This window comes from Rana temporaria, chromosome 1 (genome assembly GCF_905171775.1).
Source record: "Rana temporaria chromosome 1, aRanTem1.1, whole genome shotgun sequence".
Classification (NCBI taxonomy): domain Eukaryota; kingdom Metazoa; phylum Chordata; class Amphibia; order Anura; family Ranidae; genus Rana; species Rana temporaria.
The window spans coordinates 437,295,062-437,367,150 of record NC_053489.1 but is presented as its reverse complement, the minus strand read 5'-3'; the positions used below and the strand labels follow the sequence as shown (position 1 = coordinate 437,367,150).

At 43.9% G+C, this 72,089-nt stretch overlaps 1 protein-coding gene across 1 annotated transcript; it reads right to left on the bottom strand.

Annotated features, from left to right (window-relative positions):
• Positions 1-11,768: 11,768 nt before the first annotated feature.
• Positions 11,769-44,280, bottom strand: LOC120915641 (albumin-like). The gene is made up of 15 exons (XM_040326315.1): positions 44,153-44,280; positions 42,003-42,066; positions 40,310-40,442; positions 37,003-37,208; positions 33,259-33,391; positions 32,211-32,308; positions 28,716-28,845; positions 26,424-26,632; positions 24,868-25,000; positions 24,678-24,775; positions 22,086-22,224; positions 19,203-19,426; positions 16,746-16,878; positions 13,818-13,866; positions 11,769-11,932 (listed from the first exon to the last, which is right to left on the bottom strand). Exons 1-14 carry the CDS (start codon positions 44,229-44,231, stop codon positions 13,828-13,830), a joined length of 1,818 nt encoding a protein of 605 aa, XP_040182249.1. The 5' UTR covers positions 44,232-44,280; the 3' UTR covers positions 11,769-11,932; positions 13,818-13,827.
• Between the last annotated feature and the right edge of the window lie 27,809 nt (positions 44,281-72,089).

Genomic DNA, 72,089 nt, shown 5'->3' with positions numbered 1-72,089 from the left:
CTGTGTGATTGCGCTGCGATCATAAGTTGGAAACTGGCAAGGCTCCAGGAAATGGTCGCGTGTTGTTCGCGTGTTGATTGCGCTGCTTGGACCGAGATGGGTCCATATGGCTTCGGCTGTATGGACCACAGTAACTCTTTTCCCTGTCAGGAGCCTAGGAGCCTAACGCCCCGGGGGGTCAGAGACGGGACCTTTTCGGAGGACCACTGACGTATGCAACCGTCGCAGTTTTTTGTGATGTCACTCTTTAGGTGTGTGCAAATTTTTCCTTGCACCGGGTGGAGTTTTTGGGTTGTGTTTTGCACGCCACAGGCTTTTCAACAGAAAATAACCAGCTGGAGGCAGAATGGTTGCAAAACACTACGGGTTTGTTACCTAACTCTGGGTTTCAAGACCAGTCCACCTCCAGCTGTTGCAAAACTACTACTCCCATCAGCCACGGTCTTTCAGTGCATGCTAAGAATTTTACTTTTGCTGCATCTAGGGTGCCACAGTTTAGAGACCCGTGCATAAAGGCCTGAAAAATGTGGGCCTGCAGAACTTACAATACTAGAAGTGCCAGCATTCCCAGGCATGCTGGAAGTTGTAGTTCTGCAACATCTAAAGGGCAATATGTATTCGAACGTCCTTGGGCCTTGAGGACACTGAAGTCAGGACGTTCGCATACGTCCTATGTCCAAAAAAATTTTAAATTCATTATGCTAAATAACAAGGAAAAGTGCCTAAATACACATTTGCCAACCAGGGTGTCTGCAGCTGTCCAGGCATGCTGGGACTTGTAGTTTTGTAAAAGCAGGAGACACATTTTTGGTTAAATACTAATATCTGATCATATATACTAACTTTTAAACTAGACTTAAATGCAGTTGAAGATGATGAAATAACAGTGGTCAAAATACTTACACAAATCAGCAACTTTTCCTCAGACTTTGTGAAATTGCTTCCCACCATGTTGCTGTAATATTGGGAAACTGGCAAGGCTCCAGGAAATGGTCGCGTGTTGTTCGCGCAATTGCGCATGCGCGATCGAAAAATCGCAATCGCAATATGTATTTTGGTTAAAATATCATACATATTCGATTTCAGAGTGCTGCTACAGCAGTTTTCGAAATATCTGCAATAAATTTCGCATTCGCATGTTGCGATATTTCGATAAAATATCAGGAATATTCTGAGCCAATCAGAGCGCTCCTCCAGCATATCTCGAAATTGCGCAATAAATATCGCATTCGCATGTTGCGATATTTCGATAAAATATCAGGAATATTCTGAGCCAATCAGAGCGCTCCTCCAGCATATCTCGAAATTGCGCAATAAATATCGCATTCGCATGTTGCGATATTTAGATAAAATATCACGAATATTCTGAGCCAATCAGAGCGCTCCTCCAGCATATCTCGAAATTGCGCAATAAATATCGCATTCGCATGTTGCGATATTTCGATAAAATATCACGAATATTCTGAGCCAATCAGAGCGCTCCTCCAGCATATCTCGAAATTGCGCAATAAATATCGCATTCGCATGTTGCGATATTTCGATAAAATATCACGAATATTCTAAGCCAATCAGAGCGCTCCTACCGCAGTTATTAAAAAAATCGCAATTATTTTCGCATTCGCAATAGCGAAAAATCGCATTCAATTAATTTCGATAAAATATCACGAATATTCGAATTTAGCGAATATATCTCGAATATTCGAATATATATTCGAGATATATCGCGAAATCGAATATGGCATATTCTGCTCAACACTATTGATGACATGGCAGCTTACATTATCCCTCATAGATACACTGTACACATGTATCTCACTCTATCTTTATATTGACATTAATGCGTTAAAATGTTATCTTCCTACCAGGTGACAGGCCTTAATATTCCTGCCCTTTAAAATTTCATCTCTTCTGGTTTCCACCTTTATGTAGTAGTTCATCTTTCATCGCCTATGCCATCATCTATTTTTTTAACCCTACCATATCTGAGTTTCTCAACAGTTTTTCTAAGCAAATCATTTTTTGTTAACATATCAGGTTGGCAGTGCTGCTGCTAATTTCAAGACAGTGATTTAGCATTTTTTTGACCTGCAAAAGAAAGTGCTTTTTTATACAAAGAGAAGCAATTCCAAACATACTGGAAAAAAGATTTTGGGCCTCCATACATCTTAAATCACGACCCTTTCTGATAATCTTTTACAACTATACAGGGACAGTAGGCACACTAGTAAAACTTGATGGGATTTGTGGTTCAACGGGACAAAACAGGTACTTGTAGGAAATGCTGACATTTGCAGTGAAGTGAGGGTTCTAGTAGTGACATAAGGCTTATGGACAATTAGAAACTCAATTAAAATAATAATGATAGTGTTGCAGTTCCAGTCAAAGTCCACATACCAGTATTGTAGCTGAGATAAGGTAAATCCGGAAACATGCAGTAGGAATTTTCCATCACAATTGCCTAGCATGTTCCTTCTACCCTACTTAAAATTAGCTAACTGATGCAGCAATTCACACACCTCACCTGAACACATGCTAAAGTTGTGCAATAAATTAGCAGATTCCCCCATTCCCACATTTTAGGTGGGTGAAGGAATCCTCCCTGCTATGTGATTGTATTCCGACAGTAGGATCCCCCCCTATCAGAACACACTGATCAGTGCTTCAGTCGATTGGCTGCATGCACTGATCTACATCAAAATTTCCAGCAGTTCTGTTTGAGAGAAGTTGATCACTAAATCAAGTTCTCGAACAGGAATGGCCATAGATGGATTAAAATTCCACTGGCACCTGATGAACGGACCAAATTTTAAACCATCTGTGGCCAGCTTTCGCCCAACAGAAATTTAGCATCAGCCCTTTGATAAAACAAGGTGTATTTTCAGGATCAAAGCTGTTAAAGCTCATTCCTTAGTACTTAGTAACTAGTCTCTAAATTCACATGGTATTAAGTTTATGTAAGGGTTGCATGCTGCACCAAAACATATGTGAGTTTAAGGCAAACAAGGTTAAACCCCCATAAGAAATGGTATTTTAATGACAATGAACATAGAGTAAAATGTAACAATTTATTCAAAAGATTAAAAAACACGTAGTAAAGATATGTAATACAGACCACTATAGGTTACATAAAAATAATTGGCTAATATACATAACCATCAAAGTATGTGATAGATTTCAAGCTGTAAATAACACCATTCACCATACGCGTTATAGGTATGTATAATCTTTCTTCAGGGGTGTTAGGAGATACTTGATTTGTTTCTATAAAGAGAGAATGTACATCATGACACTGACATGATAGCGTATACCATGTAATACAGGAACATGCCTGCATTACCTATCACCTCGACCATATGGTTGGGATCTTTTTAGAGCCTGGACAGGCTCTGTGACGTCAGCCGACAGTGGGATCTAGCCCACTGTTGGCTAAAAATGGGTCACAGGAGTGCAGAACGAACTTCACTCCTGTGATCCATAGGATAAGTACAGTACTTCTCCTTTAAGTCTTGAAACAGTATAAACAATATGTAAACATTAAGAATATTAACAATACTCATAACAAGTAATCTGCCTGGCTTTACAATTAAAAAGACAAAACAAAATGGAAAAAGGTAAGCAAGCCTAGAATTATGACAGATGTGTGGCACATTGGGACAGAGCAGAAAAATAAGTTCTATGTCACACATAGCACCCCCACAGTGAACAATTGCCATTGCCAGTGGGGTGATCTTAAAGGATGATTGAACAGGATATGTGCCTGCTGTATATATTGCACTTATATACGACACTCCTTGTACCCACAAAATACTAATTAATTCTCAAACTGAAAGTCTCACAGACACAAATAAACCTCAGGACAAAGGATGTACATTTTTATTAGATTAAATGTTTCCATTATATATGTTTTTATGCACACAAAAAGCATATTTTTGTCTTGATGAGCCTACCTTAAAGAGGAACTTCATTAAGGCTTTGTACACACAATACATGCATACAAACTAATGGGAAAACTGCACAGATTTCACTTGCAGAGACACAAGTTTACATCAGTTTTCATGCATGTTTCAGTGAGTTTTTATGCACGTTGACATCAGTTTTCATGTGCGTCCTTTTTATGAAGAGACTGACATCACGTCCTCTGTCCTCATCCTGTCATCTGTGCCCCCCATTCTGTCCCCATTATCAATGCCCATCATTCTGACTATCTCATCAGTGCCCTTCGTTCTATCCATCTCATCAGTGCCCACCATTCTGTCTATGTCATCAGTGCATGCCATTCTATTGATCTCATCAGTGCCCGCTATTCTGTCCTTCTTGTGAGTGCCCCCATTCTAGCCATTTCATTAGTGCCTACCATTTTTTCCTTCTTATATGTGCCAGCCATTCTTTCCTCCTCATCTGTGCCTGTCATTCTGTCCTCCTCATCTGTGCTGCCATTCTTTCCTCCTCATCTGTGTCTGCCATTCTGTCCCCCACCATCCTATCCATCTCATCAGTGCCCACCATTATGAGAGAGTGGGTAACCGCTCAAAGAGAACAAGGTAATCTGATTCCTGTGGTCCGAGCCAAGGGTGCAGGCAGTGCAATCAAAATGCAGGTTAGGATGAAGGAAAAAAGCTGGGACAGCTGCACTCCAAAAAAACTCCTCCTTTAATTAAAAATCACAAAATACATGCCACAGCAAAAAACAGCACAACAAAAGAAAAGCTGACGTTTCGCACTATGCCTTAGTGCTTCTTCATAGCTATGAAGAAGCACTAAGGCATAGTGCGAAACGTCAGCTTTTCTTTTGTTGTGCTGTTTTTTGCTGTGGCATGTATTTTGTGATTTTTAATTAAAGGAGGAGTTTTTTTGGAGTGCGGCTGTCCCAGCTTTTTTCCTTCATCCTAAAGTGCCCACCATTATGTCCGTCTCATCAGTGTCCAAAATTCTTTCCTCATCATCAGTGCCTGTATCAGGCAAGTATACAAATTCCCCCCTTCTATCTGGGTTCGCTCCATTTCTGCCCACAAGAAGTCAGACTCAGGGTCCAGCCATCTCCTCAATTGTGCCAGAAGTGACGCAAAATAGTAATCATGCAATTGAGTGTGGCCTACTCCCCCAGCATTTCTATGTTTGATCAATTCACCAAACACACAACAGGCTATTTTACCTTGCCAAAGATATTTATTCAGTATAGATTGTAGAGTTGAGAGATAAGAACTTGGGACTGGTGTTGAAAACGTTCTAAATAAGTACAGCAGTTGTGGCAATATCTGCATTTTAAAGGCTGCCAGGCATCCCATCCATGACAGTTCAACTCGTACTATTTTATCTAACTTGGAACGAGTGAGGTTAAGAAGTTGATATAATTTGCTTTGAAGAGGTCTTCAACTTTGGAGGCAAGAGTGATACCAAGATAGCTAATACCACTATCCTTCCACACATAAGGGAAGTTGTGTTATAGCTTCCGTCTGATATGGTCTGGTATTCCCAGATTTAAGATATACAATTTAGTCTCATTTACTTTGTAATAGGATATTCTGTTGACGTTATGCAAAGCTAGATGAACCGAAGCCAGGGAGGTCTCCACATCAGTGAGCATCAATATCGTCAGCGATTAGGCTGATAGTGTGGAGCCTATTTCCCAGTGAAGATCAGCTATTTGAGGGTGTCATCTTAAATATGTAGCCATGGGCTCCATCAGTAAACTAAAGATTAATGGGGAGAGAGGGCAACCTTGCCGGGTACCATTAGATATTTCAAATGGTGTAGATAACGTCCCTGAGATAAAAACTTGTGCAGAAGGATTGGTGTACAATGTCATTATACCTGAGTAGATTGAGCTAGTGAAGTCAAAATTTGATAGTACCTAAGCCAGAAACTCCCAATCGATTCTATCCAAAGCGAAGGAGCAGAGAAGGCTTTCTGTTTCTGTTAGCTAGGTGTGTGACAATTAGAAAGCATCAGGTGGCATCAGCTGTTTGATGACCCTTTGTAAAACATGACTGGTCTAGATGTATAAGAGATGATGGTAAATTGTCTACTAGTCTGATGGCCAATAATTTTGCAATACATTTTTAAATTGTTGTTTCGCAATTAATAGGAAAGAAAGTTCTGTGGAGTAACTGGTTCCTTCCCCGGCTTCAGCAATGCAACAAAGCCCTGCGCATTTCCGGAGGGAAAGAAGAGAAAGCAGCCGCTGAACCAATAATCTTAACTAAATGTGGTACAAGAATGTTTTTAAAAGTCTTATAGTATTCTCCTATAAAGCCTTCTGGGCCTGGCGATTTATTGTTAGGTAGGGAGTCAATAAAGCGTAGGACTTCAACGTCAGTAATAGGAGAGTTGAGGTTATTGAGCTGTTCTTCTGTAAGTTTAGGGAGTTTAAAGGGGTTGTAAAGGTTTGTTTTTCATTTTCTAAATAGGTTACTTTAAGCTAGCTAAAAAGTCCCTATTGATATCTGGTGTGGGTTGTGGAGTGTTGGGGTCGTTCTTATGGTTATACGGTGAGCCATAATAATGGTTAAAAGCATCCGCAATCGTTTGTGGATGGTACATTTTGGCTTGATTGACAGGCTGCAAAATATATGGAATCTTCATTTTGTATCTATGTCCTTCAAGTGAGCTAGCTAATAGTTTCCCTGCCCTGTTACCGCTTGCCTTTTGAGCCATATTTAGCCTCTTGAAAGCTTTTTCAAAGTCCTCCAAAAAGGGCAGTCTAAGATCACTTCATGCTTTTGTCAATTGGTCTGATAAGAATTGGGAGGGTTGTGTTTTGCTTTATCTTGTTCACTTATCTAAGTGACTAGGTTCTGAATGTGCTGATGCCTTCTCCTCCTAGCCTTCGCCCCCATTTTGATATGAATGCCCAAAAGAAATGCCTTATGGGCATTCCAAACTATGGATGGATCTGTGTGACTGACGATTGGTTAGTGTCAAAGAATTCCAGTAAATTCTGTTAAATCCTAGACTTGATCAGAGCATCCTGTAATATCCGTGGATTAAATCGCCATATGTAAGTGGGGCTGACAGAGGAGGAGTCTCCAATCTCCAGTGTCACAGAGGCAAGATCCAACTAATTGATGGAGTTAATCGTGGAAGATTTGATTTTATTCAGTAACCACTTCTCTACGAAATAAATCAATTCCACTGTAAGATTGATTCCTTATGGAGTAGAACTTATAGTACAGCGATCATAAGCATGCAGTAATGACTGTAGTGATGGTAACGGTCTGTTAGATTTTGAAGTAGAGTCTATTAATGGGTCAGGAGTCAGATTGAAATCCCTGCAAATCAGCAGTAAACCTTGTTGTACTGCATGGATTTTCCTTAAAGCGGAGTTCCAACCACAATTAGCATTTTTTAAATGTATGCCCTTTCATCCTGCGTTTTTATCATATAAATCTGGTCACTTACTATTTTACAAACCGCCACTGATCCGCATAGATATTCAAAAAAGATAGTGTATAAAACTATATCTATACCGTTGTCATTTTGCTTGTGGGCATTGTGAAGCCTACAGGCACTTACTTCCTGGAAGTCTTGGATAGGGAGTGATAATTGGACAGCGCACTGCATCCTGGGAAATGATGACACACATTTCCCAGGAGCATTGGAGGGAGATGATGTCAGAATCCTAGGTGGTTTCAAAGGCAGATTTTGTGGGACCGCATAGCAACAGGCATTTCCAGATGAGTAAAAAAAAAAAAATGTTTTTTTCTTTTTTAGTCGTAAGCTACAGTTTAAAGCAAAATTGTTTTTTTTGATGGAACCTCCACTTTAAGGACAGTATCCATCACAGGCTGGTTACTGGTAGGGAACAGATCTATTGAATCTCAAAGCTCTACGGTATTATCCCCTGAGTCATGGAGAGCACTCACCTACTTCTTATCTGTGTATTACCACGCTGGGAATGAAGCTGTGGAGAGCAAGGGGCCAGGATGGAAGAAGACCCGGCGCCATCTTGCCTGTTCCCCTGTGTGAACAACGGTGTCAGTTTCTGAGGGTGGCAGCCCTCATTTTTCTACTTGTCATGCTCTCCTGGTATGGGGATATCAAATCACTGCTGTGGGGTGTTGCAAAATGTCCCCGTTGGGTTGCTGTGGGCCATTGTGTTCCCATGGCCCCCTGGAGTTTCTTGTTCATGTAGCCATCTAGGACCTCAGGAAACTCCGCTGCACCTGGTCCAAATATTAAGTAGGGCCTGTCCAATCCCTAAAGAGGTGTGCCCAGCTGTCAGATGGGTTCCTGGTAAATAAGTTGGAATCAGGGTAGATTGTCTTTTTCCCAGTAGGGGGATGGATCTATGAGCTCCAGGGGGCTCATCACGCTGAGGCACTTCTGGATTGGATGCTGTATTTCTGTTGGGACTGCACCTATAGACTATGCGGCAGGCCTGGTGAGTGGAATCTGTATGCTTGATACACCAGCCTGGTCTCCAGGTGTGAATCCATAGACTGCCCAAGTCTGTAACTACTGTACCTGAGCTCTATACACTCCTGCATGGTCTTCGGTAGTGCATCTGTTGACTGTCCAAGCCTATAGCAAATTTGCTTCCTACTGTTGCATAGTCTTCAGCTCTGCATCTTTACATTGTACTAGTAAAAACCTGTCCTTTTTCTGCTACTGCTGACAGAGAAGTGTCCTCTTCGAGCTGTGTTTAGCTGTGTTAAGCGCTTTGGAGTACAGGCATACCCCACTTTTAAGTACACAATGTGACAAGAGCATGTATGTAAAATGAAAATGTACTTAAAGTGAAACAATACCTTTTTTCACTTCTAGGGTGTAGTGGGGGATAAGGGGGTTGTAGTTGAGGTCTCAGGGGCTGTAGTGGGGGTGTCAGGGGCACACTGGAACAAGGCAGGCTATGCTTTCTGAGCTTCAGCTCCTTCTATTGTGGCTGCAAAAGGTCTGTACAGTACTTGTGAGGCCCTTTACATACACACACGGGTATGTCCTTACTTGTGAGTGTATGTAAAGTGAGTGTACTTAAAGCGTGGTATGCCTGTATCTCACACCCCTTCACCCTACCTTGTTATTCTACAGCAATAATTTACAAAAAGGCATTCTTCTAGACTGATTATTGAGTCAGAATGAATGAACTGTTGCTGTGTTCCTGGACACTTCTGCCCTAGCTTTGGGAAGAACCAGCTAATCTATGACAGCTTCTATGGGGGTAGCGGTACACCTAAAAAAAAAAAAAATTCAGGTGTAGCTTGAAGTAGATGCCCAATTGGTTGCCTTTCATAAATATTGCCTGGCGGTCAAAGTTTTCTAGTTTCCATATATCAGTATACACTGACACCTTATAATTTGGTTTCTTGTTGTAAAAAGTGTTTTAGTTAGCAATTGCAATCAATTTAAATCTGACATATTATTCTAGTTCTCCACATGTGAACATTTTTACCACTCTATGCCATTCAAAATTGTCATGAGTGTACACCAATGTTTGTGCGCCCAGAAGTTCTGGATATTATTATCCACATACTTCCCTATTATTGTGTTGATAACAAAACTTATATTAGCGTAAACCACACATAATGTGGTCCCCCCCCCCCCATCCCATAGGACACAGTCTGCTACCATTGGGGTGTCTGGGTTGGTGACTTACACTTATAGAACGTAATAAGTTCATTATTCTTAATTAAATTGTATTGACTTGTCTTCCACGTATTCATACTTACAACACAAGCTCAATATACCAGTGTGTCTACTGGTTTGCACCTTGTTACCTCTTTGTCTTTTTGTGTTGATGAGACAATAAAATCGATTGAACCTAAAACTGTTGTGTTTATAGCCCAAGCATTTGAGCTAATTGATTACTTAGGACAACAAGAACAGTTTTGGACTAAAACACTTTTCATACATGAGACCCATTTTATTTAAGATGTCATTATCTCAAGACAAAGGCATCTCCTGGGGGCATGGACAGTAAATACTCTGTTGTCATCTCTCGATGTTGTATTATTTTGGTCATTTGAATATTAGTTCAAAGCTCAGTTTCCATGCTGTTTATTCCCTATGTGCACTGTAGGGGCTAATGCCCTGTACACACGATCGGTCAATCCGATGAGAACGGTCTGATGGATTTTTCCATCAGTTAACCGATGAAGCTGACTGATGGTCAGTCGTCCCTACACACCATCAGTTAAAAAACGATCGTGTCAGAACGTGGTGACTTAAAACACGTGCTGAAAAAAACTAAGTTCAATGCTTCCAAGCATGCATCGACTTGATTCTGAGCATGCGTGGATTTTTAACCGATGGACATGCCTACAATCGATCGTTTTTTTTATTTCAATTTTTTTAACGATGGATAAATAACCGATGGGGCCCACACACAATCGTTTTGGTCTGATGAAAACGGTCCATCAGACCGTTCTCATCGGATTGACTGATCGTGTGTACGTGGCATAAGCATAGACATTTTAAGACCTGGCATCTTAAAGTTAGTTGTTCACAGACTACCTGCTGAAGCAGTGGTGGAGTAGTGTAAATCTTCTCATTGCATTGGGGCTTGGTGTACAATCCTTTTATTCACATTAGTGGCCAGTGTGAAGGCACCCCTTACATTGGTGGTCAGTGTAAATCCCTCCTTACATTGATGGTTACTCTGAATGTTTTAGCATTAGTGGTCAGTGTAAATCCCCATTACATTAGTGGTCAGTGTAAATCACGATTACATTGGTGGTTCACGTAGAAGCCCCCTTAAATTGGTAGTGAGTGTAAATCCCCCCTTACATTGGTGGCCAGTGTAGAAATCTCCCTTTATTGGTTGTTGATGTAAAATCCCCCATTACATTGGCAGCCAGTGTAAATTCTTCATTACATTGGTGATTAGTGTACATTGCCCTTTACATTGGTGGTAAGTGCAGAATTGCCCTCACACTGGTGATCAGTGTTAATCCCCCTATACATTTGTAGTCAGTGTAAACCCCCCCTAACATTGGTGGTCGGTGTAGAAGTGTACCCTTACATTGGTGTTCAGTAAAAATCTCCTCAACAATGTAAATTCCCCCTTACATGGAGGTCATTGTATATTCCCCTAACACTGGTGGTTGGTGTAACCAATGATGATGTGCTGTAACCTTTAGTAATCAATCAATGAGCAGTAAGGATGTGCACTAACCTTTTGAAACCAATCATTGAGCAGTAAAGATATGCAGTAACCTCTAGCAACCAATCAGTGAGCAGTAACAATGTGCAGTAACATCTAGCAACCAATTGGTGAGCGGTAAGGATGTCCAGTAGCCACTAGCAACCAATAAACAAGCAGAAGTCATGTGCTGTAACCCCTAGCAAATTATAAGTGATCCATAATGTGTGTTGTAACCTCTAGCAGCCAGTCAGTGAGCGGTAATGATACACTGTAACCTCTGGCAATCAATCACAGTCTCTGCCTGATCTGATTAATTAAACAAATTGTGAGTCTAGCTGCTGACTCAGAGCAGGTGGAGAGCGAAATTGCATGGAGGGGGGCCCAAGAAAATGTTTGCCCAGTGTCCAGATGGCCGTGGTGCCCACTACAGTAATTTCCAACTTCTAGAGGTATCACATAGGTATGGTATATGCATAGTTACAGTGCTACAAGCTGGACCAATGTAACTATTTACAAAAAAAAAAAACATGCCTGAAATTATGTGTGCATATATTATTATTTGCTAGAGAACTTCAAAAAGTTTAAAACTGAGTCTTTAACTTTAATTGAGGCTTTAACTGCCTAATTATGTTATGTTGTATACTATCAGTTATAACACTGAATTTCATAAAAACAGACACCAAGATCATCCAGTTCTGAAGAATTTATTTTTTCATTATTTTGCAGTAAAACAATGGTAGTTTTTTTCTACTTGAGTCTTCAGAGACATGTATCAGCGACATGTATTTAATGACCAGTTAATGATGATTTAACCTAGTGGCTCATGGCTGTCTTGTTCTATCAGCTTGTGGCCTGTTTAAAGAAAGGAAAAATCGGATTTATATATTGAAAAGAAAACCAACATAAATAAGATATGTAGTAGAGGAGGTTCAACAGTCATTTTTAAGTGCAGGTTTGAAACTAATTGGTTGCTGGAATGGGACAAATGGATAAACCCCAAATGCTTCTTCATTTGTTTGGTTTGTCTACTCTCCTGTGTCAGGAATTGCAGGAGAACTCATGCTTTGAGATTGGAATGCCAATCATAATGCAGCTAAAAGAATACAAACTAGTCCAATCTGACCACGAAAAAGATTTGTTTTGGGGTTATATACATAGATATGAAAGGTAAAAGAAGATGAGTAATGGGTACTTATATTACCAGCTAAAATATTCCCTCAGGCCTCGTACACACGGACGGACTGTCCGCTGAAAACTGTCCGCCGGACCGTTTTCAGCGGACATGTCCGCCCGGAGATTTCTGTCTGATGGTTGTACACATCATCAGACAGAAATCCGCACGTACGCGATATGCGGTGACGTGGCCGCACCGTCGCCGCGACGATGACGCGGCGACGTGCGCGGCACTGGAAGTTCAATGCTTCCACGAATCACTTTGACGCATGCGAGGGATGGTGGCCGATTGGACATGTACGGTGAGTCTGTACAGACGACCGAACATGTCCGACGGACAGGCTTCCAGCGGACATGTTTCTTAGCATGCTAAGAAACATTTGTCCGCTGGAAAACGGTCGGCTGGACAAATGTCCGCTGGAAACCTGTCCGATCGGCCGTACACACGACTGAACATGTCTGCTGAAACTGGTCCGCGGACCAGTTTCAGCAGACATGTTCGGTCTTGTGTACGGGGCCTTAAACAAACTTCCTAAAAGAGTGCACTGAATCAAATGTATCAATACGTATGATTTCTTAATGGAATCATTGATTTGTTTTGTGCTGTTTTTCTAGGCAGCGCTTGCTCACGCCTTAACTTTTCTCTTCTAGGTATTTGGGAGCTGGCAAAGATTAGCAGTCCATCTGTGCACATATGGTGGATTTCCTTACATGTGCGGAAGAGAAAGAAAGATGGGCACTATAGCACCCTCTAGCATTTGTGCGCATGTGCGGAAATCCACCACGTGTGCGCACATGCACAGCAAATGTTGCTGCTTAGTAACACACTGCCTCCTGGGATAGCTGTGATAAAGCAATCCCAGGAGAAAGCTGGGCCTAGCCTAGGCTGGAAACCAGAAAGCCCAGACCAGCACACAACAGATAGGTGAAAAATTATAATACTTTTTTTTAGCATCCTTGTAAGAGGGAGGGAAGAGGGACAAAATGTTTTTTTTCCCACTTTAACATGTTCATTAGACCAAGTCTAAAAAAGGTATTCAATTGAGGTGGAACTCAGCACTCTGTAGTGTGCAGCCAGCTTAAGATGGGGTACAGAGGGTCACTGCAGCTGCCCTGCAGCATTCTAAACACATGAGGTCGCCAGTTTGGCATAAGCGCCATGTATAGAATGGTTTACATTTTCTCAGTGAATAAAAAGCATGAAGCAGGTGGAAAGTGTGCCATCGCCCACCTGCTTATCTACCTCATCCAATCAGAGAACACTTTGCATCTATTGAAAATATGCAACGTGATCTCTGAAATGCACCTCTCCTGAGTGGGTGATCTTCTGTGTTCACAATGCAGCAGGGGAGCCGCTCAGCACGGGACCCAGAAACTAGCTGATATCACAGTAATAGCCGTGTCTACTACAGTGATTTTCAGCTTCCACAGCTATGGTATATGTATAGTTACATTGGGCTAAGCTGGACCAAATTGACTATGTAAAAATATCCATAAATGGTGGATCACTTACTCATGTAGAAATACAAATACATATAACATTCATGCATAGTGCAAGACTTACCTGTTCCATGTCAATGGCCCTTAAGTATTATTTCAAGAATGCCTACTTTCTAAAATATACAAAAACAACAGAATTCATTTATTATTAAAGAAGATACAAAACAGTTCAGTCACTTTTGATAAAAAAAAAAGTAATCTTCACCCAACAGCCTATAAGGCCTCGTACACACGCCCGAGAAACTCGACGGGCGAAACACATCGTTTTGCTCGTCGAGTTTCTTGTGAAGCCGTCGAGAAACTCGACAAGCCAATTTTCTCCATTCCCGTCAAGGAAATAGAGAACATGCTTTATTTTTGGCTCGTCGAGTTTCTCGACAGTTTCCTAGACGAAAATGTACACACGACCGGTTTCCTCGGCAAAAAAATATCTCCCAGCAAGTTTCTTGCTGGTTTTTGCCGAGAAACTCGGTCGTGTGTACGAGGCCTGAGGCATCTAACATAGCCTGCTAGTTGAACTACCAAGCAGTGGTTATTTGAGAATAATGTATATTGTGCACAAGGTTTCTACAGTAACTAATAAGCACACTTTTTGTGCATTTAACGACCGTTTTTCGAGTTGTAAAAAATTACGTTTTTTTTTTAATGTCATTAAAAACGATTGTGTGTGGGCTTCAGAGCATTTTTCACGATGTAAAAAATGGGCATTAAAAATTTTGAACAATTTTAACGTCGTAAAAAATGGTCGTCTGTGGGCTTTAACGACGTGGAAAAAAACGTGCATGATCAGAAGCAAGTTATGAGACGGGAGCGCTTGTTCTGGTAAAACTAGTGTTCGTAATGGAGTAAGCACATTCATCACGCTGTAACAGACTAAAAAGCGCAAATCGTCTTTTACTAACACAAAATCAGCAAAAGCAGCCCCAAGGGTGGCGCCATCCTAATGGAACTTCCCCTTTATAGTGTCGTCGTACGTGTTGTACAGCATTTTTTTTTCACGATCGTGTGTAGGCAAGGCCGGTTTAACGATCATGTTTAAAAAAAAAATAGTTTTTTCTAGACCATTAAAAACGTCATTTTTTACAAACCGAAAAACTGTCGTGTGTACGCGGCATTAGACACACTATTTAGCATCAGATATTTGAAAGATGCACTGACATCCGTGATTTACTAAAGTATTTTTATTATTTAGGTACTTATAAAGCGTCATCAATTTATGCAGCGCTTTACATATACATTGTACATTCACATCGGTCCCTACCCTCAAGCTACAATCTAAGGTCCCTAACTCACATTCATATACTAGGGCTAATTTTAGATAGAAGCCAATTAACCTACCAGCATGTCTTTCGAGTGTGGTAGAAAACCAGAGTACCCTGAGGAAACCCACGCAGGCACAGGGAGAACAAACTCCAGGCAGGGAGTGTCATGGTTGGGATTCGAACCAGCAACCCTTATTTTACTGCTAGGTGAAAGTGCTACCCACTACACCACTGTGCTGCCCAAGTATGATGGGGCATACCTGTGTTCACTTCAGTAAATCAAATAGATAAAAAAAAAATTAAATAAAGTTTGGGAATGCCAACCCTGTCTTCTTGCATACTTTGGCAGTAAGATTTGCCTGCCACTCTGTTCCTCTTCATGCTTCATCACACGGTATAAAGTAAATTAAAAACCAAACAAGTAAAGCAAGACCTCCTCATAATAGAGAGGTGTTCAGATCCAGGAACTCCAATGCATATTGTTCACCAACAGGGTTCCCAAGAAAATTAAAGTAGGCGTAACTTTTCAGAATTTATCAAAAACTGGAGCATCAGTTTTGGGTGGACTGGTCCTTTAAAGGTAACCAGGATCACTTCACTTCAGCTCAGACTTTAGGCAGTGTCTGCAAGAGCTGAACATTGCACCCACTGATCGCGGGTGCAATGTTTTGCAGGCTCCCGTTCCCGCAAAGTTATGTGAATTAAATGTTTTTTGAAATGGTGAACTTAGCCTTTAATCTGGGTACAGTTGATAATAAGGCAGCTAATAGTCATGAGAAGAGCTAACAGACATGTTTTGCCATCTTTTACCTAGTTGACCAACAATCTCCTGCCCCTGAGAAGGCAGATGATTGTGGGAACAACAACTTTACTAGATAGTTACATAGTTAAATAGTTAGTCAGGTTGAAAAATTAAACAAGTCCATCCAGTTCAACCACAAAAAAAATAAACAAACAAAATAAAAAACATAGTACAATCCCATACAGCCAACTCCATACCCACAGTTGATCCAGAGGAAGGCAAAAAAAAACAGTGCATTAGAAATCTTGTCCCAAATGATAATGATCCCTGCACCAATCCCTCAATTGTTCCCTAAGCTGAATTTTGTAGCAATAGTATACCCAGCTGCTTGAAGATGGTCATCGTAATTGTATGGACAACAGCTCTCGAAACCCTACCTCTTACTTCAGATCTCTAGTGACATGGGGGTTATTTACTAAAGGCAAATACACTTTGCACTTAAAGTGCAAACTACAAGTGCACTTGAAATTGCACTGAAAGTGCACTTGGAAGTGCAGTCGCTGTAGATCTGAGGGGGACATGCAAAGAAAAGAAAAAACAGCATTTTAGCTTGCACATGATTGGATGATAAAATCAGCAGAGCCTCCCCTCATTTCAGATTTACCCCTCAGATTTACAGCGACTGCACTTTCAAGTGTAATTTCAGTGCAATTTCAAGTGCACTTTGCACTTGTAGTGCAAAGTGGATTTGCCTTTTGTAAATAACCCCCATAGTATTTATATGTAAGCACTATCTACACTTGTAAGAGTGACAATGCTGATTGAATGACATTTAAAATGGATTGACTGCTCATGACAACACTGTAGATATGGGACTCACAACATTCAGAATTTAAAAGAGAACTTATTGTGCATGAACAACAGATATGGAAACAAAATTCCATTGTAGTTGGCATTATACACATTGCACAGCAATCACGTTACATACCTCGGTATCAAAGCACAGCTGGTGGCCCTCTGCTGCACAGCATTTTTCAACTGTTTTTCGAACACCTTCAATAACCTCTGTACGTTTTTCTTGCCCACAGTCAGGCTTCATTTTCAAGTATTCAACCAACAATCTGTAAATAAAATTACAGAAAAATTACACCACAGTAAAATGTTAAGAAAGGAAATTTAGGATTTCATGCATTCATATTGTATGTTCCAATTTATGTTACACAAAAACCAGTTAGGGTTCTTGTTGGGTACTTATTAATTACTTCTAGTTGGAAGGTGTGATGTAGAGTGAGGCCTCGTACACACGACCGAGTTTCTCGGCAAAAACCAGCAAGAAACTTGCTGGGAGATATTTTTGCCGAGGCAACCGGTCGTGTGTACATTTTTGTCGAGGAAACTGTCGAGAGCATGTTCTCTATTTCCTTGACAGGAATGGAGAAAATTGGCTTGTCGAGTTCCTCGACAGCCTGACAAGGAACTCGACGAAGAAAACAATGTGTTTCGCCCGTTGAGTTCCTCGGTTGTGTGTACGAGGCCTGAGGGATAAATGGGCATGCATGCATGCGTTTTGCCACATTCCAAATGCTGTCCATAAAGAAAAAATGCAGCATGTTCTACCTTTGTTGACTGCACTGCAATGCACTGCACTGGTGTGAACTAGGGCCATTGGAATCCGTGTTAAACACCGTCCATGTGTTTTTGAAGCAGAATAAAAAACTGCATCTGGTATGAACCATGGGTCCTTAGATAGAGCAGAGTTGGGTTAGCGTCTCTCCAGTGGTCTCTGCAATGACCAACTGCTGACGATCATGCCTGGGGGTTATTTTTTAAAACACAGAGCACAATGTAACACTGAGGTATCACCCAGATACTCTGACTACTAAAAGGACAAACAATCCTTTTTTTCTGGCCCATCCACAGCCATAAAACTTGATGAAGAGGGTAGGCTTAGTTCCTAAAATGCATTGGTTGTTTACGTCATTTTTGTCTGATCTTTTAAGCAAATAAATGTGTTATCTGTGGACTTTAATAGATCACTGTGATGCTCCTTTCATACATGTTCCCTCCTTAGTCTCATGCCAGAATGGTATTGGAAGCTTGACTAACCTGGTCTTCCACTGCAGCCCAAAAAAATAACATAACATATCATATCATGCTTACCTGCTCTGGGTACTGATTTTGCACAGAGCAGCCCCAATCCTCCACTTCTCTGGTCCCCCATCAGCAATTCTGGGCTCCCCCTCTTCTCCATGTGCCAGCATAGGGAGCATTTTCCTATGGTGGCACATGTGCAGGCTTGATCCCAAGCCCCATGTCTCATTGACACATGCAGTGTGGCTCGGCCATGCCCCCTGCTCTATTATCACTGGATTTGTTTGACAGCAGCAGGAGCCAATGGCTTCTATTGCTTTCACAGAATCCAGTAGGGAGGGGCTTTCTTTTTACCTTTTTACATTGATCCCTATGAGATTGCTGGTGACACCCGATCTCATCCTCTGATTCTGCAGACGGAGGAAAACCCTATTTTTCCATCCGTCTGCGGATCGGATCGGGTGAACATGGACAGACAGTCCGTGTTCATCTGATCCCCCCATAGGGGAGAGCGGAGATCTGACAGGGCGGTCCCTGTACAACCCCGCTGAGCAAGCAAAGGTTCACGGGGCCGATCATCACGGATCCATCCCGTGTGAAAGAGGCCTAAAAGTATAACAACATTTCTTGTTTTATAGTTTTTAGTAGAGTGGAGATGGATTCGGACCCATCAGTTTTTATTGTTGTCTGTGACCCCCATTAAGGAGGTTCACCCTTTCTATTTGTCCCGTTTACCATTATCATTGAAAGTGAAATAAAAAAAAAATTCCATCATTTTGGGTTGTCCCCAGAAAAGTAATAGATGGGAAATCTTCAAATGGGAGCACTAGTTCTGGTTACCTGGGGGTCCCCAAGGAATTCCCCTAATTTTCAGGGATTTCCTCTCACTTCCTGTTTGACTATGAGACAGGAAGTGAAGGGAAATCTCCGCAATGGGACATCTATCCAAAATGGAAAAATAAAAGGTTTGCCTATAGTTCTTCCTAAAGTTAAAAAACCTTTAGCGTTTATAACCACTTTCATTGTGAGTTTTACCAGCATCCCGATAATGTGATCAGTCAGGTTGATTGCCCATTTATTTGAATGAACCCTGTTTCCTTGGCAGATTATTGTTCTACCAATGTTAATCCTAAACATTGATTTATGATACTTCTACTGTTAAATTATAACTGACCTTGGTTTATGACCTAATAGATCAGGGGTGTCAAACTCAATGTCATCGTGGGCCATATCAGCATTATGATTGTCCTCAAAAGGGCCGGTTGTATCTGTAAGATTAGATGTCCAGCACATCCCCTCCCCTTACATTAGATGTCAAGAGCCACCCCACCATGGTTGTTTTTCCACAACTTACTCCAGTTTCTTCTTTAGCTGGTCAGCTTCTGAACCTTCACACAAGTCGGCATTAAAGTGGAGCTTACTTTCATCCCATGCTGGCGCGACATAATTAGGATAAGGTCCAAGATTAGTGAAGCATTTTCTTCTATTAGCATATGAGTCGACGCAACAATGGTGAACATTGTCATTTACAGCTGCATGCTTTTCCTTTTCACACATCTCTCCCAGAAGAATATCCAGCTGTCATGTGAAATATTGGAAAATATGTAAAGGTTTAGTGCGAATACTAAAACAGGATTTCGAAATCAGAAACAATAGCGTACTTAAAGCAAACATATGGTTATAATAAAAAAATTAAGCATTTACTTTTCAATCTACATATAAGGAATACTTGCAGGGCTCAAGTCCTGCGGGAACGCGTGGGAACGGCGTCCCTGCACTTTTTCACAGCAGGAACGCAGTTCCCTTTGCAGGACTAGAGCAGCTGAGAGCAGCCGAGCCGCCCGAGCCAATCCTTCACTACGCGGCGATGCCCAGCTCGATTCACTGTCAGGGGCAGGCGAACCTTAGTAATCATTTATGTTACTGGCCGCTTCCTGTATATGGATTCATCGGGTAGTGTGCGGGTATTCCGTCACTTCCTCGATTTCGCAATGTCTCCTGGGAACTTTTGTCATTGTTCCCAGGAGACATTGCGGAGGTCTGCCGCGAGTTATCACGGGATTTAGAAAGAACTTGCTTATTTCTAAATCCCACGATAACTCGCGGCAGACCTCCGCAATGTCTCCTGGAAACAATGACAAAAGCTCCCAGGAGACATTGCGGCATCGAGGAAGTGACGGAATACCAGCACACTACCCGATGAATTCATATACAGGAAGCAGCTAGTAACATACAGGATTACTAAGGTACAGTTGATCAAAAAAAAAAAAACATGTGGTTTAGTAATTATGCATATGAGCGTATCATTTTTATTTTTTTTTGGTGGGGGAGTGGATCTTGGGTGGGAGTTCCCACACTTTTTTCCCCAGGACTTGACCCCTGATTACTTGGATAAATGACACATATATGCACTAAATAAATGAAAATCCAGATTAGTCACAAGGAAAAAGTAAGTACATCCCCATGTTTAGCACTATTTCAAATCCATTAAATTAGAAGTGGGTGATCCAGATTAGGTGCCAATGATTAGAATCTCTTTAGGGACGTATGTAGGTGGAACCTGTGTTGATTGAACTTCAGGTGTTTACTTTGCTACTGACATGTGGTGCTATCATGCTATCATCACTAGCGCTCTATAAGGCCCTCAAAAACCCCACTGTTTGAATGAAAAAAGGGTAGTTTTGCTAGAGTTATGTCTCAACAGTAAAGTCTCTACATGTTTGACTTACTTTCTGTAATGGGATGCTTTACAAAAAGTAGCGAGACATTTTTTACCTTAAAGGGGTTGTAAAGGTAAAAACATTTTTTTCCTAAATAGCTTCCTTTACCTTAGTGCAGTCCTCCTTCACTTACCTCATCCTTCCATTTTGCTTTTAAATGTCCTTATTTCTTCTGAGAAATCCTCACTTCCTGTTCTTCTGTCGGTAACTACACACAGTAATGCAAGGCTTTCTCCCTGGTGTGGAGTGTAGTGCTCGCCCCCTCCTTTGGACTACGGGAGAGTCAGGACGCCCAGTAACACACAGCTCCTTTCTCTGCAACGTAGAGAGTGTCCTGACTCTTCTGTAGTCCAAGGGAGGGGGCGAGCACGACACTCCACACCAGGGAGAAAGCCTCGCATTACTGTGTGGAGTTACAGACAGAAGAACAGGAAGTGAGGATTTCTCAGAATAAATAAGGACATTTAAAAGCAAAATTGAAGGATGAGGTAAGTAAAGGAGGACTGCACTAAGGTAAAGGAAGCTATTTAGAGATTCTTTTTTTTTACCTTTACAACCCCTTTAAAGTGGTTTTAAAGGCTCAAGGCTTTTCACCTTCTGTGTGCAGCGTCCTGCCCCTACAAATACGCATCTGAGCTCCCTCTCAATCCAACGATGTGCTTCACCCAGGTCTCTCATTCCTCACTGTCAATCATAGCCAGTGAGCCAATGAGAAGAGTGCGGGGGTGGGCCCAATCCACAGCTCTGTGTGTCTTTATGGACACATACAGAAGGGGCGGGGGCTGAGCATGCACCAGAGCAAGCAGTTTTCTATTGGAGGCACTGCCTGAAGAGGAGGATTCAGGAGCACCAAGAAGAGGAGAATCGGGGCGGCTCTGTTTAAAACTACTGCACAGAGCAGGTAAGTATAGCATGTTTGTTTGTTTGTTTTTTTTACTAAACCTTTAATAGCACTTTAAAGTGAAGTTCCGCCCAATTTTTTTTAGCAGCTACAAATACTGCAGCCGTTGACTTTTAAAATATGGACACTTACCTGTCCAGGGCACCCGCGATGTCGGCACCTGAAGCCGATCTGTCCCTCAGCTCTCGGGTGGAGGCGCAACCATCTTCGGTCAGTAAATCAGGAAGTGAAACCTTGCGGCTTCACAGCCTGGTTCCCTACTGTGCATGCGCGAGTTACGCTGCACGACCACACTGGTCCCTTCTGTCTTCTGGGACCTGTGTGTCTCCCAGAAGACAGCAGGGGGACGGAGGAGGGACCAGACATGGCATAGATAACCACGGCTACTGCGGCTATCTATGCCCTGGCTTAGACAGGTATCTGCTTCCCCCTCCCCTGAAAGGTGCAAAATGTGACACTGTAACGGGGGGGGGAGGAATCCGAAAAGCATAAGTTCTGTTTTTGGGTGGAACTCCGCTTTAATGTATTACAGTAAAAAAAAAAATTCACTTTAAAACCACATTCATCGCTTTCAATATATGTTATATATCCTACCCAGAAAACAAGAAGAACTAACCTTTTCTTCAGCACAGATATACTGCTTTTCTTCAGCCACGCCACAGCAGTAGACTGCAATCTTGGTCATTCTACCAGTAAAATCAACAAGCGTTGGGGCTGTTACCCCAGGCATCTTGTGAAAGTATCTAATAAGCACCCTGGAAGAAAGGAAAACTGGTTCTTAGGAAAGTGTTATTGGCCAACTGGACCAAAGAACAATATTTAAGTGTTGTATATTTCAACCAGTTTGCATGGCCAACTCCAGCTAAAACTCCAGCTAAAACTTTTTTTCCCCTTAGCTTTAGCTAGAGGATGGAAGGGTTAGAACCTCCAGTTATGGATATAGGGAGGGTGCATGGGTTAGAACAGGGGTGCCAAACTCAATTTCATCGGGGGCCGCATCAGCATTATGATTGCCCTCAAAAGGGCCGGTTGGATCTGTAAGATTAGATGTCCAACACATCCCCTTCCCTTACATTAGATGTCAGGAGCCACCCCACCATCAGAAGTTGTGTCCCCCACTCTCCCTTACATCACAGTGTACCCCCCTTTCTTTATGCTGCTGCTTGGAAGAAGCTGGATGCATTGCTCAACATTTTTAAAGAATTTCCAGGGACACTTTGCAGCACAGCTATTAATTAATTACCACACTCACTTCCCCGAAGCTCCACCCACTACGCATAATCTTCGCCAGGCGAAGATTATGCGTAGTGGGTGGAGCTTCGGGGAAGTGAGTGTGGTAATTAATTAATAGCTGTGCTGCAAAGTGTCCCTGGACAAATGTTGGCAACTATGAGAAAGTAAGGGTCTGGAGGAGGACCAGAGGAGGGCTGTAGTTCTCCTGAGGGCCGGATTCGGCCCGCGGGCCTTGTGTTTGACATGATTGCCATGAGATTTCTCCCAACTTCCAATCTTCTTCACATCATCCCCTTTCTGTTTATTTGACAGGCATCACACAGGACAGGACGTGAGGGAAGGAAGGTTTGAAAACTCTTTCTGGATTTTGTTGGTGAGGATGACTCCATGAGGGAGTTTTTCCCTACTTTAACACCTGTCTAATTAATAGGTTGAAAAAAGTACAAAAAAAAAAAAAGAGAGTAATACTCATTTATGGAGAAAAACACAGCATTTAAAGAGTAACTCCACTTTTGTTGAATTTTTAACCCTTCCCAGGGCTTTTTTTCAGAGGGAACTTGGTGGAACTCAGTTCCACCACCTCTGGCTCAGACCCTTGAGGGGGGGGCTGCTCACCACAATCACTTGTAAACACAGAAGTCTGCACTCTGTATGTAATGCAATCCTGGCATTTAATGCCCCTTTAAAACCCTTCTACTGTTCGTGAAATTTGACCAACCACACCCACTATTTGATGTGATTTGGAGGGTGTGTGTAGGGGGAGGGGTTTTGGGGTCAGGGTTGAGTTCCAGCACCTATTGTTTGAGAAAAAAAGCCCTGAAGCCTCGTACACATGACCGAGGAACTCGACGGGCGAAACACATCATTTTCCTCGTCGAGTTCCTTGTTAGGCTGTCGAGGAACTCGACAAGCCAATTTTCTCCATTCCCGTCGAGGAAATAGAGAACATACTCTCTTTTTGGCTCGTCGAGTTTCTCGACAGTTTCCTCAACGAAAATGTACACACAACCTGTTTCCTCGGCAAAAAAATATCTCCCAGCAAGTTTCTTGCTGGTTTTTGCCGAGAAACTCGGTCGTGTGTACGAGGCCTGCCCCCTCCTCACTCTACTTTGGCAGATTCTTTGCTAACAATAAACCAGTTTTAGCCTAACCTCACAATTCACAGAGCCCTTGACCCCCATGAGGGGTGTAAACCACCAAAGAGCCCCATCACCTCTCTTGTAACTCTTTTCTTAAGGCATTCTTTCGTCCTTTGGGTAAAAAAAAACAGAAAGCTGCTAATATGTACTAAAATAGTAGACGTGGTGGCAAAGTGGGGGAAGAACAAAGAAAAACATTGATGTAAGAAAAGTATAATATAATGCTTAATATTGCTGTAAACCAACAAAATGAATTGTTCCAGTCTGTACCCAAACCTGGCTTTGTATTATATATTAGGTAGCTATCAATTAACTAATTCACAAACAGATACAGAACAAACACATTCTACATTAGCTCACATAGAGAATGAAAATTGCTAGTGACCATAGGTGTGCGCACAGGGTGTGCCAGATGTGCCTGGGCACACTGTAAACACCTCATGTGGCACAGATTCCCCCTGCTGCTGCCTGGATCCCTATGTCATTTACTGGTCCCTTTGCCGCAAAATGTGGGACACGCTTCAGATCCCCCCGTTACTTTTGCGGTGATTGTCTTTAGACGAATCGCGGTAAAAATCGTCAAACAGAATTCCTGGACCCTTGTCGCACAAGTTCCCGGAACTTCTTGTGGGCGACTGGCGTCCCGTGTTTCTGTTTGCGATTTGTCGGGTGACAATCACAACAAAATCGTGTCGCGGTTTGGGTGCCATTGAAGGTCCGGCGTTTTGCGGCGTTGCGGAATCGCGGGCAGAATGGCGGTGATTCTGCCCAGGATCCGGAACGCCACGGTGTGAACGGAGCCTAAGGATGTTCATGCGATACATATTTGAACTTACTGAATATAATAATCTTTAACCCCGAGCTGCTTCAAGGCACCACAGTTCTGTTTCTTTAGTTCTTCCACTTCTTTCAGTGCAGCTTCTAACATAATAGGCTGAAATGAAAATAAATTAAAACTTTAATAAAAAAAACACACACACACATTTCCTACTTGGACTGTGTTGTCAGTAAGATTGATATACATACGGCTTGCTTGAGACACTCGACATGGTTATCACCAGCACAGCACTTTTCCAGCAACCCTTCATATCCTTTAGCAACTCGTAGACAAGACTGGGGTGATGATTCCTGGTGACTTCTGGAATAATCGTATGTAAATCTGGAGAAACAAATACAAATGACTGTTTATTGTGACATTTTTAACACTTTGACTGTTTAGCAAAACCATACAGTCAAATGCTGCTAGCATTAGTATATACAGTAGATAGGAAGGTATATTATATTTACTTATTTTAAACTTGTATTTCTTCAGTTGCTAGTTTCTAGCTTAGGCCAAAATTATGTCATACATCCCAAGAGTCTTCAGGAGTGGAGGAGGGGCTTCCTCGGCTAAGCACTCCCTCCTGCATGCATTCCTGAGCTAGGGGTAGATGGATTCTAGGAAATGATTGCTACATGAATCATCTGCCCTTACTTAAGATGACCATGGCTAGAAATGCTGGGGGGGGGGTAATTATTTCTCAATAAAATAAAGCATGGAGACATGGATGGATGGGTGATTTTGTTTTGCATATTAAAAATTAATTAGATAATGTTTTTATTTGGTGGTGCTCAGATACGGTTAAAATGTTACTAAACCCAGGACCCCGCATTCACCATATCTGTTCTCCCACAGAACATGGAAATGCAATTATTGTAGTAAATATAAACCTCTAAATACCTTTTCTCATCAGCAGTATATAGCAGTCTTATGACTTCTATCAGTGTCTGGTTAAAGCTTGTAGGAGGCGTTTATATTCTCCTCTGGCTATCCTATGAGGCTGCAGGACCCCTGACCCTCTGTCTGGACAGTGCTGATTGGCCCTGTGCTGATCACATGCACCCTTCCAAAAAAAACTCTAGCTATACACACCAAACTGAGCATGTGCAGAGTGACTGTAAAAGCTCTGTTCTATCAGCAGATGGATTGGGGACAGTGGAAGAAGTGGAGGGTCAGAGAAGACAGGATCAAACAGCCTTTTAACACAATGCGGAAGATTACCTCCTTATGTTCCACAGTGAGTAAAACAAGCATTATTTACTGCATATACAGACTGATTTCACTGCTGTGGGTTTAGTACCGTGTTTCCCTGAAAATAAGCCCGGGTCTTATATTAATTTTGGCCCCAAAAGACACAGTAGGGCTTATTTTCGGGGTAGGTCTTACCATATAAAGTGCTGTCTTCTCTCCCCCCTCTCCCTCCCTGTCTGACAGGAATCCCCCAGTGTGAACGGAGTTATAATGCTTGTAAAATCCTATAATCCCTTCTATTACAGTATTATATGATGTACAATGTGTGTGTTTCTGTAATATAATTGTGCCAAATACCTTCGTTATATCGCTGCTTGGCGCTTATGTGACCCTGCCGGGGCTCTCTTCCCCGCATTTATATTACAGAAACACACACATTGTACATTATATACAACTGTAATGAAGTAGATTATAGGATGATTTTACAAGCATTTTAAACTAGGGCTTATTTTTGGGGTAGACACTCAAGTTAAAGATGGCAATTTGTATAAACATTAAAAGGCATACTTACGTGGCAAGGTATGTCCTTTTGTCTTTTTTATAGTTCTCACACACATGTTCATCTTCATAATAATTTTTCAGTTCTTTGGACAAGTCAGACTCATCATTTGGCAGGGCAAGAATACAGGGTGTTCGTTCTAGAAGGCTTTTATCACAACAGTCACCTAATTTGCTTGATAATTTGTCCTTAGCACCACAAATATGATCGGTTGCTTCCATCTGTCAAAAATGTATAATACATATGTATGATAACATCATAATCATTGATTACACCCGTCACCAATGGATTGAAAGAAACACACTTCACAAATATAGGCATATACAGGGCTGCTGTTAGAAATCAAGGGGCCCCGTACAGCCTACCTGGCAGGGCTTTAAATATATATAAATTAAAAAAAAATCACAATAAATATACTAAAATCGGGCCAGATTCACAGCCGAGATACGACGGAGTATCTCAGATACTCCGTCGTATCTCTCAGAGTATCTGTGCGACTGATTCATAGAATCAGTTACGCATAGTTAGCCCTTAGATCCGACAGGTGTAATTGTTTTACACTGTCGGATCTTAGGATGCAGTACCGCGGCCGCCGCTGGGGGGAGTTCGCGTCGTAAACCAGCGTCGGATATGCAAATTAGTAGTTACAGCGATCCACGACGGTTTTTCGCGTTTGCTACGTCGCTGCTAGTCTAGTTTCCCGTCGCAAAGTTAGTCGTCGTTTTAGGTGCCCTAACTTTACACAGCACACATATGTGCTGTATAAAGTATGGCCGTCGTTCCCGCGTCGAAATTTAAAATGTTTTCCTTCTTGCGTAAGACGTCCGGGAATACGGAAGTACGCTACGCACGTCGCCGTTCGAAAAAATTACGTCACTTCGCTCAAAGCACGGCGGGAAATTCAAAAGGGGGCATGCGCAGTAATTTAAATGGCACACGCCCCTTTGAATTACGCGGGCTTACTCCGGGGCCTCCGGCGGAATTTTTCTCGCAAGTGCTTTGTTAATTCTGTACTTGCGATGAAAACTTGCGGTGGTGTACGATACGTTACGCCGTCGCGATTCTACGTGAATCTGGACCATCATTCTTAACGGACACACAGAAAACAGAGAAGCTGTGTGAATTAGCCCCTTTTTTTAAATAGTTTTCAACATTTTTGAACAAAAATATTTTATTTTATTAAATAAATAAATTGTTTTATTTTTAAATTTTTACAAATTATTTTTATACAATTATTTTTTTTTTTTTTTACAAAGGATTAAACCAATACAGGGTTACATTTTTTATTTTTTAACAGGACAAGGAAGCCGGCAGTTCCTGTGTCTGTGTCTCTCCCTGCAACAGCTAAAAGTCGGTAGGAGGGTTTTCAGCTGCTGCCGAGAGCCGCACAGGGCATCAGCTTCCAGGTTTTATTGCCAAAGGTCAATTAAACAAGCTGAAGTTAGAAGCTGATTGGCTACCATGCGTAGCTGCACCAGATTTTGCACTCTCCAGTTTTAGTAAATCTACCCCTTTGTAAAATTGAGTATTAGGTAAAAGGTTTAAGGCTTATGTACACTGTATAAAGAGTTTTGGGGTGGGCAAGGGGGCAGGAGTAGCGCCTGCTGAGTGCCTGGTTTTTTTTTTTCTTTACAGTTGAATGCACTTTTTCATTGGAAATACTGCACCACAACTGTAAGCCTAGCAGTAAATTGGGGACAGTGGAAGAAGCGGAGGGTCAGAGAAGACAGGATCAAACAGCCTTTTAACACAGTGCGGAAGATTAACTCCTTATGTTCCACAGGAAATAAAACAAGCATGATTTACTGTATATACAGACTGATTTCACTGCTGTGGGTTTAGTAACAGTTTTTGTTGTTGTAAGTTATTAAAGCGTTTGCTACCCCAACACTTCATATTCCTGATATGTACCTGCTGTACCGTGTACTTGTATGAGAAAGTATCCCGTTCTCTCTGTATTGCTTCCCTTTTGTGAAATTCCTGGTGTTCCTGCTAGTTTCCTATTTGCTTTCCTATTAAAAACTGACCACACTAAGCAGGGTAATACTGCACCACAACTGTAAGCCTAGCGGATGTGGCGCAGCCCCATTCACTTAAATAGGTTGCATTCATTAGTGGTACAGCCCACCCAACACAACAGGGGGAAACATTTTCACTGCAGCATATATATAAACCCCCCCCCCCCCCCCAACGGCTGCCTTGGGATGATATTAACGTAGGTCAACCGCCTTTTTTTACTACCTCCCAACCGCAAGGCCCAAATGTGATGAAGGAAACATTAAAATATTTGGTGGACAGGCTTACCCTTTCAATCATACATTCCACGGCATCACCTTTGCAACAGTCTTGATTCAAATGTATAATTTCCTCTGCGACTTTTACCACATCTTCAAACTTTGCCTTACCAAACTTTTGGGAGACTTGAGTTAGTACTCTGTAAAATGAGAAAGAAGCGATTACTACGTCGAAAAAAATAAAACTTGTTCTCAATAAACAGATATAACGCTATAATATAGGCTTTGAAATAGTTGATAAAAGAACATTTTGCATTCCTGTGTTATTATATTGTTTATATTGTGCAATAATCTTAAAGTATATGTAAATTCAAAACTTTTTTTTGTCTTCTTTTTGATGGAGTCAGAAATCCCTGTTAACCACTTAAGACCCAGACCTTTAGGCAGCTAAAGGACCCGGACAGTTTTTGCGATTCGGGACTGCGTCGCTTTAACTGACAATTGCGTGGTCGTGCGACGTGGCTCCCAAACAATATTGGCGTGCTTTTTTTCCCACAAATAGAGCTTTCTTTTGGTGGTATTTGATCACCTCTGCGGTTTTTATTTTTTTGCGCTATAAACAAAAATAGAGCGACAATTTTGAAAAAACATCAATATTTTTTCCTTTTTGCTATAATAAATATCCCCCAAAAATATATAAAAAATATATTTTTTTTCCTCGGTTTAGGCCGATACGTATTCTTCTACCTATTTTTGGTAAAAAACGTGTTTATTGGTTAGTTTGTGCAAAATTTAAAGCGTTTACAAAATAGGGTATAGTTTTATTGCATTTTTATTAATTATTATTTTTTTACTACTAATGGTGGCGATCAGTGATTTTTTTTTGTGACTTCGACATTATGGCGGACACTTCGGACAATTTTGACACATTTTTGGGACCATTGTCATTTTCACAGCAAAAAATGCATTTAAAATGCATTGTTTACTGTGAAAATGACAATTGCAGTTTGGGAGTTAACCACAAGGGGCGCTGAAGGGGTTATGTATGACCTCATCTGTGTTTCTAACTGTAGGGGGGTGTGGCTGTAGGTGTGACGTCATTGATTGTGGTTCCCTATATAAGGGAACACACGATCGATGACGGCGCCACAGTGAAGAACAGGGAAGCTGTGTTTAAACACAGCTCTCCCCGTTCTTCAGCTCCGGGGACCGATCGCGGGACTCCAGCGGCGATCGGGTCCGTGGGTCCCGCGGTCACGGAGCTTCGGACCGCCTGCAACCCAAGGCTGGGCACTTAAAGAGGACGTACCTGTACGTGCTTGTGCCCAGCTGTGCCATTCTGCCGACGTATATGTGCAGGAGGCGGTCCTTAATTGGTTAAAGGGGTTGTAAAGGTTTGTTTTTTATTTTCTAAATAGGTTCCTTTAGGCTAGTGCATTGTTGGTTCACTAACCTTTTCCTTCGATTTTCCTTCTAAATGTTTTTTTTCTTTGTCTGAATTTCTCACTTCCTGTTCCTCCTCAGTAAGCTGTTCTGGCTGACTAACCCCCAGCCAGATGATGGGGGCAAGCTTACTGAGGAGAAACAGGAAGTGAGAAATTCAGACAAACAAAAAAACATTTAGAATGGAAATTGAAGGAAAAGGTAAGTGAACCAACAATGCACTAGCTTAAAGGAACCTATTCAGAAAATAAAAAACAAATCTTTACAACCCCTTTAAGCTTTTAGGCTTCATGTACACCAGACGTTTTAAAACCTCTCCCGAACAACGTAACTTGACAGATAGTAACCGATGTTTACAAACGTCCTTTGTGCCACGTTAACATGTCGCATTTAGCTGCGTTTGCGTTTAGAATAGTTTTTTGCATTGCAAATAGGCAAATATGTATCTCCATCAAAAAGGCCTATAAATAACAAACACGGCTAAAAGCGAGTTACCGCGTTTACACGCATTTACAAGCTCTTCCAGGCGTTTCAAATGCCTCTGAACATCCGTCCTGAACGCATTTTTTTGCTTTCATAAAAATGCTTCTAACCTCAACTGCCTAGAAACGACTATAAGCGACCCTGTGTACATGTACTGATTGGAGAGTTTAGGGGTAGCTGAAAAAAACACCCAACTGCTCCTAAACATCAGTTTACTAACAGCAGTGTACATAAGGCCTAATAGTTGTATGGTCTCCCCGCTCAGGAAATTCACTGAGGCTGATTAAGGACCCATTTAGGCCTTGATGCCCCAGTCGTTTGTATTAATGCATGTTTTTTCACAATTAACATTCGTTGTGTTAAGACAGCCCATTCACTTCCTGTTGCGTCTCCAGGACAGGAACTGAAGCTAAATCTTCACGATTGGACACAGACAGCAAAAAATAACCTGACAGGGATTTTCAGGAAGAAGTATCACATTAAAGCGGAGGTTCACCCAAACTAACAACATTCTTTTAAATCAATCCTTTCACAACGCACATACTGAATTGCCATAACATTTAAAAAAAATAATTAAATAAATACTGTAGTATAACCATGTAAACTATGACTTCTGGGATTCCCCTCCCGCGGGAGTAGGCGTATCTTATCCTTTCCCGGTGCCGCAATGCGTTGTGGGACCTGTCTGCTATGTTTTTCTAGGAGCACAGTGTCATGCTACCAAAAATGCAATGTGAATCTCGTGAGATTTCACACACGAAGTGACGCGTGACGTCGGTCACGTGGCGACGGCGTCTCTAATTGTGCCATTTTAGAAACTGGCATGCCTGTAAATATTGCCATTAGGTACCAGAACACTGTAAACAGTGCGCAGGCGCGAGAATGAGCGGTGAATGCTGGGAGATCAGCATTCACCGCTTCCAGGAAGTGATTGCTTGTGGGCTTCACAATGCCCACAAGCAAAATGGAGTCCCTCGGACTCCTTCTTTGCAAAGAAAACGGATAGCGGATATGTGCAGCGACCAAAGTAGTGAGTATACCTTTGCATTGTTATACCCCAGTGAAGTCTGAAAAAAAAAAAAAAAAGTTTCCCGGGGAACCCCCGCTTTAACTTTGAAATCATTTGTGAACCCACAGGGGACCAAGTGCATGCAACACTTGATCCCATTCTGATCTGTGCTGTTGTTGCCAAGCTAGTGAGGTCAGCTGCTTGCTCCCCCCTCCTCCAACAAAAAAATACAGGTGGGAGTATATTTATAGTATCATAGTGCTGAAGGTACTCTGGTAGGTATATAGTTATATGTGCAGCCGTGCAAGGATGGGCATTAACACCTGCATGCCGCCCATATGTCTGTGCTGAGAGCGCAATCCCTGCATGCTCCCAGCATAGGGATCAAGCTGTCAAAGACAACTCTCAATCTGTACTAATGATCGGGATCCAGCAGGGCTTCCGATCACGTGACCACCGTGATAGCCAATGACAGTGGTCACATGATTAGAAAGGCCTTCCCGCCCCTCTTGGCTTAATAGCCCAGATAACGGGATGCTAGAGTGGGCAAGCGGGAAGGGGTTAAAGATAAAAATAAAGCTCTCCACATTTCCCCAACATATATTTACTGGATTGGGGATAGATACTTACAGTGCTTCAAAAACTCTAGGTTCAAATTCTTTAATAATACGACATTTCTGCTTCTGTTTATCCTCAAGATAGTTTGTTAATTTTTTTGCCTGAGGCATCTGCAAAAGAAAGCATTGTTACAAACATAAATACATACACATATATATATATATATACAGGGCTTTTTTTCAGCGGGAACGCGAGGGAACGCAGTTCCGGCACCTCCTGGACTGACTGTATGTAATGGCAAAGGGTGCTGGGGTGTGCTGCAGGGTATTGATGCTCACTGTTGGAGATCTATGTTTACAGGGGGGGTATATTGTTGCTGGGGAGGTCTATTGTTGCTGGGGGGGTCTTATTTTGCTGGGGGGTCAGTTATTCCTGAAAGAGATCTACTGTTGTGGGGAAAGGTCTATTGTTGATGGCAGCCAGATAGTCCATTAATGTTGGCTGTGCGGAGATCTGTTGATGCTGCTGAGAGTCTAATGTTGCTGGTGGGGAAATTTTGTTGTGGGTGGTCCATTGTTGTTAGGGGGATCTATTGTTGCTGGCTGAAGGGGATCTATGTTACTGCTTTTCTTGATATCATTACCAAATTCCATACAAATTACTTAGTACCACAAAATGATACTTGGTCCTATATTGTCTAAAAATTGTATTGTTTTATTATTTTTCTCAGACATACACTTTAAGGCCTAGTTCACACAGGGCCATTACATCCTTGTTCTGTGCAGGGCTGTGTTTTACTGTCACAGGGATGTGCAGGTGTTGCAAGCATCCCTGCCATCTATTGGGGCGCTGCACAGACACAGCCACTGCTCCCTATGTGACAACCGTGCGTGCGCATTCAGGGACCCGCACCCACACAGGTGTCATATTGGCACACAGTAGCTGTGCCCATGCAGACGCTGAATCTCAATAGACACGAATGGGACTACCGGCATGGGCATGCAGCAACATATGTGCAGGTAAACACAGCCCTGCACAGGGCCCGGATATAATCGCCCCATATGAACGAAGCCTACATGTGCAATAACATTGTTTCATTTCAAGAAGTTTCATAGCATACCCGTTCAGAAAAGCACTTGGCTTTTTCTTCTGCAGCACAACATTCAGTAGTGATTTGATTGTATTGTATAGCAAAACCAATAACAGCTGGTGGATAGAGTTCTGGATGTCTTGCGGCAATGTTGGAGAGGTAGCTAAAATGTAAAGAAAAATATGATCATTACAAATCCTGAATGAATGTATTGAGCATAATGCCACACAAACATATAGGCCGGGGCTTGGTTACTGGTTAGAGCAGTGCAAAGGGCAGTCAAGTAAAGCCCCATACACACTATCAGTTTTCCTGCTGGTTTTCTCTTCAGGTTTACCAAAACCATGTAGTACAAGGAAATGCCTGTTTGACCTCATATTACATGGTTTTGGTAAACCTGAAGAGAAAACTATCAGGAAAACTGAGTGTGTATGGGGCTTAAGACTTTAGTCGGTGATAGATGAATGCTAAGGTCAAATATAAAAATGCAAGAAAAGTAAATCCTGCCAGCCTGATTTACTAAATTATGCAGAAAAGTAAAGTGAGCTGAACCTGCTGTCCAACCAAGTGCAGCAGCTCTAAGGCCCTGTACACACGTCCGAGGAACTCGACGGGCAAAACTCAGCGTTTTGCTCGTCGAGTTCTGTTTGAAGCCGCCGAGGATCTCGGCGAGCCAACTTTCCTCATTGAACAACGAGGAAATAGAGAACATGTTCTCTATTTGGCTCGACGAGGAACTCGTCGGCTTCCTCGGGGGAAAGTGTACACACGGCCGGGTTTCTCGGCAGAATTCAGCTCCGATCGAGTTTCTGGCTGAATTCTGCCGAGAAACTCGGTCGTGTGTACGGGGCCTCATTTTTCAAACTTCCCTACATTGGATGGTATTGGATGTTTGCAGGGCCGCTGAGTAGGCAGTACAACCAGCCCTCCTGTACTGGGCTGTCCCCATCAGTTCAAAAGGGAGGGCCCGGGCACCTGCTGAGGATGGCCAGCTGTACTGCCTTACTGCAGACACCGATCCTCTTCTGCAATGGGATCAGTTCTAACATCCACATCCCCATCCTCCTGCTTTCCGGGCCCCCCTGTGCACCCCTTTTCCCTTCAGCATTGCTGGCTTCCATCCTCTCCCATCGACAGCTGCTGTGGGCACGCCAGAGGATGTTTAAGGATGGGGTAGGGGCCGGTAAACATGTCATATAATAATGATTTTAGTGTATTTTTATCAAAATTTGTATTTCTTTTTTGGGGGGGGCGGGGCCCTGTCAGGTAAGCATTATACGGACCCATGATTTCTAACAGCAGCCATGAATGTTTGACATGATCACAGGTGTACTTTGACCATTTAGCATAAGAGGGCAAAACAGGGAGCAGATGTAGAGGCAATTTTACTTTAAAACAATATTAACCCCAAAAACAAAAATGTAATATATTGCAGCTTAGTGATCCTTAGATGTGATTGTTGCATTTGTTTTCTTTTATTAGGCTTGTTTGCCTTTCTTTCACCTGCTCTCTAACTGCTACTTGTCTGTCTGGACAGCTTGGTCTATTAAAGGAAGTTGAAAAATAATGGACTAATGCCGCGTACACACGATCGGAATTTCCGATGGAAAAAATCAGGCGGGCTTTTTCCATTGGATATTCCAATCGTGTGTAGCCCCAGTTTTTTCATTGGAAATTCCGATGAATTCCATCAGAGTTTAGATATGTTCTATTTTTCTCCAATGGAATTCCATCGGCAAAAGCCTGATCGTGTGTACGCGGCATAAGGCTGTGTGCACACATAAGGTTTTTCTTTCGCTCAGCAGGCTGAAGGAAAAAAACAGAGAAGTCACCGTACTAACTTAAACAATGTTAGTGCAACGATTTCCCCCGCTGCGCTATTTTGGGTCACCGGGCATATGAATTAAAGCGGCCATTTTTTTTTTTGAAGAACCTGATAGGCTTCAAAATAGGATGGACTCGGTCCGCAGAGCATTGCGTCTGGAGCCCACCCAGGTGTATTGCAACACTGATCCTGCTCCCAGCCAATTGGGAAGCAGGTATGAAACCTGTTTCCCCATTGGCCAAAACGTCAAGCGATCCTATTGGAGGAGACACCGCGGAAAGCTGCTCCAAGAGAGAACACCAGAGCAGCTTTCCCCGAGCCCGCAACGCTCTCACCACCCGCATCCAGGGTAAAGACAGCGGGTGGTGGTGGGAGCTGTCTTAGTGCCGCGGGGGGGTTGTGCCGCTCCACTGGCGGCCCGGGCAGTTGTTTGCTGCCCCCCCAAAAAAATAACCCCACCAGCCACCACTGGTTGGAAGACAGCTGTACATGCTGACTGACCTGTTGAACCGGCAAATACAGGCCAATATTTGGCCCATGTGTACTTAGCTTCACTGGATGGATCATCAGGTAAAGAAATAAAGGAAAAAATGTATAAAGAACGACAACTAATGAAGTCAACACATCTAAGAATTGATTAGCTGAAATTTAATACATTTTTGTTTTTGGGTTTAATACCTCTTTATGTTTGCATTTTGTTTTGTAAATGTCCCTACCTAGTAGTCATAAGTAGTACTGTACCACATTGAAAAATCATATTAAATAAATAAGAAAAAAGGCCAGGACACAAACAATTTTCAGTCAGATAGACACTGTACTACCAACCTAAATTTTCATAGCGCTGCCCTTCTAATACATCAGCTATGTAGAGTGTCTAAAGCTGGGCATTAATAGGTGGAAACTTGGTATGTTCAGAAGGGACTGGCTGAATTCCAATTTGTGCGTGGGCCCCCTTGTTTGAAAGAAGCCGATCGTTAGATTGACTTCTGTCGAAAGGACACACTGGAAAACGTTTGTCGATCAGCAGCTGCAGCCAATCAGCTCTATCTGCTGATCAGAGTATTCTGACAGTGGGATCCCCCAGCAGGGGGATTTCTCCCTGCATCTTGCTTGTGTGGATGGAGAAATCTGTTAATATTTTTTTTTATTGAGCTTGTAGCTGAATGAATAAAAAAAAAAAACTAACCATCCATGCCCAGTTTGAGAATATCTGTGCTGTCTAATAGTCTCAGGCCCCGTACACACGTCCGAGAAACTCAACGGGCAAAACCCATAGTTTTGCTCGTCGAGTTCCTTGTGAAGCCGCAGAGGATCTCGGCGAGCCAAGTTTCCTCATTGACTTACGAGGAAATAGAGAACATGTTCTCTATTTGGCCCGACGAGATCCTCGTCGGTTTCCTCGGCCAAAAGTGTACAGACGATCGGGTTTCTCGGCAGAATACAGCTCCGATCGAGTTTCTGGCTGAATTCTGCTGAGAAACTCGGTCGTGTGTACGGGGCCTCAGTAATTCCCACAGATATGGTCTGACACAAATCCTATCCTTCTCTATAATAGAGGTCTGTGTGAGGACAATTGTGATGGTAGGTGTAGCTGTTACTCAGCTCAGCCCGCACAGACCACAGTAATGTAAAGGCGGACATCACTAAGAGAATATTTTTTTTTTTTTTTTTTTAAGAAAAAAAAAAAAGCCACAAATCATAACATGCAGGGTTACATAGCTCTAAAGAGATAAAAAAAAGTATGAGATTTAAATTGGACGTTTAGGAAAATTGTACCAAAAATTTTCTTTTCTATTGTCAAATTATTGCCCCATGTATATATAATATTCTTCCATGATAGGACAAAGGTATTTTTAGGCATTTCCAAATAAAAGTTAGTGACAAACCATAACATGTGATGGGCAATTGGGCTTTACATTGGTAAATATAAAATATTAAAATAAACTCACTAAGAAAAGGCACGTTGTGGGTTCTCTGCATGTGTTTTGCAGGCTTCTTCAACATCTGGTATCTTATATTCCTCAACTTTAGTTTTTCTATGCTCATAAAAGCACGTGATCCTCTCTGCCTCCGCTTTGCCGCAACACTCTGTAATCCAGGGGTAAATCTGTTCGATGTCTTCTTCTTTGCAAACTATGTCATGATACATTTCCATCTGTAGAGGCAAGAGACACACACAATTAAAGAAGGCAGTTTTGGTCCCCATTCACACAAAGGGTACGATCAAGTTTGCCTGATGGTCAAGTCACCCCGATGGACCGGCGGGTGTGAACGGACTTGTGTTTGTTTGAACCTGCATAACTGGTTAATTCGGTCAGCTAAATAAAAAAAAAAACAGAAGGGGATCCATCCACCTTCATCTAGGCTAGTGGTTCTCAACGAGGGGTCGGGGCCCCCTCGGGGGTCGAATGAGAATTTGCCAGGATCACCGAATCCTAGGCTGTTCCTGAAGCCCGCACTGCACTCCCAGCGTTTTTGCGGCCGCCCCGCAGGGCATGTTCCTGGAGCTGCCCATTTAGTTCACGGGATGGCTGGGGTACAGAGTCTAGAGGCCAGCTGACTGGTGGGAAATGTAAAGTGGGAGGGGCTGGAGGAAACCCTGTCTCCTGATTTCGGTAAAGGTGTCACTGCTGCGAGACACCACAAAGTCAGAGACACAATGGGGTTGATTTACTAAAACTGGAAAATGCTAAATCTGGTGCAGTTGTGCATGGTAGCCAATCAGCTTCTAACTTCAGCTTGTTCAATTAAGCTTTGACAAGAAAAACCTGTAAAGCTGATTGGTTTCTGTGCAGAGCTGCACCAAATTTTGCACTCTGCAGATTTAGTAAATCAACCGCAGTAACACTACCTGTGATTATAGTGGCCATCAAAAGTCCCCACTACAGTTCTCAGATCAGCAGACGACCTTGATCACGAGCACGTAAGTTGGCTGATCAGAACTCTCCCCAGCATTGCCACTTATCCCAACTCCACACCAGCACTGCCACTGATCCCATTCCCTCCACCAAGGAGTAAGAGAAGAAACAAAAATAGAGAATAGATGGAAGGGAGACAAAAAGAGGGGGTGGAATAAAGAAAAAGGGAGAGAAAGAATAAAAGAAAGAACAAGACAGCTAGGGAGAGGAATGGGGAAATAAAACAAGAAATTTGCATTGAAAGAGATAAAAGGGAAAGAAAGGAGAACAAAGAGAAAAAATTATACATCCTAAAATGTACCACAAGGGGTTTTAATACTGTATGAGTGGAAGGGACTCAGGGAGTGCTAAATGTCCATGGGTTAGGGGCACAAATTACTTGTCTTGCCTTAGGTGCTGACAACCCACTGTACGAAAATAATTTTACTGGTAGGGGTCCCCACAACTTGGGAAATTTTATCAAGGGGTCATGGCACCAAAAAGGTTGAGAATCACTGATCTAGGCGGATTGGATTTGATGACAGTCGGGTGTAAACGGACAGCAGAGGCCATTTACTCCCAGCCACCCATAGAGCAGAGCAGGCTCTGTCCCTGTCCGCCCTGCATAAACTGAGTGGACACCGACCTGTCATCTGCCCGCGCTTCTCTGATCAGCAGGGGATCAGTGGCCAGATCCCCTGCTGATCTCAAAGGAGTCTATGCCTTGTGAAAGGGGTATAACACACACAGGTAGTTGGGAATCTTTAAGGAAATGTGGCCCATGGCTGAGGGCTAATGTTAGGTGGGGAAGGGGGGCAATTTTGTAATTTGACCCTGCAATGACTATATGAAAGCACATGTTGCAAGCCAAGTCTATGTGTAAAACATAGACTGCTGTTTAATAAGTGATTTCCATCACTTGTGCATTAGGTATGGGTAGCGGTAGCCTCTAAAATACAAAACATATGTTTAAGATCATTAAAGGATGTGATGTCACTATTAGTGGGTCAGTGCTTTTATATAAGGAACACAATTTAGCATCACACTAAAAGTGACACTGGGCTTTGTTTTTAAAAATATGCATTCTTAAAGCAAAACTTTACTCGTTTCAGGAAGGTCCCCTACTACCTTTTCTCCCCTCCTTCTTACACATTTACTCCAAAAAATGTATTTAAAGTTTTTTAATTTTTATTTGATTTTTTTTTTTTAAATCCTGGTCTGGGCCTGATGCATAGGCAAGATAGCGTGAAGTGCCTCCTGGGATGTGTGAAATAGACATTCCAGGAGCATTTTGCGGAATCTTACAAATGCGCACGTGTGCAGTCTATTCTAAAAAAACTGGTAGAAGCTGGCAGGGAAAATAAGAGGTTTGGGTACTTATGGAGAACGCTACAAGAATGCAGTTTTTTTTTTATATATATATATATGTATATATATATATATATATATATATATATATATATATATATATATATATATATATATATATATATATCAATGATTTGTTGCTGCAGGGAGATGCTGGGCACAGAGCTGAGACAGATCTCTCAACCTTCCTACTCAAGGAAGGATCTGTACTCTATCCAAGTTTGGGCTTACACTTTAAAATAGGTTAATGTTTGTCCCAGTTTTCAGGAGACAGCCCCTATTTTAAAGGGTCTGTCCCTGGTAAAACAAACATCCCCAAAGTTGTCTTCAGCTGTCCAGGGGTGCATTGGCTAGCTCCAGGCTCTGGCGCTGTGACCACCTGACATTTTTTTTTTTTTATGTTTCGCCATCTGCCCTGCAGACATTGGCTTATTCAAACCTCAGACACAGCGAATGTACAGAGCCGCAGCCCCCGTAAGCTCCACCTTAACTCTGGCACTGCCAAGTACTACCCCCTCACTATGCCCTGCCACTGTATCTGAGGTCTGGAAAGTGAACTTCGGGGGAGGGAGCCTCAATAGGTCTGTACTGGGGAGAAAGAGGTCTGTACTGGGGGGAGAGAGGTCTGTATTGGTGGGGAGGACTGTAATAAAAGGAACTGGGGGGGGGGGGGGCTCCCTTACTGAGGGTAATTTACAGAAAAGGAGCTCTGTACTGGCAGGGATTTTTGGGGGAAAGATATGTACTGGGGGAGATTTAGGGGATTATTTGCACTGGGGGGAATTAGTACTGAGAGGAGGGGGTCGTTATTGTTTCTACTGTGTATACCGGCCTGTGCGCTATGTATTCCTGACCCCTACACACTGCGCTATGCACATTTAACCGTGTGTGTTACATACTCTTGATCCCCACATTCTACACCACTGCAACTTGAAAAGTTCTGTTATATTATCATGTAAAGCTTGTTGAGAAAGAGCCAAGGAGAGCATACCGCTGTTTTTTTACAAATAGCTTCCTCTGGATGTTTTTCGCAGTTATCAACAGCCTCCATGATTTTTGCATGGAGTTTTAGGTGTTCATCCAGTGAGCATTTTTCAAAATCCTGTGCCACTATCACCAACAATCTGTAAGACATAACAGCATAGTAAATACATATTAATTATAATCATTGTGTTGCAACATATTTCTTTAAAATTTTGTTTTTAAACAGGGATATGTCATGGAGCCACTAAGTTAAAGAGACCTTGTGCACAAAGCCCTGACACTTTTTTCTAAGAATAACGTCAATGTCCACCATTATTCAGACACCAGTTACCCTCACCATATCAGAAGGATAATGAAAATCATTAATGCCTGAAAATGGCTGCATCCAATTAATAATAAGTATCTTACCGGTATTTAGGAAATATTGCAATTTATATTTGTTTGTTCTGCTTACTACATCCTGCTATAGTTTAATTATGTATGTTTTGTTTTATCTGTTACTTTTTGTATATTTATCTACAACTGTCATGATGCTGCACATGTGATCAGTTATGACACCAGCCATTGGATGGTTTTACAGTTTGGTTGAGAGCACAACCAATGGGAGTGTTAAATTTCCAGCACGGGCCGGAACTGAAACTGTTTCATGGATGGGTTTTCTTCCGCTTTAAAGTATAACTAAAAGTAGATCCACCTAAAGACGTTACCACAGTCTGGTAATTATACCGGTTCAATTAGAATTAATCTTTGGTATGCATTACAAGTTGTATTCTTTTAATCAGATTGTGTCACGTACAATCCCCCTCGCTCCGCCGCGGGGGGAACCTTTTCGAGTGGCCGATTCGCATAGTCGATCTTGACAGTTCGGGTGAGCAGATCTCTATATTACATTATGCGCTGTGTTATGTTTAAATCAATTGTATTATACTGTATTTACCCTGTATCTTACTGTAATATTTGTTTCATAGACAACTCCTCCTGAAGAAACCGTCCATTCCATGAAACTAGTTAAGGAAAGACCTGTCTATCTTCACTTCAATAGTGGTTGTTTTATTGAAATTTGTTTGTTTCTGTATGTTACTATTTTTTATGTGTATTAAACAAATTTTTATACTGAAAAAAATATTGTTTTGTATCAGTACCGAGATAGTCCATTACAATTCTTTGGGGTGGGTGTTTGGTCAGCCTCAGCAATTGCCCTCACATCCCTAACCCGCTCTTGCTTCCCTATAACTAAAAGTAAAAGGTTTACTTTAGTTTTGGACAGAATGGAGAGGGATTAAAAAACACCTATGAGATTTTATTGCTGTCTGTGCCCCCATTAGTGATGTTCACTATTTTTCATGTTTATCGTTAGCATTGAAAGTGAAAGCTTTGTAATAGTAATAGAAGGGAAATCTTACAATGGGGAAACTAGTTCTGATGGGCTAGGGGTCCCCAAGGGATAACCTTAATTTGGAGGAATTTCCCCTCACTTCCTGTTTTGGCTATGGGACAGGAAGTTAAGGTAAATCTCCCCAATGGGGCACAGATGGCCAACAGGAGCCTCTCTCCCTCAAACCCCCCCCCCCCCCAAAAAAAATGTGCCTATAGTTTTACTTTAATATTTTGACAGCAGTTTTATCTAAAAGTTTGCATTTCATGCAACTTTCAGAGTGTTTACAGAACAACAAAATACATTATATAATTAGAATACTTACAATTTTTCAACAGCTGGTTTTCCTACTGCCTTTACAATATCGTTAATCAACCGTTCATGTTGTTCTAAAAAACACATAAAAACATTTAATAAACAGGAAACACATAAGCACAGCAGTCACATAAATTGAAACTCCAGAACATGTTTCTTTTCATTAAAGTAGTGATATTCTACAAACACTCGACAGATCTTTATTGCTGTTGTTGTGTTCTTGTTGGGGAGATTCAGCCTCACTTCCTGTTTAGATTATAGCTGTCACTAGACCAGAAGGTAAGGGGACACAATTCACTTAGGGGAACTTATTAAAGATTATTGATCTTTGTAAAATAAGGGATGTACCATCTTGACAGCATGAAGCCATAAGATAAAAAGGACGGATCAATATATTGCATTCCCAACTTTTACCTGTCCCTTCCCCAATATTATGGACATAAAACACACATACAAATGATATATTCCCAGCAGGGCTGTCTTAATGAGAGGGCACACCTGGGCACAACCCAGGGGCCCCAGCTGCATGGGGGGCCCATGCACTTTCCCCAAAACAGCTGGTGCTTGAGCCCACGCTGCCCCAAAATTGGGGGCCCCATGATGGCACTGAGAGTGATGAATACACAGGGAAGGCAAGCTGTCAGCAGTGCGCTGTGCTGTGAAGAACGATACCTATCATTTCACAGTCAGCAGGGAGGGGCAGGGCCGGAGCGCCAGTGCTGCTCTGACCCTGCCCCATGCAGCTTGAATGCTCGGGACTTGAAGGCTGCGGGGTAGGAGCCGGTGTGGGAGCTGCCGAGTGGACAGCACTGAAAGCCCACCTGCGGAAGTAGCATTGTGGATGGTATCATGGTGAGCCCAGCTGTGCAGAACCGTTTTCACCAAAATACTTGGAATGCCCGAAGGGATACTCCCTCCTCTGTCCCTCTATAGTGCTACAGGTATCAGGGATGTAGAGAGGCCACAGTGTAGGGTATATCAGGGATATAGTGGGGTCACAATACAAGGGGTATCTTATGGTACATGGTTACAGTGCTGGGGGGGATATCTGGGGTGTAGAGGGGTCAGAGTGCTGGGGGGATATCTGGTGTGTAGAGGGGTCAGAGTGCTGGGGGGATATCTGGGGTGTAGAGGGGTCAGAGTGCTGGGGGGATATCTGGGGTGTAGAGGGGTCAGAGTGCTGGGGGGATATCTGGGGTGTAGAGGGGTCAGAGTGCTGGGGGGATATCTGGGTTGTAGAGGGGTCAGAGTGCTGGGGAGATATCTGGTGTGTAGAGGGGTCAGAGTGCTGGGGGGATATCTGGGGTGTAGAGGGGTCAGTGTGCTGGGGGATATCTGGGGTGTAGAGGGGTCAGAGTGCAGGGGGGATATCTGGTGTGTAGAGGGGTCAGAGTGCTGGGGGGATATCTGGGGTGTAGAGGGGTCAGAGTGCTGGGGGGATATCTGGGGTGTAGAGGGGTCAGCGTGCTGGGGAGATATCTGGTGTGTAGAGGGGTCAGAGTGCTGGGGGGATATCTGGGGTGTAGAGGGGTCAGAGTGCTGGGGGGATATCTGGTGTGTAGAGAGGTCAGAGTGCTGGGGGGTTATCTGGAGTGCAGAGGGGTCAGAGTGCTAGGGAATATCTGGGGTGTAGAGGGGTCATAGTGCTGGGGAGGCATCAATCTAGCAGATATATTATATGCACAGGACAGCTTTGTTACTTAATGTATGTAGTATTTTCACACTGTTTCTTTGCTGTACAGAATGATTGTTCATGTAGTTAATGCGGAGCTCCAACCAAAAGGGGAAGCTTCGCTTTTCTGCCTCCTACCTACTTGATGTCTGTTAACCTGCACTGTCTCCATTGTAGGGGCCCCAAGTATTACTTTGCCCAGGGGCCCATGATTTTATTAAGACAGTCCAGATTCCCAGCGCTCATTATATATTATATATACAACCTCATTAGTGTCCATTCAATAATACATGTCCTTCTGAGTACAACTATTATATGTAAAAACACAGATATTTGATTTATTTTTGAGGCATTAAGCTTTTATGTGTGCCCAACAGACCTTTTTTCGCTCAGTTATTAAAAGAGAAGACACAGGTAGAAAGACACACAAACTTACTTAGCCCATTTGTATGTGCATAAAGATTGCTGTTCAGAAAGTTCTTGCTTACCATGATGTCGCTTTTGTAGGTGTCTTGACTCCGTTGCTATGGTCAAAATCAACAGACAAATCAGAGTGGCCCACTTCATGGTTGCAAATGTTTTTTGGAGGATCTCTTGGAAGCCTAAATCAGCTAAAGGAAAGGCAGACATTTATACAATTTTTGCATCTTATTCAGAAATAATTAACCAGACTGGCTTTATAATTAATACAAATTTGGCTCATCTCTAGAAACACAAAGAATGCCAAAACACAATACTGAATCAGTTGTAAAGTGGGCTTGCATTGGCAACACATTTTTTGAAAGACCTTGTATAACTTTACTTATGTAAGTGTTTGATGATTAGACGGTGAAACTACGAACAAAAGGTTAAGCAAAGTGATCCTTGATTATGACAGTATAACAGTCTGCGTCTGCAACCTGCATGGTTTCCAAATGTGTGTAGAGGTCAGTTATTGAGACACTAAAATATAGTATGCCATTTCACAGAAGAGAAACCTACATACAGTGCTTTACATCATATTCACTCCTATTAGACCTTTCCTCATATTCGAGTGTTACATTTTTGTGCACTTTTATTAAAAAGAAAGTGCACAGAAACACAAATTGGTTTACCCATGCAGTGGTTGTTCAGCATCTTTCTGTCATAAGCAAATAGTTTAGACCCCTGGCTTTCACTTTGAGCCCTCAGGCTTAGGCCTGTGTCTCGGTCCCCCAGACAAAACTCTCTGTATACCTCACAGTTCCCTTCTGAACTGGCTCCCACACTGACCACTGGGCAAACACCTTCTATGTCCTGGATGGAGCCCTGAACTCTAGTCATCTTCCTTACACAAAATCAATACAAATAATCTGAAAAATTATATGTAGCACTACGGTACCACTGTATGAACCCCTTGAGTTTGTTTGGTCTGATACTCTGCCCTTCAACCCCAAGAATTGTCTCTGTGGAAAACCACAATAAATTGCACACAGACATAGTTCAAACTCAATTCAACCTTCACTGTTTTACTTATTCAAAGAGGAGAACGTAAGTGTAAGTGTCAGTCAGCCGAATCCTGGGAGAAGGCAGCCCAAAGCCTGGTTTAATTACCTCCAGGCAAACCATTAAAAACAGGTAGCAATAACAAATTAAGAACAATAGCACTTAGGGTAACAAAGCAATAACAGGGAGTTTTAGCAAAAAGATTTATTTTTGAAGAAACTTAACTGACGTAGTTACCACTAAAAGGGAAGGAGGGCTGGCCTACAGTAACTCTAATCCTACTGAGTGGTTTAGCTGTGCAATAACCAGTAACGCTTTCCTTTAAAGGCACAAAAGAGAAGTAGTCTGAATGTGAGGCCTTGTATTTGTCTTCACCGGCAGTCAGAGCTCAGAAACAATGGCGTCCCTAGGGGGGTCCAGAGGGGGCACTGACTCCCCCCCCCAACATTATGCTGTGCCCCACCATGAGAACCACCATTTTATTTATTTTTTGCATTTTGCTCGGGCCACCGCTGGAGTAACACAGTCTCTCCCGAGAGGGAGAGCTTTCCCAGTCAGCCCCTGTGGGGTATTCCTCCCCCTGCTCGCTGACACTGCATAATGCGAGCGCTCACACAACCACAGCCACCCGATCTGCTCCTTCCCCTGCATCCTCATTGGAGAAGAGCGAGTTGCAGAAAGGACTCCACGAGCACTGTGGGGGGGGGGGGGGAGTAACTTCAACCCAGTTACTGAAAAAACAGACTGATTTCTCCCATCCTTAGGACAGGAGAACCAGCCTGTAAATTCCGAGAGTGGCGACTGCAAGCTGAGCCGAGTGTCAGTCTATGACACTCTTTCACAGCCCAGCGAGTCCAGCAACCCCCCCCCCCCCTCCCACACACACACACACACATACTCTCCTCACATACGAGCAGGGAGGAATACAGCTCCTCCTCCTCCTTCCAGTCCCGCTCACACTGTATCTGAAGAGAGGGGATGTGTAGGCGGGAAATATGAAAATCAGCAGCATTCCTGGCTGTGTGTGAATGATGCCTGAAATTCTAGCCTGGACCATGGGTAAGTGTGTGCACTGCAGACTGCAGTACACTGTAATTACTGAACTGCATTATCTCCATCCCATCTGTCTCCCTCCCCCTCTCCTGTTCTTTCAAGATATTCACAATTTACTTTCACTTTCAGTTAGGCAGGTAATATACGGTGCAAATTTCTTTCCTGCATCCACAGATTGCAGGAAAGAAACTTGCATGATTCCCCCATCAACATAGACAGTGGTGACAGGGGAAGCCAATTCCAATTCCCCCATCTACACATTATAGGTGGATGGGGGAATCCTCCTAGTGTGGACCAGTGCTGAAACAACCAGAGTTGCTGTCCTGTCCCGGGTATTCACAGTGCTGGTCTCTGACTCCATGGCAGCACATTGGAACCCAGTGCTGGTTACTTTATGGGGCTGATGTACAGGAGGGCCAGCACAATTTGTTGTTAGAAATGGGCTCGGCATGTTCAAAATTCAACATGCCAGAGCCTGCCAGGAAGCCCACACTGCACAGCGCTAAACACAGGCAGTGAGACATTTCCCGGTCCGCAGCTGCACAGATCAGGAAATGTTTAATTGGCTGTGATTAGCACTGTGGAGTGTCGGCTTCCTGGTGGGATCGGGCATGTGGAATTTCAAACACACCGAGCCCATCTCTATGGTTGTAGACAGTTGAGCTCCCTGCAGGTTGCTTAGCAGCAGTGGAGCCTTCTCTGACATGCTGATTGTGATGCAATCCAGGTGATGCTCCTAGTCAAATCCTATAGTTAAATATCAGTGATTTTATTGATCAAAGCCCACCCTTTACAGACATAGAGCCCACATGGCTGCTGAACATATGGTTGATTATATATATGTGGTTGTACTCTTGAAGCCAGGGCAGTCTTTAAGGCAGGGCAAAAGGCGCAGCTGCCCTGGGCCCTGTCACTGTTGTGGGGCCCAAAGCAGCTGCCTCATACTTACCAACTATCCAGTTTAAATTCCCTTGTCTGTTGAGGTTTTAGTCATGTGCTGTGTCCTGATATCTCAGTGTGAAGTGCTGCTACTAATGCTGCCCAGCTCTGCCCTATTGTTGTGTACAGATGACTCACCTGCAGACCATGTGTTTACATGTTGTTATGTACGAGAACGTACTTGGTAGTCAGAGCCTAGTTGCAGGAGGAGGCCCCTCTTACAGCCCTGGCTCAGGAGCCGCTGGAGTGGGGACAGTGAGGTAGGAGTGCATGGGTGATGGCAGTAGTCAGGCACAGGATGCTGGTTCTCCAGGAAAGGCTGGTGCAGAGACGGCTGTTGCAGAAGTGATGGGTCAGCGACTCTGGAGCTGGCAGTGCCACAGGTACTGGAACAGCGGCAGCAGGAGCTGGGTAAGGCAAGCCGGGTTAGGTACAGAGCATACAGACAGTAGCGGGGTCAGGCAGGCCAGGTCAAGCAAGTAATCAGGCAGAGGATCTCGTAGGCTAAGCGTGATCAAGGTTCAGGTAGGAAGTCTGGCAACGGTAGGTATAAGAGCACGCGCGCGCCATTGGTGCACGTGCGCATTTGGCGCGCGTCGGCGCACAGGTACGGGCAGCTGCTGTTGCTGAACTTGTGTGCGCGCGCACCTTTTGGCAGGTCCCTGACACATGTAAATAACCGACATTCATATGTAATTGGCGGCAACATTCATATGTAAATGGCGGCAGCATTCATATGTAAATAGCTGCATCCGGGAGCATATATATGTAAATATAAGGTGGCATTCATATGTATATCATGCCACCTGCAGTGAGGAGATGATGTGCTGTAACCTCTAGCAACCAATCAGTGAGCAGTATTACTGTACAGTAATCTCTAGCAACCAATCAACAAGCAGAAATCATGTGCTGTAACATCTTGCAACTAATTAGTGAGCCGTAATGTGTGCTGTAACCTCTAGCAACCAGTCAGTAACCGATAATGATACACTATAACCTCTGGCAACCAATCACAATCACTTCCTGATCTGATATTATAAACCGATTTTAAGTCTAGCTGCTTTTTATTGTATGTCTCAGAGCAGGTGGAGAGCAAAATTGCATGGGTGGGGGGCCCAAAAAAATGTTTGCCCAGGGTCCGTCCAATCAATATTAAAAATGGCCCTGCTTGATGCTAATAAATTCTGTGTTTATTAGATCTGACTGGGAGCATCACCTGGATCACATCCCGATCAGCATGTCAACATAGAAGGTTATACAGCATTACTGCTGCTAGGTGACCAGCTGGGGGCTCGGCTCTCTATAACCAATAGTTCCAGCCTTCCCCTGCATGCACCCATAATGTCACCAGCACCTGGTCCTAATAGACTGCCGCCGCTGCCAAGGAGACAGATGCCAGACCAGCGCTGTCAATAGCAGGGACAGGACAGCTGGGGAACCCCACAGTGGCAGAACACCAGGGCCCGGTGGCAAGACAACCTTTGCAACCCTGATAGTTCTCCCACTGCTTTGGACCCTTATATTTTCGTGGTGTGCTGGTGACATATATCTCTTGTTTTCTGCCACCCTGGGGGGGCCCCAGTATAGTAGGAAGGGAGCTCACTGCAAAACATGTGAAAGGGCCCATAGTGGGATCGTAGTAAAGGGCCAGAGGATATATATATATATATATATAATTGCATTTTATAGTTGGCCCCCCCTAAATATGAAAGCTGGAAATGCCACTGCTCAGAAAGAACAAAGAATCCTTAAAGTGTAACAAAGGGGGGTCAGTAATCAGCATAAAGAGATTTGATGCGGCAAGTGACATGTCCTCTTGGCCATCCAGAAACATGATGTCTGCATGCAGTGTTCAAATGTGGATAGTGCGACTTTAACCACTTGCTTACTGGGCACATATACCCCCTTCCTGCCCAGGCCAAATTTCAGCTTTCGGCACTGTCACGCTTTAAATGACAATTGCACGGTCGTGCGACGTGGCTCCCAAACAAAATTGACGTCCTTTTTTTCCCACAAATAGAGCTTTCTTTTGGTGGTATTTGATCACCTCTCCTGTTTTTATTTTTTGCGCTATAAACAAAAATATAGCGACAATTTTGAAAAAAACAAATACAATATTTTTTCGTTTTTGCTATAATAAATATCCCATTTAAAAAATATATATATATTTTTCAGTTTAGTCCGATACATATTCTTCTACATATTTTTGGTAAAAAAAAACGTTATAACACCTACAAAATAGGGGATAGAATTATTACTTTTTTTTTTTTTTTTTACTAGTAATGGCAGCGATCTGCGATTTTTGTCATGACTGCGATATTTCGGCGGACACATCGGACACTTTTGACACATTTTTGGGACCATTCACATTTATACAGCGAACAGTGCTATAAAAATGCACTGCTTACGGTATAAATGTGACTGGCAGGGAAGGGGTTAACACTAGGGGGCATCAAGGGGTTAAATATGTACCCTGGGAGTGATTCTTACTGTGGAGAGGGGGACTGACTGGGGGAGGTGACCGATGGTTGTCCCTATGTACAAGGGACACACCATTGGTCTCCTCTCCCTGACAGGACGTGGAGCTCTGTGACTGCCGATCACGGGTGCCCGGTGGACATTGCGGCCGCCAGGCACGTGCATCGGCACCTGTGTGATGCGGCGGGCGGGCGGCCGGAGGCCGTCTATATACGGCCCCCCAGTGGCGCGCGGCCGGAGGCTGTATATAGACGGCCTCCCGGCAGATCAGAGCCACCTTGCGGCCGTATATAGTCGGCTGCAGGGTGGGAAGTGGTTAAAGCGTCCTGCAACCAAGGCAGAAAAAGAAGATGTCCTGGCAGATGGTTCTTCAGGCAGCCCGCCAGGCCACCCTGCGACCGGAATGCCTCTTGTCCTCGAACATCTGGAGATGCACCAAAGGGCTCTCCTGGATGGGATGCTCATCTTCTACTGACCCTGGAACCATGGCAGGATGGTTGCCCCTGTGAGTGTCAGCAGCCCCTCTGGTAATGTCCGTCTCTCTCCTCAGCTCGTGGTGATCTCCCCTTTCTCCCCAGCAGACCAAAAACTGAATCCTCTCTCCCCATCCCCCAGAGCAGGCTGGCCTTTGTAGTGTCTGCCCTAAAGAAGGCTATGGGGTCTGGTTGTGCTAGGGACCCTATGTCCCACAATGCTTTGCAGTAGCTGCGCCCCTTTGTGATTGATCCCTTTCTCCTGTCAATGGGGGTGCAGGAGATGGAGCAAAACAGACAACTGTGTCCTCCCAGCACTACTTGTTTCACTGCAGAATGGGAAGAGAGGGAGGGCTCAGTGAGAGCCTCAGTCAGCTTGGCATGGTTGTAGGAGATGCGGGGCATACTCTAATAAAATATAGTCAAATATCTAAATAAATTTGTTGATAACAAAATAAAATAGCATGAGCATAGTGAAGTATGTTCAAATCAATGAAAAGCTGTACTTACAAGGGTAGATAAAAACGAGCATCATTATAAAACATTCAGAAAGTGCTGTGGCTCATAGCATTCTTGTGTCTCCAGGGACCAAACTAATACTTTTCATCCAATAGAACATCGCCAGAGGTGTGGCCTACTAACACAAGTACGCCTCTTTTTTTTAAAAAAAAATTAACTTTTGTTACCGGAAGTCAATGGCCAGAAATTATTGATGTTAATCAGTGATTTCCAACGGCCAGAAGTCTAAGCATATTGCAATCAGAGATCTTAGCCAGGAGGGGTAGTGACAACTCCCTTGAGTCAAGGAATGCTCTTTGATTACTTCAACCTTTATTTCAAAGACACGGATCGTAATAGCTATATTGGGCAAGGGAGTTGTCACCACCCCTCCTGACTGAGACCTGTTCCCAAAAGCCAGTTTATTAGCCTCAGGTGGAATTGTAATATCAAAGATGATTATCTAAAACAAGCAATGAATTTAAAGTCAAGATTTGTAGACAAAGGCTATATAGGGGAGGAAATGGACAAAATCATAACTGATGTTGGAAATATGGATAATACAAATAAAAAAATATATAAGAATCACTATAAATATCAAAAGAAGTCCATAAAGTGCACTGGTGAAATAAATCCAAAACGTGCTCCAATATAAAGGTGACTGAGTGCAGAAAATCCAAGATCAGTGATCCACAGGTACAGATCCTCCACCAATATATATAGATGGCCTCTCACCTCAGCCATTCGACCATGGCTAGGTCACATAGCATATAAAAACCTCCAAGATATGAGCAAGACACCTCCAGATCTCAATATGAATAAGCAGCAGGCAGCTCAGCCAGTTCCCGGATCCACAGAGAGGTATATGCAAATAAGAGAAGGGACAGACTAGTGCTCTCTGTATACCAAACTAAATTTAATAAAACCAACAATAAACAGACTCACAATAGGAGACACTCATAGCCGAGTGTGAAGCATACAGGCATATCACGGGGCTCCAGGCTTCCGAATCAACGAGCAGTTCACAGATCAGCGTGTGAGGCAGCGAGCGCGGGTGACAAAGGCCTTAAATTTGCGCCCATACGCAATTTAAACAAGTTTGATACTTATGTAAATGTCCAGAAGTATGTAAGGAATTTAAATTTGAAAAAATATTTCCTTTCTAACCCAATTGAGAGGACCCTCCCAAGTGTTGCTTCTAACCATTCTAAACTAAGAAATAAGTCTGTTTTTAACCCCCAATACACCGATAGTAAACATTTGGAAGTTTTTCGGAATTTAGTATGTAAAGATTTGGACAGCCTTCGGATCAATAAAGTGAGGGATTCACAATGTATTCAGCGAGGTATTGTCTCGCTGGAGCAACACAATGATATTGTGATTTGCCCGGCAGACAAGGGGGGGGGGCCTGGTGGTCCTCAGCAAGACCTACTATTATGAGGAGATGTGTAGGTTGCTGGGTGATCGCAGTACCTAATTCTTGTTGCGGGGCGACCCTATGATGAAGTACAAAAATGAACTTCATCTGTTGATAGAAGAGGGCAAGGAATCAGGTGTCCTCAACAAAAAGGAGGCCGCCTATCTAGATCCTTTCTATTGTCGTACTCCGATAATATATTTTTTGCCCAAATTACACAAAGATTCTGAAAGGCCTTCAGGTTGCCCAATTGTAAATGGAATTGATTCCGTTACATCCCGGCTGGGACAATACTTGGATGTTTTTTTACAACCGTTGGTCCGTAAGGTTCCTGCTTATTTGCGGGATACCAAGCAGATCATTCAAATCTTGAATTCCATTCCGCTGATGTGGGATCCTTGTATACCATAATTGGGCATGATGCAGCTTTGGCATCAGTTGCATGGGCTTTGGAGGCCACTGATTTGAAACCGGAACATGTATGTTTTCTTTTGAACAGTTTAAGATTTTGCCTACTGAGCAATTACTTTTGGTTCAATAAGGAATTTTTTCTCCAGCGGTGCGGTGTTGCGATGGGAGCCCGTTTTGCTCCCAGTGTGGCCAATTTGTTCATGGCCCACTGGGAGCGAGACGTGGTCTTCCAAGACACACCGCCTCAGCTACTCTGCTACCGCAGATATATTGATGATCTGGTGATGATCTGGGAGGGTGACTTGCCCTCATTGGAGTTGTTTATGAATAGACTGAACTCCAATGATAAGGGTATTGTCCTGACTTGGACGGTCTCCACGGATCAGGTGACTTTTTTGGATCTCGAGATTTTCAAGTCTGGGTCCAGATTAGTCACTAGAAACCACTTCAAGACTGTAGACCGAAATGGGTATATCCCTCTAACGAGCTGCCACCACCGATTGTGGCTGTGTAATATTCCTCGTGGCCAGTTTGTTAGGCTGCGTAGGAATTGTGCATTGGAATCTGACTACTCAGTGCAGTTTTAGGAATTGGCCGCCAGGTTTGTATCTAAAGGCTACTCTATGCCTGCAATTAAGCAGGAGATTGAAAAAGTCAGGAATACGGATAGGAGTTTGATCATAATGGATAGACCTCCTAATGTGGATTCAGAAGTAGACAATTATAAAATGTTATTAGATTATAACATACAACACAAAAAGTTTGAAAAAATTGTGGCCAAACACTGGCCTGTCCTGAAAGGGGATGTGGTTCTTGGCCCAGTCCTTCCTGAGCGTCCTCAATTTGTGTACAGGAAGGCCCCCTCTCTTAGGGACCGTTTGGCTCCAGGAGTGATTGACCCACCAGTTATTCCTCGACCTAAACTTTTTAACTTTTTGTCAGGTTTCTATGCTTGCGGCAGATGTGCGACTTGCAAACATGCTAAATTTAACATCAAAAAACGCAAGTCCTTTGTTTCTAGTGTTACTGGGAAGGAATATCCAATCAAGGAGCTAATCACTTGCTCTACTATGGACGTGGTCTACATGCTCGAATGTCAATGCGGATTGCAATATGTTGGACGCACCTCACGAGAGTTACACGTGAGAGTGGGAGAACATATTAGCAACATTCGGCGTGGTATTAGAAACCATAGTGTGTCTAAGCATTTCAGGGAATGCCACCATAGGGACCCTAAAGGTCTCAAATTTTGGGGCATCGAAAAGGTCTCTAAGCATTGGAGAGGTGGGCACTACATTCGGCAACTGAGCCGCCATGAGTAGTTCTGGATATACGAAACTAAAGTTTCCTCTCCGGCTGGCCTTAATGTTGAGTTCGACCTCAATTGTTTTATTTCCAATCGCTAATAATAATTTTCTGTATTCCGACCATTAATTGATTTATTCTGTGTATTGGGGAATTTTATATAAATTTTATATAAATTTTTATATATATTTTATATTTTTATACAATTTTATTTGCATACTGTATATTATCAATTTTGTATATAATATATTAGTACTGATGGAATTTCGCAATGTTAATATTTACTATGTTGCATGGTAGTGAAAATATTTTTGCTATGCAGGGTAGTGATTAAGGGCCAAATCCACAGCCAGCGGCGCAAAATAAGTTTTTTCTAACTTATGTAATTTAAGTTACGGCGCCCTAAGTTGGTGTCGTAATTGCCGTATCCACAGCGCATTTGCGCCCAAAAGTGCGCCTGCCGTAACGTAAATTCGGAGGCGTAAGGCGGGGTTATGGCAAGTGGGAAGGAAGTGGGCGTGCTTCATTGTAATGAGCCGTGACCCCATGCAAATGAAGGTCCGGCCGTACTGCGCATGCGCGCACGAATCTGCTGCTCACTGCGCATGTGCAGAACTTTGCTTGGCGCAATCAGTGAGATAGGTAAAAGGCCAAGTGTACTTAGTTTGAGGATCGCACTGTGCTTAACTAGCTCCAGTCAAACACACTTCATTTGCAAAAGTATTTCCCTGTGTTCCCTTCCATGAGCAATTTGCTTCTGCTCTTAGTTTGTCAGTGTTTGTTGGTAAGTTGTGTTTGATAGAGAAGTGTTGGAGGAGTAGTAGATAGTAGTTGTTGTTTGTTTGTGATAAGTGTAATTTTTGTTTGATTCTTTCTGCTAATTTTTTTGTTTGTTTTTTTTCTGCTTGGATTTTGTGTTTGGTTTTTGTGTGTTTGTATTTGACTTTGTAGTAGCTGTCTGCATCTGTGTGTATTTTTGTGTGTTTGTATTTGACTTTGTAGTAGCTGTCTGCTTGTGTGTGTATTTTTGTGTGTTTGTCCTGTTTGGCTTCTTGTTGCTGGGTGGTGTCTGTGATGGCCCCCAAACGCAGGAAGCTGAATTTTTCACATGTTGAAAAGCAAATCCTAGCCAGGTATGTCATACAATATGGAAGATATCTACATGGGCCTGATAGCCGGAACACCTCCCCGGCCCAAAGGAAGAGGATATATGCCAAAATCACAGATCACATAAATGCGGCGGGGGGAGGGGAGACGAGGACCCCCGCTGGCATTAAGAAAAAGATCAATGATCTGAGGAGCGTGGTCCGCAATAAGGTGGCCAAGCTCACTGCGCATAGGAGGGGCACTGGAGGAGGGGGACCATGCCCCATCCGGCTGACTGAGGAGGAATGGGCAGTGGCCCGGTGTTTCGAGCCAGAGCAGGTGGTGGGCCTGCCTGGTTATCAGTCTGATGTTCCTGTGAGGCCAGGTAAGGTTTTTTTTATTTTTTATTTGGTGATTAGCATGTGTGGGTGGGGGAAGGGAACATGTGCCAAGTGTGTGGATCCTCAAACCTGTGATTGTTTGGTGTCTTCCACAGATGACCAGGAGATTGCTGGGCCATCAGGCCAGGCTGCTGCACCACCCCAAAGACAGGAGGCTGCTGAGGAGTCCCCAGGGGAGGGGAGTGGCCAAACCTCCCCTCATGAGGAGGCTGAGGGGGAGGAGGATGAGGGGGAGGAGGATGAGGGGGAGGAGGAAGAAGATCTCCAGATTGGCCGGGAAATCATTATTGCCACAGATCTGATGACCTTTGATGATACCCTTGAGGCTAGCCTTGAGGCTCCCCTTGAGGCTACCCCAGAGGCTCCCCTTGAGGCTACCCCAGAGGCTCCCCTTGAGGCTACCCCAGAGGCTACCCCAGAGGCTCCCCTTGAGGCTACCCCAGAGGCTCCCCTTGAGGCTACCCCAGAGGATCCCCCAGAGGCTGGCACCAGTCAGGCCACCATCAGGGGTAGCCCCTCCCACTCCTCCCACAACATGCCGCAACCCACAAGGGTCACTCTATCCCCTCCTACCTGGCCACAAGCCTCAGGGGCAGGCAGGATGGCGACCCAGGACACCAGGGTGGGGTCTGAGCATATGCCGGCCAGTCTGCTGAGGGACAATGCCAAGCAGACCCGCAGTCTGGGTGACATCAAAAAAACTATGGCCAAGATGGAGCACAGCCTGGATGTAATGAGGGAGTCACTCAGTGATGTGGCCACCAATTCATTGGGTGTCATCACCTGTTTGTGGTCCCTGCATACCGCCACAACAGGCGTGGGCCAGGAGGTGACTGCCCTCACCCGGGCTGTGCAGGACAACACCCGGGCTGTGCAGGAGAACACACGGGCTGGCCAGGCCAATACGGCTGCCATCACTGCCTGCCTGACCAGGATAGCAGTGGCCTTGGAGGGCAGGCCAGCCGGAGGTCAGACACCAGGGGAGGCTCCTCCCTCCCCTGCTCCCCCCCCCAATGAAGATACTCCCTCCCCTGCTCCCCCCCCCAATGAAGATACTCCCTCCCCTGCTCCCCCCCCCAATGAAGATACTCTCTCCCCTGCTCCCCCCCCCGTGAAGATCCTCCAAGTGGCCGTGCCCGTGGCCGTGCCCGTGCCCGTGCCCCTGCCCGTGGGCAGCCTAGACGAAGCACTCGCCGCCGGACTTAAATACCAGGGGTACTTTTTTTTATTTTTTTTTTGCTTAAAAAATTTTGGTTATTATACTGTACTTATGATTTGGTTTATGTGTGTGAATGATGTGTGAATGTGGGGGGGTGGCATTCCTGACAAAATAAGGGTGTCACCCTCAGTTTTGGTGGAGAAGGGATCCCCAGGACCAGGGAGAAGTCATCCTAGGTTCCTGAATGGTGTATGAATGCACAGTGACATAATTGGAGCCGTGGCGGGGCGTTACTGCTCCCAAGTACCAAAGGGGGGGGGGGTACTTGGATCTAATCCAATTCGATGTGCATGTGATGTGTTTGTGCTAGGGACCACAGTGGTGTGCATTCATGCATTCTCATTGTGACATAAATCATGTGCGTTTCCAGAGACAAAAACATTCTCAATGTGTCATTAAACATGTGCGTTTACTGTGCAAAGCAACATTCTCATTGTCACATAATTCATGTGCGTTTGCAGTGAAAACAAATAATAACATTGTCACATAATTCATGTGCGTTTGCATTGAAAAGAAATAATAACATTGTGACATGATTTCTGGCCATTTACTGAGAAAAGATGCCTTCTGCCAGGCGTCTCCTGGCTACTGTGCCCTCAGTAGACCGGGTAGAGTGGGCTAGGGGGGGATTGCCTGGGTGGGGGGTCAGGTCAGCACGTAAGTTAATCTCCAGTCCCCTTCTCGTTGCAAAGTTATGAAGAATGCAACAAGCCCCTATTATTTGGCACACAAAGTCTGGGGAATACAGCAGTGTACCCCCAGTCTTGTCCAGGCATCTGAAGCGGGACTTCAGCAGGCCAAAAGTACGCTCCACTACTGCCCGGGTGCGAATATGAGCCTCGTTGTAGCGTTGCTCTCCTGGGGTTTGGGGGTTCCTGAATGGGGTCATCATGTGAGGGCCCAGGGCATATCCAGAGTCACCTGGAAGGCAAAAGACAGGAGGATATTAGTCATGCATGTGCCCCATGTGATGTCTGCATCATGGGGGGGGACAGTCATACCTGACACACATGTCACTCACCAACCAGCCAGCTGTCTCCATACACGTTCTGCTCCAATTCACGTGCTATGTTGGTCTGCCTAAAGATGTAGCTGTCATGGCACGAACCTGGAAATTTGGCACACACATGCCAGATGAGGCCATGGGCATCCACGATTACCTGGACATTGATGGAATGCCAGTTTTTTCCGATTCCTGAACAGGTGCTCTGTATCATGGGGGGGCTGTAGTGCCACATGGGTACAGTCAATGGCCCCGATGGTCCGTGGGAATCGTGCAATCTGATAGAAATCAGCCATGCTCTTCATTCGCTGGTCCTCCTGGGTGGGCTTTTCAAATTGACTGCCCATGCGTCTCAGTATTGCAGGGACAACCTGATGCACACACCTGCTCATCGAGGACTGTACCATCCCAGCCAGACCTCCACATGTTCTCTGAAAAGACCCAGTGGCCAGAAAATGCAGGGTGGCCATAACTTTAATGTGAGCTGGCAGGGCATGGGATCGTTGGGTTGGGGTGTTCAGATCATCCTGCAGGATCCTGGTTAAGTCCAGGATGGCTTCCTGGTTAAATCTGAAGTTGCCAATGACCTCAGACGCAGTCATGCCAAAGAGATCTTGGCGTGGGCGGTATATCCTCTCCTGTGCCCTCCTCCTCCTCCTCTGTGCCCTCCTCCTTCTCTGCGCCTGTAAAGTGGCGAGTGCCGTTATAATCATTGATGGCCCAGGCATTTTGGCAGTCACAATGAAGTCAAGCAAAGAAGTGTTGGCAGCTCTTCCTAAATGGAGTTGCTTCAGCAGACCTTTACAGGGCAGGTGTAAAATTAGGGCTGCTTTTATAAAGTCTAATTTTGCTCCAGAAAACTAACAGGTGCGCACAGGGCGTTATCTACGGCGCACAGGGCGTAATCTATGGCGCACACACTTAATTTTGAGGATCGCCCTATCTCCCTCATTTGCATCTTTGCCTATCAAATAAAGCGGCGTGACTAGCGTAATTTGCGTCAGAGGATGCGCCAGAGTAATTATTTTAAGTAGGACGGAAAAACCGGATTTTTCGTTTTGAGGATCGGGCGCAAAGATACGCGCGGAGTAAAATTAGAAATCTCGAGTTAAGTCGGCGCATCTGCTTTGTGGATTTGCCCCTAAATGTATATTGGTGTAATTTCTAATAGTTATCATTTTAATATGTTAGTGAGGAGGCGATCGTGGCTGACGTCATGGACTAATGACCTTTTTTAATGAATTTAAAAATTGTGTTTCTATATCTGCCGGTCTTCTTTTTATGTTGACCATTTATTTTCCTGTCTGCTTGGCAATTTGCTAAGTTTGGCCAGTTGTCTTTTATTTAAGAGACACTAGATGGCGCAGGTTGGCAGGTTTGTTATCGTGCTATGTTGCTATGGCAACGGCACACTATTTAAGACACTGCTGGACGTGCGCGCTGATCTCTCCGCCCCGCGCTGATAAAGTCCCGCCCACTGGGACGTAACGTACGAAGGGGGAGGAGTCACGTGACGTCACCCGTGCCCGCTGCCTCACACGCTGATCTGTGAACTGGTCGTTTATTCGGAAGCCTGGAGCCCCGTGATATGCCTGTATGCTTCACACTCGGCTATGAGTGTCTCCTATTGTGAGTCTGTTTATTGTTGGTTTTATTAAATTTAGTTTGGTATACAGAGAGCACTAGTCTGTCCCTTCTCTTATTTGCATATACCTCTATGTGGATCCGGGAACTGGCTGAGCTGCCTGCTGCTTATTCATATTGAGATCTGGAGGTGTCTTGCTCATATCTTGGAGGTTTTTATATGCTATGTGACCTAGCCATGGTCGAATGGCTGAGGTGAGAGGCCATCTATATATATTGGTGGAGGATCTGTACCTGTGGATCACTGATCTTGGATTTTCTGCACTCAGTCACCTTTATATTGGAGCACGTTTTGGATTTATTTCACAAGTGCACTTTATGGACTTCTTTTGATATTTATAGTGATTCTTATATATTTTTTTATTTGTATTGTCATTTTATTTTACTTGCGCTGCACTATTTGTTACACATTATGCTTCTGGGACTTTTTATTTGAATTGATCCTTTAGTGCTGGCTTGCAATTTTTTTTGGTTTGTACTATTATTCCAGCGCTGAATTTTTCCTTTTTACGGAAATATGGATAGGTCTACCACCTTAGGTGGTGCTGGTATCAATAAAAAAGCTAATGTGAAGGATTATAATTTTTCATTTGTTATGAAATACTCCCATCAGTATTATGATATCAAAATATCATGCCCAGATACTGGAAAGTATTAAAAAATTATAGATTACTGGAGCCTGTCTTTCCGGACCCCCCGCATGTCATCTTTAGGGGTGTACCTCCTTTGAAATTCCATGTGGCACCTAACATCTTGGGTGCACCCGATGTCTTTTTTTGCCAGTTTAAGTTAGCGGTTACCTCCAGGACTTATGATATTGAAACAATAATTACTTGTATCTCCCTTAAAGCGGTCCTCCACCCTAAAGTGGAGTCCCGCTGATCGGAACCCTCCCCCCCTCCGGTGTCACTTTTGACACCTTTCAGGGGGGAGGGGGGTGCAGACACCTGTCTAAAGACAGGTATTTGCACCCACTTCCGGCCACACGATACGGGCGAAAGATGGGCATTCCGTCACATCCCGTCTGTCGCCCGTTGTGTGCTGGGAACACTCGGCTCCCAGCACACAGCGTGTGAGCCAATCGGCGGGCGCAGCGCGACTCGCGCATGCGCCGTAGGGAACCGGGCAGTGAAGCCGCAGCGCTTCACTTCTCGGTTCCCTCAGCGTGGATGGCGGGGGGAGCAGCAGAGTGACGAGCGATCGCTCGTGCTCTGCTGCGATCGGCGCTGGACTCCAGGACAGGTAAGTGTCCTATTATTAAAAGTCAGCAGCTGCAGTATTTGTAGCTGCTGACTTTTAATATTTTGTTCCCATGGCACATCCGCTTTAAAGTGGAGTTCCACCCATTTTTTTACGGTTGTCTGTGCTGCATGCTCTAATCTCATAGTGTTCAGAATGGACAATTTTTATTTAATTTGTTGCTTGTAAATACCTTTATTTTGTAGTCATTCATTACTTCCTCCTCCTTATTTGCCTAGGCTATTTGCAAGGGTTTCTGGGATAGGCATCATGTTTCCCAGTAGTCCTTGCAAACCTGACTGAAACCTATTACATTGCTTGTGCACTGAGCATGTGCGAGATATGCAAAGCTGAAATCCAGGAAGTCATACAGTCTGGCTTCATGATGCCCACACTTAAGATGGCCACGGTCTATTTCTAGATTATAAACTATCTAAATGCTGTAACAACCTAACAAAACGGACCTTAGTTTACAGACTAACTTTACTAATACATTAAGCTTGTGTATTACAGGGGTATTTATATTTAAAAAGTAAAATTGTGGGTGGAACTCCCCTTTAATGTTGCATATTTGCTCATTTTTCCTACAATATGTGGGCCGCACTGTTAGGGCCATGAATGTCAGGATTAAGGAGCATATAGCCAACATTAGGAAGGGATTTCTGAAGCATAGTGTCTCCAGACACTATTTGCCATGACAAAAATCCACCGGGCATCATGTTTATTGCTATTGATAGGTTGACTCGCCACTGGAGGGGTAGCTTTGTGAGGCAGAAAAATTCCAGAATAGGGACCTGTTGGATTTACTATTTAAAATGCTCTGTCCCTTTTGGACTTAATGTGAATTGTTTCATTAACAATAGCTAATTATTTGTTTTCTTTCTATTTAACTTTTTCTGGCGATTTGACTGGGAGAGTTAGAATATTTGAAGAGAATGATGTTGTACTGTTTTTTCAGTTGTTTTTTCTTTTTTTTACACTTGTAATTATATGTTTTTTTTATCTAAAACAAGTTAATGGATTATTCTAATATTTATCCATATAGTACTGTCATGCAGTATGATTTTTGTCCACAGGGTGGAGGTATTTTAATCTGCTGGATATTTTATTTTACAATAGACTTTTTTGGTGAATTGATAATTCCCACATTTAAGTTTGATATCTGATTGAGGTGGAATTTTTACCTAGTATTTTTCTTCTGCTAATTTTTTTTTTATCCTAACTTTGGATACCATTATCCAGCAGTGTGATAATGCACCAGATCCTTTTTCCGTGTGAATGTTTCCGGTTGGTGGAGTGCATTTGTGAGATGTTTTTTTTCTTGTCACCAACTTCCGAATGCAATAAGCTTAGATGTGTATGTTGACTTCCAGCCTTTGGAACGCACTGATTAAAATCAATCATTTCCAGGCATTAAATTCCGGTAATGAAAGTACATTTTTTTACATACAGAGGTGGACTTTTGTCAGTAGGCCACGCCTCTGACGATCTCCTATTGAATGAATGCGTTAGGAGGATCTCTGGAGACACAAGCAATTTTTTATCTTTGTCTCATTTCTTGACATCACAGAAACCTGAGATTTTAACAGGGGTGTTTAGACTTTTTATATCCACTGATGACATTTTGGCTAACTTTTTGAACTTTCAGTAAAAAATTTGGCACTGTCAGTACATTTTTTGTGTAGTGCTAGTAAACTAATTGGCTCTGTCAGTACATTTTCTGTGTTGAGTCTGTAAATTCCAGGATTACGGGAATTTACGGGAGGTTGGTAACCCTGAGAGCCCATTTACACAGGGGCAACACGACTTCCAGCGCGACTTTGGGAGGCAACTTGGACATGACCTGAGTATTAATTTACAGCGCGACCTGGGGCGACTTCAGCACGACTTAGAACGCGACTTGAAGTCGCCTCCAGGAGGGGGAAATTCAGGCCAAATTTTAAATATAAAACAGGCATTGGTTCCCCTCCAGGAGCATACCAGACCCTTATCCGAGCCCGCAGCCCGGCCAGTTAGGAAAGGGGGTGGGGATGAGCGAGCGGCCCCCTCCTGAACCGTACCCTGCGGCCCCCCCCACTCCAAAGCACCATGTCCCCATGTTGATGGGAACAAGGGCCTCTTCCCGACAACCATGGCCATTGGTTGTCGGGGTCTGCAGGCGGGGGGGCTTATCGGAATCTGCGAGCCCTTAAAAAAAGGGGCCCCCAGATCCCGGCCCCCCACCCTGTGTGAATGAGTATGGGGTACATCGTGCTGAAAGGGAGTAATCATATTGTTGCAAGGAATAGAAAAACACCGAAAGTGAATGAAGGCAAATAATTTTATTGAGTAAATACATATAATATTTTGTTGTAAAGGTACAATTTTTTTTCCTCAATAGCTTCCTTTACCATAGTGCAGTCATCCTTCACTTACCTCATCCTTCAATTTTGCTTTTAAATGTCCTTATTTGTTCTGAGAAATCCTCACTTCCTGTTCTTCTGTCTGTAACTCCACACCGTAATGCAAGGCTTTCGCCCTGGTGTGATGTGTCGTGCTTGCCCCCTCCCTTGGACTACAGGAGAGTCAGGACACCCACTAAGACACAGCTCCTTTCTCTATCTGCAACGTAGAGAGCGCCCTCACTCGTCCTGGTGCGGAGCGAGCACAACACTCCACACCAGGGAGAAAGTGTTGCATTACTGTGTGTAGTTACAGACAGAAGAACAGAAAGTGAGGATTTCTCAGAAGAAATAAGGACATTTAAAAGCAAAATCGAAGGATGAGGTAAGTGAAGGAGGACTGCACTAAGGTAAAGGAAGCTGTTTAGGGGGAAAAAAATTGTACCTTTACAACCCCTTTAAGAAAAAAAACAAAATTCTCAAATATTAAAACTCCCTATTTGCATCATGGTTCAACTTCATGTTGTGGGTTTTGTTAACCACTTGACATCCGCGCTATAGTCGAATAACAGCCACAGCGCGAACCTGAATTTCCGGGAGGCCGTCAATAAACTTCTTCCCCTTTGTACGCGCCCCCTGCAGGGCGTGCGCGGTGCACGCTGTGATCACCGAGTCACTGAGATTCGGGTGATCACAGATCCAAGTAAGGGGCCGATCCAGGACCAATTCCTGTGCCCACAATTACCGCCTACCAGTGCCACCTGACAGTGCGTGTCCACAGTGCCCACCAGTGCCACCTATCAATGCCCACGAGTGCCACCTATCAATGCCCACCAGTGGTGCCAATCAGTGCCTCATCAGTGCCACCTAGCAGTGCTGCCTATCAGTGTAACCTACCAGTGCTGATCAGTGCCAATCATTGCCACCCATCAGTGCCCATCACTGCCACCAATCAGTGCCCATCACTGCCACCTATCAGTGCCCATCACTGCCAGCTATCAGTGCCACCTATTAGTGCCACTTCTCAGTGCCCACCAGTACCACCTATTGATGCCCTTTAGTGTCACACATCAGTGCCAACTCTCAGTGTCACTTCTCAGTGCCACCTATCAGTGCCGCCTATCAGTGCCCACCCTTGCCGCCTTATCAGTGCACATCAGTACACCCCATCCGTGCCCATCAGTGCAGGCTATCATGCCCATCAGTGTAGCCCATCTGTGCCCATCAGTGCAGGCCATCAGTGTACATCAATGAAGGAGAAAAATTACCTGTTTGCAAAATTTTATAACAAAATATAAAAAAATATATATATTTTTTTTAATTCAGCCTTTTTTAATTTTTTTAACAAAAAATAAAAACAGCAGAGGTGATCAAATACTGTGATGGAAGTTACTAAAATTCCTATTTTGTGTTATGATTAGAACCACTGAAAGGTTGTTTTCTCTTTCATATTCTTATATATTGTTTTTATTTCTTTTTTTATTTCTTTATCTATATAAGAGATATACATATGCATGTGTGAAAAATATATATATTACAATAGTGTTATATTCCTTAAATGATATGCCAGATTATAATGTTAAAGATACAGTACAACTCAGCATTGGAGAGGAGACAAAGAGCTAGCTGTCAACCCCCCCCCCCCCCCCCCCTCGCTCCTCATTCCAAAACCCCCTTCCTTGTCCTTGTTTAACTGAAGGAACCAACTATGGAAAAACCCTTGGAAAATTGAGAATGGAACCCTGTTTATGGACATTCGATAAAGAAACTTTACACAAGGCTGTTTGTGCCATGAGGGCTCCATGCCATATATGGACTTGCAAGAAGGACTTGTGTAGTATGCCGAGAACAGACGTCACAGGGGCGTGTAATAAGGGACTGGACTATATGAACTGACCAATCTGTATGCTTATGTTTGTGATGTCATGTTGTTAATAAAAGGAGCCGCACAAGGCTCCACCCCTCTCTCTCGTGCCAGAACGTTGGAAGGGTGAAGAATGTAGACTGTTTCTCTGGTCTGTGTGTTTCACTTTCATGATTTGCGTCAAACGGCAGAAATGGGGTTCGCCCTGAGGTTGTATCAGGGGTCAATACTTATCAATACCACCTAAAGAAAGCTCTATTTGTGGGAAAAATGTATATTAACAAATTAATTAATTAATTAATTTGGGTACAGTGTTGTATGACCGCGCAATTGTCATTCAAAGATTGAGAGCGCTGAAAGCCTAAAATTGGTCTGGGCAGGAAGGAGGTTTAAGTGCCCAGTAAGCAAGTGGTTAATGCGTCTCTTATTGTGTTTCTGACTTCTATATGGATCTCCTCGTCTGATGCAGCAAACTATCCACATATGGCCACCTGTGAGATAGTAGCCTTATAAAGGCACTAGAATCATACTTCTGTTACAACAGGTACATGCAAAAAAAAAAAAAAGCTAAATAAAGAAGGAAATTAAGGCCCCGTACAGACGAGCAAACATGTACGATAAAAACGGTCCGCCGGACCGTTTTCAGCGTGCACGTCTGCCCGGAGATTTCTGTATGATGGCTGTACACACCATCATACAGAAATCCGCGCGTACTCTATATGCGGCGACAAGGCCGTGCCGTCGCCACGACGATGACGCGGCGACGTGCGCGGCCCTGGCAGTTCAATGCTTCCACGCATGCGTCAAAGTCATTCGACGCATGCGAGGGATGGCGGCCGCTCGGACATGTACGGTAGGTCTGTACAGACGACCGAACATGTCCGACGGACAGGATTCCAGCGGGCATGTTTCTAAACATGTTTAGAAATATTTGCCCGCTCAAAAAAGGCCCGGCGGGCCAATGTACGGTGGAATCCTGTCCGCTCGGCTGTACAGACGACCGAACATGTCTGCTGAAACTGGTCCGCGGACCAGTTTCAGCAGACATGTTCGGTCGTCTGTACGGGGCCTAAGAAGTTAATAAAAATTAATTAGGGTACACTAAGGGTTAATAATGGGCTAAAATTTGTATAACATTGTTTTGTTTACATGTCAGTAATTTAGGAATAAAGCTGCAATAGTAGTAAATGATTGAAACAACCAAACTGACAGCTCAATCCTGCAGATTACACAGGATGAACAGAACACTGCAAGCATTCTGATTCCTGATACAGACTGATCAGCTGCCACATAACAGTGGTGCAAATTGACACTGGTTACACTGGGAGAACCACAATCTGAAAGTCTGACCTATAAGAGTGACAGCTTAGTCCTGCACAGTACTGGAGATGGTTAAGCAATGCAGGGGAAGAAGAGGCTTCTACTACAGAGTGTACCCCCTTAGAACAGTGCCCAAGGCAGGTGTCTCTTCCTTGTCTTTACTGGAAAATTGTATGCTGCATAAGGTCATCAAAGTACTGATACAGTGGAACCTCGGAGTAATTACCTGCAAGTAATTTGGTTTAGGAGCGTTTTTGCAATACGAGCTATTTACAAAAAAAATCCTGACTTGCTTTGTGAGCAGAATTCAAACCGGTAGGGTGTGCAGTACCACATTTGGCTAGAGGCAGGGCTGGACTGGGACAGAAATTTGGCCCTGGACTTCATCCAGACTGGCCTACTTTGACAGGTCTCTCCCATGGCGGCCAGACAACTTCTGCACCCCCCCCCCCCGGCCACCCAAGCCCCCTCTCCCCCTTCACTAGCCACTAGCCGTTCTACTTTATTAGAGTAGAACGGCTGGTACTGGTACTCTTATACCAGTGGGGAAGCTAGACATTATTTCACCCGGGGCAAGGAATCAGTTTGGTGCCCCCCTTATGGGACACGATTAGGCAGAAGTGAGAAACTCCCAGGCCATAGCTGTTGAGTCAGCTGTCTGTCCCCTCCCCCCATGCTCCTCTGTCATCCCCCCTGCTCCTCTGGTCCTCCCCCTGCTTCTTTGTTCCCCCTAGGTGAGGGCTGCGGGGAGGGAGAGACAGAGGAGCGGAGGAGAGCGGCAGTCTGCTGTCACTGAAGCCGGCCCACTGAGCCATCGGCCCACCGGGAAACTCCCTGTAGTCTCAATGGACAGTCCATCCCTGGCTAGAGGTGCGGGGGCTCCAGTAATGTTCGGAGACAAGCAGTGGTTGTGGAACGGATTATCTGAGTTTGCATTATTTCCTATGGGTAAACTTGTTTTGACATACGAGTGGTTTGGATTACAAGCATTCTTCTGGAATGAATTATGCTCGTAATCCAAGGTATTACTGTATACCAGTGCTTGTGTGCTTGTCAGTAGATTAAATGATTGCTTAGATGCATGGAGCCAGGAAAAAAACTCTTACAGTGGTCTTCTTGCAGTGATGAGCCAAATAATCAACACCCATTCAAAAAATCACATTAGGTGGGCATGCATTTAAATACTGAAAAATGTGATTTGTTTTTTGTTAAAATATTGTACTTTATGTAAATATTGCATTTTATGTTAATGAAAAATGTAATATATTTTTTATGTAAAATATTGTATTTTATGTAAATAGAAAATTACAATTTGTGAATTGGAAATTCCCCAAGTAAAACCTGCAGAGTTAGCAGAACACTTCACAATACTAAGTTCTCACTGAGTAAATATACAAGTTACAAAAGCAGGGTCCATGTTTATTCTCAGATTTCATTAGCTGCTCTTTGGCCCTGAATTACCAAATTGTTTAAAACAGGCTGCAAACAGTAAGTTTGTTTTAACCCAACAACACCTTAAGACCCGGTTCACACTGGGGCGACTCGTCAGGCGACGCAGCCGCCTGACAAGTCGCGTCCCATTCTAATGAATAGAACCGTTCTAATAGTGGCGACGCAAGTCGCTCCGACTTAGAAAACGGTTCTTGTACTACATCAGGGGCGACTCGGGGCGACCTGCATTGACTTCTATACAGAAGTCATTTTGCAAGTCGCCTTAGATGTCGTCTTCATGTCGCCTGGCCGAGTCGCCCCCGAAGTCGTGCCGCCCCTGTGTGAACCGGCTCTAACTCTCCTCAACTAGAGTTTACATGTTCCCCTACAATACATGTTAAATATCTACTGCAGTAGCGGCTGCTGTTTTTTTGTTTGGTGGGGGCGGCAAACAAGTGAACCCCACCTGGCATTTGAGGAGCGGCTGGCAGGGATCGGGCATCCAGGCATTGGCATCAAGGCCTCCTCGCTTCCGTAGTGCGTCTCCTTCTCTCCTCATAAGTGTCCAATAGGATCACCTGTCCTTTCAGCCAATCGGATTACGGGTATCAGACCCGCTTGCCAATTGCCAATATTAATTCGTTGTTGCAACACATCTGTGTGAGCTCCGGACGCATCCTCTGCGATCCATGCCCACCCTATTTTGGAGCCTATTAGAGCCTCTGGCTCTAATAAGGTGCTAAAAAAAATTGGACGCTATAATTCATGTGCCCGGTGCCCTGAAACGGGCCAGACGCATGAAGAGGGGGTGGCCACGGTGGCCATGGATAGATTAATGCTATGCATGAATCCATCCATTGCATATAGGGGGCAGTCTGGAGAGAGGGGGCGGCGCCCCTGACTACAGACTGGTCTTAAGATTTATGGGCCAGATTCACAAAAGAGATACAACGGCGTATCTCCTGATACGCCGTCGTATCTCTGTTTTAGGGGCTTCCTAACTATGCGACTGATTCATAGAATCAGTTACACATAGTTTGCCCTAAGATCCGACAGGTGTAATTGAATTACACTGTCGGATCTTAGGATGCAATACCTCGGCCGCCGCTGGGGGGGAGTTTGCGTCGTAAACCAGCGTCGGGTATGAAAATTAGTACTTACGGCGATCCACAACGGTTTTTCGCGTTCGCTACGTCGCTGCTAGTCTAGTTTCCCGTCGCAAAGTTAGTCGTCGTTTTAGCTGCCCTAACTTTACACAGCCCATGTTAAAGTATGGCCGTCGTTCCCGCGTCGAAATAAAAAAAAAAATGTTCTTGCGTAAGATGTCCGGGAATACGAAAGTACGCTACGCACGTCGCCGTTCGAAAAAATGACATCACTTCGCGCAAAGCACGGCGGGAAATTCAAAAGTGAGCATGCGCAGTAGGTCCGGCGTGGGATCGCGCCTAATTTAAATGGCACACGCCTCTTTGAATTAAGCGGGCTTACGCCGGCGTAGGTTTTCATTGCAAGTGCTTTGTGAATCAGGCACTTGCGATGAAAACTTGCGGCGGTGTAACGTATCTACGATACGTTACGCCGCCGCACTTCTGCGTGAATCTGGCCCTATATAACTATACAGCTTTGACTGTGTACAGAATTACTGTTGCTGGTATGCACTAAGCCAGCCAGCACTTGCACTTTTGCAATGACTATTGCCATTAGGTGGCACAGTCTCTTGTAAAATGGCGTATCCATCATTTTTTACATGTCTAACTGCCCTGACTTTAAATTGCTTTTTGAATAATGTATTCATCATAATGTATTCATAGTACCCTTTTGCAGGAGCTTCGGATGGAACCAAAAGGACAAGGACGATGAAATACATACGTGTCAGAAGAAGTGACGTGTCAATGTTTTTTTTACGGGTTCATGCTTTGAGTGGCCTCCTTTTTTACATCACCCTATACGAGTACAACCCGTACAACAAGTCGAGACTGTCCTCTTATACTTATTCAAAGTCCTCTTCTAGTGTTTAAGCTGTTTAACACTGACTGTGCTCACTCTAGGACTAGCATATTAGGACTCACGGGCAATCTAGTTCTATCATTGCTAAGTAAGTTTCATGTGTTGCCTGCTCTGTGTTCTGGGTGGTATTGCTAGTGTTTATGCTGATTTGGGGCTAATACGCCATTTATGCCCACTTCCCTTCTCCTGACTGTTAATTATTCAGTGTGATGAAATTGTAACAGTGACTGCTGTTGATTTGTTCTTTTCTATCAATCATCTTTCTAAAAAATAACTTATACGTTCCCCTTTGCTCATGGTCATGTTGCCTTACTTGAGATAAGCAATGGTGATAAGGTATTTCTGTAAGTGTTTAATCCTTTATCTAAATAGCCTGGTGTATCAGAAGGGCTAGGGCCCGTGAAAGGGTTGTGGCAGAGAACCCATCTTAACCAGCGGCTCTTTCAGGGGTTGTGCTATAGTATTTAATTGTGGTGACCAGACGTCCCCGGTTTCCGGGGACAGTCCCTTAACTGGGGACACTGTCTTCCGGCCACATCTGTCCCTGGATTTGTCCCCGCTTTGCAGGGCCGATCCTGGGCAGGCAGTTTTCCGGTGGGCAGGGGCCACGTTGGCTGTGAAGTAATACTCAGAGTAGCAGAGGAGCTGGAGTGGCTCCAGCCTGACTGTGTGCTGCTTGTAGCCGCCACTCCTCCTCTGTATTTATCGGCTGCGATCCCAGGGACACATGACCACTGTGTCCCAGCATCCCGCCCTTCTCCTCCTACGTCTCCTCCTCCCTCCTATACTGCCAAGAATTATGGGTAATGTAGTCCAGGGAGGTGGGATTGCCTTGAAAATGTATATAGTGTAATGGCCACATGGAGGAGGTGAGTTTTTTCCTTCATGAGGTGGCACTGATGGGCATTGATAGGCACCGATAGGCACCGATAGGCTGAACTGATGGGCACTGATAGGCTGCACTGATAGGTGGCACTGATGGGCACTTATGAGGTGGCACTGATAGGCTAAATTGATGGGCACTGAACAAGCTGCATTGATGGACACTGAACAGGCTGCATTGATGGGCACTGATCAGGCTGAGCTGATGGGCACTGGTGAGGTTGCATTGATGGGCACTGGTGAGGCTGCATTGATGGGCACTGGTGAGGCTGCATTGATGGGTACTGGTGAAGCTGAGCTCCATGGACAAAATGTGAGAAATAACGTATATATCATACAATCATTCCCTAAACACATATGACATACACTGCATATATCATTTGAGGAAAATATGCTTATAAAATAGTTTACTATTTGCCAATAAAAAAAAATGTCAAGGTGATTCTTTAGGTGAGTTGTATTCTAATTTATGAGAGTCAGAGTCATCGCGTGGGTGGGCCACAGGGGCGGTTGCCCTGGACACAAAATTCTTAGTGGCACAAAGTAAATAAGGATTCATGGTGAGAAGAGGAAAGAGATTGGCTTGTGACCACTCCCATTCTGGTCCTGTCAGAAGGGCATTCCCTCCTTTCCCTTTTAGGCTGGAAGGTTCTAGGTCAGACTGGGCAGAATTGAGGAGAGCAAGCAGCACACTCCTGCTGCTGAGTTTGTTGCAGTGTGCTGTTCTGATCTCTCTTTCCTTCCTCTTTCCCCCCTGGGTTTATATTGAGCTGGGTTGTACAATAAGGTGGTAGAAGGACTGGGGGTTTACAATGGGGAGGTTATGAAGTTGTAGGCACAGTGAGGGGATGAAGGGAACAGGGGGTGCACAATGAATGGATGGGGTATAGAGTGCTAACAGTCCATGGGTTGGGGGGGTTACAATACTTGGCTTGCTTCGGGTGCTGGAAACCTACGCTACACCACTGATGACAGCATTTGATACAACAAATAAACAGACAGTAAGATTAGATGAAGGTTACACTATCTCCAAAGCCTAAAGATCCCCACCCCCAACAACAATGTAATGTATGGAGGGCATTGTGAGTGGAGATGATCTTAAGCCCCTTTAGATGGGAAGCAGTTAGTAAGTTTATGAGCTAGATTCAGAAAGAGTTAGGCCGGCGTATCAGTAGATACGCCGACCTAACTCGGAATCTGCGCCGTCCTAAGTTTAAGTGTATTCTCAAACTGAGATACACTTAAACCTAGCTAAGATACGACAGCCTGCGCCGTCGTATCTTAGGGTGCAATATTTAGGCTGGCCGCTAGGTGGCGCTTCCATTGAGTTCGGCGTAGAATATGTAAATCACTAGATACGCCTATTCACGAACGTACGTGCGCCCGTCATAGTAAAGATACGCCGTTTACGTAAGGCATTTTCAGGCGTAAAGTTATTCCATCAAATAGCTGGACTAGTCATTGTTAAGTATAGCTGTCGTTCACGCGTCGAAATTTAAAAATTTTACGTTGTTTGCGTAAGTTGTCCGTGAATAGGGCTGGACGTAATTTACATTCACGTCGAAACCAATACGTCCTTGCGGCGTACTTTGGAGCAATGCACACTGGGATATGCGCCGTTCGTAAAAAACTTCAATCACGTCTTGTCACAGTTAATCTACATAAAACACGACCTGCAAGCTGTAATTGCACAGCTTGAGTCGGCGCACGTAAATGCCTGAACTGTTTTTAGCTTGCGCTGACCATGAAGGGGAACTCCGCGCCAAATTTCAAACAAAAAACTGGCGTGGGTTCCCCTGCAGTGGCACATCAGGCCCTTCAGCTTGGTCTGGATCATAAGGGGGAAACCTACGCTGAAAAAAACCACGTGGGGTTCCCCCAAGATCCAGACCAAACCCTTATGCAAGCAC

Bases quoted from the DNA above. Each gene is read 5' to 3' on its own strand.
- LOC120915641 (XM_040326315.1), bottom strand. From the start codon at position 44,231: ATGAAGTGGGCCACTCTGATTTGTCTGTTGATTTTGACCATAGCAACG. The intron at 26,633-28,715 runs GTAAGCCTGTCC...CATTTTTGACAG, and splicing joins TGGAATGTATGATTGAAAGG to ATGGAAGCAACCGATCATAT. The intron at 19,427-22,085 runs GTTAGTTCTTCT...TTCACATGACAG, and splicing joins ATATCTGTGCTGAAGAAAAG to CTGGATATTCTTCTGGGAGA.